Raw genomic sequence first — 72,089 nt, 5'->3', positions numbered from 1 at the left:
ATTATCTCCTTCATTTTTAGTCTACAGAGAAATCTCTACAGTAAATGAGAAACCCCTTATGTTCACAGATTTTGTCATTTTTGTCATTTCCATTTGCAATTTTTTAAAGCTCATTCAAATATGCATTTTACATTATAGTACATTTTTAACATGTGAGACAAAGCATTTGAGGGAAAAGTGTGCTTCATTATTAAATCCTCAAAGACCTTCCTGTTGTTTTTTTATTTTCATAAGACACAAAAGCTCTTAAGAAAGTTTTTGGAAAGCTGTCAATTTAAACAAATGCATTTTAATCTTCATAGGTTGTGATTTTGAACAGGCTGCCCAGGGAAGTGGTGGAGTCACCATCCCTGGAAGTCTTTAAAAGACGTTTAGATGTAGAACTTAGGGATATGGTTTAGTGGGGACTGTTAGTGTTCCAAATACACATATTTCAAGTTTCCATGAATGGATGTTCTGTCAGTTGTAAAAATAACACAATTTTTTTTAGTCCTCAAGTGGAGGACAGATGCCAAGTCAGAAATGTCATGCCAGTTGAAAGGATTCTGTGGAGGTCATTTTTGTCTGAGCTGTAATACAAGGAAAAAACTCAGAAGATTACAGCATACTGAAACATGTATTATCAATATCCAGAAACAAAAAATGGAGATAGTGGATGGTTATAATCTGGACTGAGCTCTGTGCAATTGGCTTGCCTGCTGCTGGGATAAGGGTGAATAACTTTTCCCCTTATGGCAGCCTAACCACTTTTTCTGAGGGAAAGCTATAATTATTATATATATATATATATTTTTTTTTTTTTTTTAATAAGAGTCAATATATAAAAGTGCATGAAATTATGAATGAGATATATGAATGAAATATATAAATATTTGAAGATAAAGAACAGTTTGGCCCTGAGTGACACTATCTTTGGAATAGGTAAAATTAAAGGTAGAACTTCAGGAATGATGTTAAATGCAAAAGCTGTGGCAAGCCTGAAAGGATGTTTGTTTGTTTGTTTGTTTTTCCCTCTGGAATAGAATAAAAGTTGACAGCATTCATATCACTCTGGAGGATTGCTGTCTGGGAGAATATCACCCCAGTTCAAGTATATTGCATAACCCTCTTCAGAGAAAATCTGTTTTCCAAAATAGTTTGGCTGACTGGTGATGATTTCCATTCGAAAGATATGCAAGTCTTTTACATAGTCATGAAACAGGAAGGATCCCTCCATCCATTTGATTTCAGAGTGCAACTGCTCTCCGCTTCAGCTCCATCTTTATGCAAATAAATTTTTCTACCCTTTCTGTTCCATGAAGTAAATTTTGTGTTTCAGAAAGGGAATAACACAAAGGCCACCTACAAGAAGAAAACATCAGAAAGTGCAGGTCAGGGATTTTTTGTTTGTTTTTTTGTTTTCTAACAACTTTAAAACTGGATGATTTTTATGAGAAAATGAGTAAATATATGGAGAAAACAGTGCAGTGAAAAGTCAGTTTTCAGTCTACATCCTTCTAAATATTACACATTTATTAAGTAAATAATAATACTATATCTATTTAATGTTACTGCTTAGGTAGAGCTACACAAGTAAACATACATATTGTTTTGATCATATGTTTTGATCTCTTTTTGGATATAAAACATCTTGTTGAAGAGAAAACAAGAAGACACCTTATATTTTACATTCAGTAACCTCATTTTCTATGGAGCATTCCTGCATTCTTCTGATAATAATCTCTCCAACAACTCAACATGTTTAACATCTTTATAGTGAAATTACTTAAATCTGTTTTGTTACGTAAATCTGTTTTGCTGTCTTCAAAAACGTATTTTCTTACTGGGAGGCTGAAAAACAGAATTATGAATCAATAAGATGAAAAATATTAGATGTAACTAATATCACATACAGCAAATTTTCATCTGACAAATCTCAGGACAGCAATTCTGATGATCATGTTTATTCAGAGAATGGGATGCTACTGCATATGGTCTCATTTTTTTTCTAGAGAACTTACATGTGTTTATCTGTAAGTTACCCCTCTGGGTTTATCAAGTCTCAGCTGTGTACACAACAAACATTTATCCTATTGAAATGCAGGGTTATGTTTTCATGCTGTTCAATTCTGTAAGGCATCAGGTCTTACAATGAGAAAAACATAACTGGGATAAATATTTTCACAATTAAATTATTCTGTATGACCTCTGTTTCTCAACTTTTAATATTTGTTTCAATTATAGTGTTTCTTGCATGTGTGCAGAAATAGTTATATTTTAGAAAACTATATGATAACAAGTAGAAGAGCAGCAGCAGAAGAGATCTGAGCTACGTGTTCATTAGCAAATGGGATGGTCCAACAGGAATGGATTTACAGTATTTATAGGCTGTAATAGCTGGTGCTGAGAACATGATGCCCACACTGCTATCATTTCTGAGAGTATACTTCAACCTGGTTTTACTGTAGTCCTATGGACTGAATGCCTGATAACAGTAAGAGCATATTAAGCATCTTGCATTGGATCTCCCCGTTTAATTTTATCTAGAAGAAATCCAGCTGATGCACTCTGAGAACACTCTACAATGTGAACTGAACAGAATTCAAGTGGATTCAACTAGAATATTCTTTTCCAAAGTGCACTTCTAATTTGAACTAAGTATAAGATAAACGCACATAGACGATCCTGATTTCAGAACATTATGACATTCCTAAGGAACAGGACACCAATTTAAAATCCATACCTTGGGTCACAGCACAGACAATATTTAAAATCTGCTTACCTACATCTTGTACATGAATGTTTATTCATTCTAAGATGGGATTTCCTGAGACATAGGTTGTCAAAAAGATAAAACCCAAAACAGATTCATTGAAAATAGCAATTTTATCATCTTATTTCTAACTTGCACAGGAAAATTTATCAATGCTTAGGAAAATTTTGCTCCTAAGAAGCTCAGATTTTATTTTTTTAAGAACTTTCCAAGTATTACAGACATGCTGAACATTCAACTCTTAAATTTTAGACCTGATGATGGTAGAAAACTAGCAGCATTATTAGAATTCTCTTGTGGGCAGCACCATGTTCTGTTCATCAATCTGCTATGCCCATTTTCTTAGCCCTCACTGGGAAATTAAATAATCCTGACTGACAACTGACACATTAATTGCCTTTGAGGGAGCACACCTTTAAAAAGCAGTAATTTAAAGTCTTCTGCTTTGGTGGAAGAACCAATTTGCAGCATCATCAGTCAGGGTTTTGACATGTAACTTTGCACTTGCCATTTTGTTAATAAAGAATCACACTTGAATCCTGAGAGAGTGTTTCCCTAAAGAGAAACTTAGATGTCTTTGTGAAATTAAGATGACTTTGATAGGGACATGTAATGAATGTTTAAATGAGTTATTAACCTTTCATGACTTCAGTGAGTGTTACTGCAAGACAATTCATCATTATATTGTCATAAAATGCAAAAAGGTGAATATCACAAAGATTCATTTCTTTAAAAGTTTATTTCTTGCTAGTTTTGTGCATATCAAAAATATGCTCTTGTATCTAATATTTAATAAGCTCTATGAAAAAAGAATATGTTGAAAATAATTGAATATAAACAAATGGGAAATTAACATATATATATATTCCCCCAAGCAATTAGTATTTGCAATTCTATTCAAGTTTTCACATTCTTCTTGTTTATTAAATCATGAATAGTTATATAATGTTCTATTTCATCCTGAAGATGAAGACAGTATATGTACATATAAAAATAAATTTTATCAGGAAATATTTTTCTTTTTTCCTTCCCTATACAAAATATCCTTGAAATGGAAAATTTTAGAAATTCTAAAATTCAAAATGTTCAGACTCAAATGCATGTTCACATTATGAGAGGAAGTACATTCTGAATATTTTATGCTTCCACATTTTAGATTGGTTGAGTATATTCAGAAGTTACTTTATAGTCTAGTTTCCCTCAGAAGTTACTTTTGATGTTTTTTCTTTGTACTTACCTATTTAAAAATATTTTCATTACCTTATGGAATGGAAGATGGAGAAACTATCATGTATGTTTCTTTTTACTTAACAGTAGATTTGTTTCTGGTGCAGTTTTTCAGTCTATTTAGAATAGTAGATAGTAGGTCATTTAGAATAGTAGGTCATAGTGGGCAAACAATTAATCTTTAATACTGTGTACAGCATGGCATGACTTCAGATGCTCTGTTGACATAATTGCAGTTTTCTATGAAACCAGATACATTATTTTTTAATTGTAAAGGAATGAAAATATGTCACTATAGTAAGATATTTCTGAGGCAAACTATACACATTTTATAATCCTTACATGGGTGGAAAAGTGCCTTGATTCAATAGTTTCTTTTAATGATTAAAAAAGAAATGAGTAATACTATGAAATCTTTATATTAAATTACAATAAATAGCAAAATCTTATAAAATGTTTTATTGTTCACTTTTAAAAGAGTATTGTAAAACAAAATGAGAAATTGTTTATGCTTTAAGGTTACTAAAAGAAGTTTAATTTAGAAATACACCACAAGTATATAAGGAAAAAAAAATGATGGGAAAAGTAATTGATGTGCAAAATAAAATGTTTTTAGGGAAGACTTTAAACACTAATACAAAAGACTGGAAATTGGGGAGGTGGCATCCATTCTTCAAGAAATGCAAATTATTTTACAGAGTATGAAACTGGGTATGAAACAAAGGTATGAAATAATTATCCACAACAGGAGCTATATGTCCATTTGACACAATTCTGTGACAATTACAAAAAGAATGCAGCCCTTTCCTGTAATGCAATTGCTCTTGTTATTTGTCATTTTTGTCGTCAGGTCAGCAATTTCAAATTTGAAAGTTAAATCATGGCAAATTGTCACAGTGGTAGTTCATGCAGTGTTAGAACTACATTTATGTGATTGTTTTAGTAAATGGCTCGTTGGAAAAATATTTTCTGCTCAGTTGAAAGTTTTGCTGCAGGGGCTAAAGCATATGAATCTGAAACACAAATTCAAGTTATTCACGTGTAAAAATTGACCTTTCTCTGATACATCCTTAAAAAAAAAAAATCACTAAGTTGACTGCAAACTGTGTATTTCATCTCGTCATTGCTGTTGACAATGAAATTAAGGCAACTTCATTCCATTTAAGGTTTTAAAGGGTATAGCAATTCATCTAGAATGTAAAATTCGGATAAGTAAAAAGAAATCTTACTTTACTTGTTTAAAAAATTGTTTGTATAAATTTCTGATGTACAGTAATCAACTATTTTTTTTTATTCTACAACAACACATGAGCATAAGAAAAAGCAATATTCCTGTCTGACTTTAAAAAGCTTTGTTTTGTTTTGTTTTGTTTTGTTTTTCCCAAAAAGTTTGAAAAAAATAGTTATCAGTTGTCAATATGTAAAAAAGCTACACTAGAAATATTTAATATGTTTTAGTTCAGAATCTGGTACATTTGGGGTCAGCAAAAGAGATATAAAAAAACTCTAGGGAACTGTGTCATCTCTACTGTTAGCATCTGTGAACAAAATATATAAAAGTATCATCACAGATATGCACATTTGCATATTTTTTTTTTATTTTTTTTTATATTAAAGACAGCTGACTGCACCCAGAATACAAAGGCTTCTGTTATATCATAATATGCAAAAAGTCCCTCACAATGCAGTCAAAAGTAATGTAATTGTCTTTTCTTTTTTCTTTTTTAATCTGCTGTTCAAAACTGTAATTAATTTTCATATGAAATGGAGATCCAGTGTGATAAGAGTTCTTCATACTTGATAATGGGCAAAATACTTAAACCACTGCACTAGTATGGAAGAACGGGGATAGAAAATATAGTTGAACACTCATTATGGAAATAAATGCAGAATCACTTCCTGCTCAAGTCTGCAACAAACAAAAAGGCAACACTTTTTTTTTTTTTTTCCCAAAATAACAGGAGCTATCTCAGTCATTAACATGATTTCTGAAAATGGGAATGGGAACCATCTAGTGTCTCTAATGTAGACTTGTGTTTCAGAAAAGTAAAACTCTAGACAAAATCACAGCAATTATTTAAGGGTTTTGCCTTGCTAATTGGACAAGTCACTAGTAAAACATCGTGTTTTATTACCCAGTCAACAGGGAGTGGTCAGAGCCAAAGCACCCTGCCTGCTGGCTCCAGCTGGGTGCATTAAGAAAGGGTTTTGTATGTGACAATGCCTGCTGCAGACATGGCTGGAAAATGAGGGAAGTGTGAATGGTGTGAGCATGCGTTTATGTGTGCATGAGAGTAGCAGTTCTGCAAACAGAACTTTCTTGCAAATACACATTACTCAGAAGGATGCTAATTTCAGAAAGTGTTTCTTTTTCTCACAGCGTGGAAGAATGTGCAAGAGGCTTGAATTTAGCTTCTACAGGGAGCAGGAATCTTTTGGTTCTTAGTTTTTGAACACTTGCTTTTGCAGATTAAATAATAACTTTCCAAGATTTTTTTTTTTTTTTTTTTTTCATGTTGGTAGCAGTTACCTGTTCTTGGTGAGAGGAGTAAGTGAACAAAACTCTATCTTCTTTGCTTCCTTAGAGGCCTGCTTCACTAGATAGATGAGAGGAAATTCTCTTTACAGCTGAGTGCCAATTCTCCTCCTGCTGGACAATGGAAGACCATTTGTACTGTAGATGAAAGCACATGCTGTTGCACAGATGCATCAAACTCAGAATTTTAATTGTAAAGATTCTATGAGTTTTCACTCCATTGCTCTCAAGACCTGGTCAAATGAAAGGTTGTGACTCTTGCTGAAGAGAGGAAGTTGAAGTAGCCTTTGGGTGTTTTGATGATATTCTGCTGGTGTAATTTCTGGAATAAATACATTTCTGACAGTAATTTCCTGCACAAGGCAGTGGTTAAGAAACTGGAGCATTCTGTCCCTAGAATATCTCTTGGTTATCTCGGCACTGAACAAGCTCTGCTCTACTATGCTTAAAGAAACATGAAGAATCATAGAATCATTAAGGTTGGAAAAGACCTCCAAGATCATCTGGTCCACCCTACCACCAATATCACCCACTAAACCATGCCCCTAAGCACCATGTTCAACCTTTCCTTAAACACCTCCAGGGACGGTGACTCCAACACTGGGCAATCCATTCCAATGCCTGACTACTCTTTTTGAGAAGAAATGTCTCCTAATTTCCAATCTGAACCTCCCCTGGAGCAACTTGAGGCCGTTCCCTCTAGTCCTACCACTAGTTACCTGTGAAAAGAGGCTGATCCCCAGCTCCCCACAGCTTCGTTTCAGGTAGTTGTAGACAGCAATAAGATCTCCCCTGAGCCTTCTCTTCTCCAGACTAAATATCCCCAGTTCCCTCAGCCACTCCTCATAGAACTTGTGTTCCAGACCCTTTACCAGCTTTGTAGCCCTTCTCTGGACACACTCTGGGCCTTGATGTCTCTTGTAGTGAGGGCCCCAAGCTGAACACAGTATTCAAGGTGCAGCCTCACCAGAGCAGAAGAACAGAATACAACGGGATGATCACCCCCCTGGTCCTGCTGGCTACACTATTCCTGATACAAGCCAGGATGCTGTTGGCCTTCTTGGCCACCTGGGCACACTGCTGGTTCATGTTCAGGTGAGCATTGACCAACAACCCCAGATCCTTTTCCTCTGCACAGAAAATGAAAGCATAAGAAAACTCAGCACATTTTAATTTCAGAAGAAAACTACACTAACCGTTTCCTACTCTATGAGATTTATTTTCATATGCTGGTAATTACTTCCTATCTTCCTCACTCTCCATTCTCTTGTATTTGAAAATAAACAGAAAGAAGACAGCAGAAACTTAATTCATTGGTATTGGTGTTACTTCAACAAAATTGCACAAGAAAAAATTGGTCCAATATCTGTAAGAAACTTTCATTAAATGGAGTTTACCTTGTAGCACAATTGCAAGCTGTTCAGACTTCTGCTAAGTTAAGTTAATCAATCTCTGTAACAAGAACCTAGTTTCGTGGAATGTCTGAGGCCTTCTGATTCCCTGTTGGTTTCTGCAGGTTAAATCTCAGGTTTGGTCAAGTTTTTCAGAAGAATTCTCTCATTTGTTAAGAATGTATACATTCTTCCACAACATCTTCAGAGGTCCTGATGTATTTTTCTGTGCTAAAAAAAAAAATAAAAAATTGCTTCCTTTTGGTTGGAGTAAAATGTTTTCTTTACTGTTTATTCTACTGCACTCTGTTTTCAAGGCACCACAAGTCATTTTAGCTGTACCCCTGTTCACCTAGGATTTTGCAACTACCTCATTTTGTTTAAAAAATGATATTTCAAATGGAATTCTGATAAAGATTTTTCTAAAGTTAAATGGACCCCAGAGATCTATATATAGGTTTGAATTTCTGCACTTACAGTCTGAAACCCACAGAATTATAGATCTAAAACCAAACCGGAAAAAAAAAAATAACCCCAAACTGGCATGTCCATCTTTAACTGAAAAGTATTTGTCACAAATGTTTGCCATTCAGTTTTGTAAGACTGAAGGAAAACTAGACAAAGCAAAACAAACAAAAAACAAACAAACAAAACTATTCTCATAAGGTCTCGACAATTTGAATCTTCGATGTATAGGAAACTTAAATTCTGGTCCAGCAATTTATTGACTTCATGGAAGTTCCAGTCATACTGCTGAGCAAAAGGGAAAAGATGCATACTAGGAATTCAGCAGTTCAGAATAAGGAATTTTTGGGTATAATGTATTAACAGGTATCTTTCAAAGTTGAAAGTATATAGTATTGAAAGAGAGAAGAGTAGACTGTTGCAAACTAATGTGCTCTATTTAGTATGCAGTGGGAGTTTGGCAATGAAACTCAAGTAATTCTAACAGCAGGGATTTTTTTTTTTTTTCTAACAGCAGAGATTACCCTTTGATTTTACTAGTCACTGAAGAGTGTTTGCGAGAAAGATGGAGGTATAGTCAAGGTTATATGACTACACTGGCATGGCTTTGCTTCTGCCAGTAAAAACTTTTCCTTTTCCTTTTTTTTTTTTACCTTTCTTTTCTTTTTTTTTTTTTTTTTTCTCATAATTTTCCTTTTTGTTTCCCCTTTTTTTTTTCTTCCCCTCCCTTTCCATACTCATATTATACTCTATATTATTAATATTATATATATATATATATAATAATTACTAAAGCCATGTATCTGGTGGCTTCCTTACTAATATGTACTTCCATTTCCCTTTCTATCCTCTCACATTCTGATTGATGCCTATATTACATGTCATTAAGCAAAAATTCATATTTCATCAAAAGAATTGCTACTTTTAGTACTGAATAGTTTCAATGCAGTATGCTTATAACTTTTTCTTAATTAAAGGCAAAAGGTGGTAAAATCAGACAGGCAGCTATACATATTAAAATCAAAGCAACAGACTTATGGGCAGCTTTAATGGATCCCTCGGAGCCCTTCTAAGACTTCCAAAGCTGGTTGGATGAGCTTGTGAGAAAGTAAAATATGGACTGGCTATTATTTTTTTAGTACGTCAATTGAGGGTAACTACAGAGCCCAAAGGATCGAGGCAAGAAAATATTTTTTTGTTTGTTTGTTTGTTTGTTTTTGTTTTTTTCTTATGTACCAACTTCCCTTTCATGTCTTTACAAATTAAGAGACCTGCAGTGCATGCATTAGTAAAAAGACGAATGGATGTACTTAAAACCATTCTTTTTTAAACATTTGGATTTATTTATTTTTCACCACTATTTAAAACCAGTTTAAAGTAAAAAACAGCTGTTTATTTCAGGTTCTTACAGGAAGATCTAGAGAAATGTGCCTCTAACTGGTAGTGGATTATTTCTCTGTCTAGCTGAGTTATTAAATAAAAATGGCTAACCATGTAAACAACCCAACTACAATTCCTTTCTTGGGAAGCCTACATGCCCTATAGTCTTGTAGTTAGGACTTTTTTAAATTTTATTTTTTCCAGTTAATGCTAGAATGTAAGTAATTCAATTGGAAAAAAAAAAAAAGACTCATTTTTTCAAGTCATTGAATTGTTGTGTTTTGAGAATGCAATGGATAAATAAGGCTATGTGGATTTCTCTACTGGAAGTATTGTGACTTCATATGTCTGCATTTTCTATGGTAGTAACGGTTTCAATTACTCTGTAGGAATGGTATTTCAGTAGGATATGTTCTTGACTATGTGTGTTTAGCATGCATTTTATTTTTGAGTAATTTTTCATTTAAATGTTCTGGCTTTTAGGTTCAGATTTTAATACGAAAATGTATTGACATTTTCTGCTTTAAGCACTAAGGAAAAAAGCAATAGTAGTATCTTCTCCTTTCTCCAGCATTTTGCAGTAGGCCTAATCTTGTCGACATTCCCAGAACACATCTAATGCCACTGAAAATTGTTTGGATGATGAATGATTTGTGACCCTGGTGGAACTTTTCTGAGAACTATATATCCAGTCATTCCACAATGTCAATATTCAGCTTGTTACAGCATGTCTATGAACAGAAGAAGATGTACATTCTTATTGAAATATCAGATAGTAGAAAATTAGGTGCTTAGGTATCTTAGAAGTGGAAGACAGCTGCAAAATGACATTTAGCAGACCACAATTTTCAAGTTCCTGCAGTTGAAATTGATAAGTTGTTTGATAAAAGACTCCAGTCTACATGCAAAGAGGAACACAGAGGCACAAGGCTAACTGGAGGAACCCCAGGAACCCAGTAAGAGAAAAATGCCTGCCCAAACCCTCTCCTGTCCCAGGACAGCCTCAACCCCATGGTCCTCGGGACACCCATCACTATGAGGCAGTGTGCGCTGGTCTCCAGATAACCTTTTGTACTGAGAAGAGTCACTGCCTAGGGACACACTAAGGGATACAGAGGAAGAATTCTGGGTTATTGTACAAGATTTGTTATGGAATTTGTGGTGGTTTAAGATAGACAGACAGCTAAATACTTCCATATCGCTCTCTCATTCCCTATCCTCAACAGATCAGGAAGAGAAAATATGATGAAAAGAAAGCTCATGGTTTGCAAAAGAGAGATCACTCACCAATTACCAATCACATCATTGTGAAAACAGACTCAGCGTAAGGGAAATTAATATAATTCATTGCCTATTAATAGACTAGAGCAGTGAAAACTAAAAGCAAACTAAAAATACCTTTCCACTCATCCACCTTCCTCTATCTTGTCCCCTGGAGTGGCACAGCAGAATGTGTGCATGTGTGTGCGTGTGTGAGGGGGGGAATTAGTCCATAATGCTTCTGCTCCTTTTTGGTTGCTTTCTTCCCCTGCTCCATCGTGGGGTCCCTCCCACAGGCTGCCACCCTTCCCAGACTGATCGTACATAGGCTTCCCACACACTACAGCTCTTCAAGAACTGCTCCAATATGGGTCTGTACCATGCGGTGTGGTCCTTCAGGAATGGATTGCTGCAGCAGGGATCCCCCATGGGTGGCAGTGTCCCCCAGATTCTCTGCCCCTGCATAAGCTCATCTCCAAGGGCTGAAGCTCCGGCCTGGGGCCTGCTCCTGCGGGGGCTCTCCATGGGCTGCAGCCTCCTCCAAGCCACATCCACCTGCTCCACTGGGGGCTCCTCCATGGGCTGCAGCGTGGAGATCTGCTCCATGTGCGACCCATGGGCTGCAGGGGGACAGCCTGCTCCACCAGGGGCCTCTCCACAAGCCACAGGGGAACTTCTGCTGTGTAACTGGAGCACTTCCTGCCCTCCTGCTGCACTGACCTTGTCTGTCTGCAAGGCTAGTTCTCACACTTGTCTCCCAGCTGCTGTTTTGCAGAGATTTTTTTCCTCTTCTAAATACCGTATCACAGAGGCACAGCCAGCATTTCTCATTGTCTTGGATATGGCCAGTGGCAGGTTCCTTTTGCAGCCATCTGGAGTCTCTTATCTAACGTGGATCAGCTTCTATTATCTTCTCATAGAGGCCATCTCTGCAGATCCCCATGCAAGCAAGACCTTGCCACATAAACCCAGTACAGATGTTTTGGGGAGGAAACAAAGGGAGAGAAAAGGATGAACCAAGGTCATGTGGGTAGGAACAAGAAAGGAGATAGGTAGATAAGTAGGTGCATAAAAGATAAACAGGACTGGTTGCATGTAAACCATGGCCATCTTGAGAAACGTTGGGGTCTGGAAATTGACTAGGAGACCAATTAAACGTGAGTATGTCTCTGTATGGGAAACAACTGTAGTTAAGAATATCCAAAGGCCAGCTTCTCAGTAGAGACTGAGTGACTAAACACAGTAAGACTAGGGATGGGTTGTGGGGGGGTGTGGTGTGGTGTGTTGGTGTTGGTATCAGGCAGGTCTGCACCAGCAGCTGGAGGTGGGGATAGAGTTCTTAGGGCTTTGAATGCCCGGGTGCCATCAGCTGGGAGAATGAGGATGTAGGGTCTAGGCTATTACATGGACCGAGCATCCAGCTAATGAAGAAATCTATATTAGACATATGCATATACATACATATAATTTATGCATAATATATTATGTAGATATATTTCTCACTAACAGACCTTCATCCAGATCAGCCAGAGATGGGAACTGGATCTATTGGTGCTATTTGTGCTCATATAAATACTATGTTTTCTGCTTATGCTGATCTGGGTGACCAGCCAGCCAACCAAGTCGATATGTATTATATACATATCTAGCATTATATACATATCTAGCATTATATACTCTTATTTGTGTGCATGCCTATTAGGAATATGTACTTGGCCTTGTTACTCATTAGAGCTGGGCATGGCACTATGTCAGCTTTCTCTCTGTTGGGCTAGTTGGTTCAGCAATAATAGTTATTAAATTTTACTGAGGTACAGCAGTATGACTCCAGCAATAAGGCCTCAAGACTGTAAACATTTCCAATATGACCATATACTAACACTGTATATCAAGATCTCCTATAGGACTCAGTTTGACTCCATCTGGGCCTGTAGTTCTTCCCACGTAACCCCAACCCTACATTCTGCTGGTGGGCTCTTGTCCTTAGATATCCACATCTTTGACTGGAAGTACTGTCACCAAAGTAAACAGGAACAATTTTTTTTTTACAACCTTTTGAATGTGCTTTCAGCTAGATGCCTATATTTAAAATAGGAAATTGGCAGTTTGTGCTGTCTGAAAGCATTTCCAGTGCAGACTACAAAGACTTAAAAGGCAGGACTTTCTCTAATGATTCATTTTCAGCTGTCTATGAGAACTTTTACTATCAGAGATTTCACAAAATAGTTGCTATATATACATGCAGCTAGGCTTTTATAACTGCACTTTTTCTAAGATGAATATGTCATCATTGTTACTTCTCAATACAAAAGATAGAGATCTGAGACCAAGGCTAAAACCTAAGAGGCTATCTTCTCAAACTGTACTAGCCTTTAAAGGATCTTACAACCTCACAAATGTATGTTATTACTATTATTATTTTTAATAAGTTTAAATTACTCATATTAAACTAACTCATAGTCCTATATATCAGTCTTGAGAACCAGCGTTTATCAAGAGTTAAAATAAAAAGTATAGAAACAACTTTTTATTTTATTTTATAGTCGTGAGGATTTATACTTTACATCATCTCATTTGAGATCTCTGTCCCAAAACAAAATTTTTTTTTTGCATTTGTGCTGCTACATTATCATCCCCCATTATCTTATTTCATTTGATAGTTTCTCTCTTTTTTTTTTTCCTTTTTTTTTTTTTTTTTTTTCAGTTATGGGAAAGATGCATTCATACTACTAGCAAATCAGGGAGAAGGCAAGGAGCTCTGTAAAGCTGAAAGGGCTTATGCATTCTAAAGCCCTTTGATTCTTTGTGTATAAAGGACATCAGGGAATACTAATAGCCACAAAGTTGAGAACAAATGATATGATACTTTTATTAGTCACCTAAGTTAGAAAGCCATCACATACTTCACTTCTAACTAGCTTAGAAACAGAGACAATTCAGAGAGCCACAGCTTGAAAAGTTTTGTAGCTGCCATTTCCAGTCTAGCAAATCAGTCAGTTTATCTTATTTTGAACAAGCAGCAGAGTGTCTGAACAAGTCTGTTTATTTTATTTCTAATATGCTCATATCTCTAGCTTCCATATTCTCTTAAAGATCACTGTGACATATAGAACGGATGCCATAAAATACTACAGTGGAAAAAAGTAAAGACAGTAGTTTATTTATCAGTGTAACAGGATGAAATTTGACCTACTGCAGCTAAACATTGCAATGCTAACAGACTACATTCAGCAAAAAAACACAGAACTCATGCTGCTACTGTCAGACAGTTATTTTTTTGTTTGTTTTGTGTTTTTTTTTTTTTTTTTTTTTCCACCCATGATCCTTTCAGTTGTTTCTGCTACCCAAGACTGCATCTTCTACGCCATGTGTTATATTTCCTTTTTAAAGACTGCCTGGGGTAAAGAGGAGAGGATGAGGGCACTGGAATTGTTTGGCTGAAAGGGAGTCAGTTTCAGGGGAACAGAAAAGCACCCTTCTGTCTATGAAAAGATCATTAAGACAGAGGTAGGACCTTCACAGTAGTAGAAGGTAGGAGGACAAAAGACAATGGACATTCTTTGAAGCAGGAGTATAGAATCATAGAATCATTAAGGTTGGAAAAGACCTTAAAGATCATGTGGTTCAACCATCAGTAGTTTGTAAATGCAAATAGGAGTGCCTATTCAAGTGTATATAGGGAGTAACAGTTTCACCATGGGGACTGTCAAGCATTGGAGCATGTTTCCCAAACAGCAGGTTTTCCTTTTTCTTAACACTTTCCATCCTTAGAAGTTTACTCAACTGGACAATGAACAGTGTGGTCTGATCCTACAGATGCTCCTGTTTTGAACAGGAAATTTGACTAGACACCTCCTAAGGACCCCTCCAGTCTCAGTTATTCTATCATTCTGTGATTGATAGTGAATGTCTTCCCTGGATATTTGAAAAGGAATTTTCTTTCTACATAAGATTGGCTTAAGATTGTTCAGGCTTTCATTGGAGAAGTATGGCAAGTGCTAGTTGCATTTAAAAAAAAAAAAAAAAGTTACCTGTCAATGTGGTGTTTTGAGAGGTTAGGAATGACTAAGCTGGTGAATTCTATGTTACCTGAGTCAAGTCAGTAATCTCGTATGCATGAACAGGCCTTAGAACTGTTATTCCATGAGGTAACGTTGTCAGCAGGCAGAGACAGTTTACATTGTTTTGGAAATCCTGCATCTTTCTGCGTAACCTCTTATGCAAGAGATATAAAGGTCATGGCCAAAAAGCTCATGCTACAGGGATTTACAGCTCCATCCAAAATGGGGTTTTCAGAACTGGAAACATAATCATTGAGCTGGCAGGGAGGGAACTGTAGAAAGAAAAGACAAGAACACCTCTCTCCTTTTCTGTTCTTAGTAGTAGCTGCTGGATTGAGGGCCTACTGGAACAGCTGATCACTTCTGATCACTTCTGCTCTACTGCATTGTGTTGCCACCTTGACAATGAACTGCCTGAGTCACTGCCAGAGGGAGTTTCTCAACTGAGAGGGAATGAAAGAGGCATTTGAGATCCTGATACCTGACAGGTAAATATATTTTGTATTAGATATGAAGAAGCAGAAACAGTTACGAAAACAATGACTGCATCTCTAGTTCACTCTTCCATGAGAAGATTGTCCTGTAGTTTGTAATCACTTTTCTGAATATTCTAAGTTGTTCAGTATTACATTTTTGAATTTCTTTCACAAGACTTATTTAGGTGATTGTGTTGCATGCATACTATGCAGCCCTCACCGTTGAGAGAGATTTGTGACTTTTATTTGGTGTTGTTTATATACATTAAAACAAACAAACAAACAAACCACGCCAAGCATTAGGCATAAATCTCCAGAGCTGCCAAATAATATTTGTCATTGTATTTTTGTAGAATACAGACATACTAAAATCTCTGAACTGAAGCACTGGCTTATGTTTCACTTGAACCCCATGCTATGAGAACACTCATGAGGAAACATCTGAACACCAAGATACAAGTTCTAACCCCCCTGCGTGAGCAATTCTATGCTATTCTAAATTCTATTCTAAATAGCAAATTCTATGTTTTTAACTTAAAAATATAGAACGTATTTACGCTTTCTATTCCATTAATATTTGAGACTTATATCTTAAATACATTCGTTGCGGTTATGACCATTAAGACTGAAGGCCATTTTAAAGCTACTGAATAAAGTGCCTTCTATAAAGATATTCAATTTTGTAGACTATAAGTCTAAGAATATTAAGAAGGAAGCACTCCTTATTTTCCAAAAGTAGTAATGTTTTGTTTTTGTTTTCTAAGAAAAAAAGTGTAATTTATATTTAACTCCAGATTTATTGTGTTCCACTTTTCCATTTTTAAATTATTTATTTATTTATTTATTTATTTTAATCTTAAGTCTGGAGATGGTTTCCTGCAGGAATTAATTAACTATGAGTTTTCTCTTTCTTTCTAATCTCAGGATTAAAATTAAATTGTGTGATTAGAATAGGCTTCCCATTGAGTTTTATTAGGATGAGTTCTGATTTCTCTGTGAAACCCTGATGTTCTCCCATGTTCCATTAACAGGATGTATGTTTTCATGGCATTTTGTTGTCCAACAGAGTTGTGTTAAACTAATTATAAAGGCATATAAGATCAGATTTATTTTAAGTAAAGCCTTTAAACTACATCAAGTGCCCTCTGAATGTTCATGAAAATGTTGTATATTGGCAGGGGTTGAGTGAGGGTATCAGATCTATTCTGTGGTCATTGCTCCAGGCTGCAGTTATTTCCATGCCTACTGAGCATAGATAGTGAAGTAGTGGATAAACATTCCATCAAAGCATCTACCAGTAGGTGACAAACTGCTTTCCTAGATTGCTACTGGTTGCCCCTAGGTTGTCCCACTTCCTTTCCAAGCTCTCCTCCAGTACAAACAGTAGGCTGAAATCTTCTTAAACTTGATACATAGTAGCTCAGAAAATATTATATAAATTATATATATATATTTATATATATATATTATTATTTATATATATATTTTATATATTTTAGTTATGTTTTTTTCTGGTTGCTGATTCACTGGCAAAACATTCTTATTGCTCTTTGGTTAGAGATCCATTATACAATTTACCTTTCCCTTTCTCCCTATCTGTTTTTCCTTTCTATTTACATTTTATTCTCATTTAAGTCAGCCACTGGAAGTATAACCCTAGATATGACATTTTTTAAATTTTATTTTATTTTATTTTATTTTATTTTATTTTATTTTATTTTATTTTTTAGTACTGCAAGAGAAAACAGTAAGGTCAAATTATTCTGGAGAACTTCATGACTAGTATTTGAGCAAGTACATTACTTAAACATGTCTAAAATAAGGATGTCACAAAGGTAAACTGTAAGTAAACACAGAGAGGCAGTAGCTTAATCTTACTTTCAAGAGATAATAAATAGGAGTTCAGGTTTTCAGTCTTCGTTGTTTTCAGCCCTAAAGGACCACAGATAATTCCCGCAACACAGCATGAAAAAACAAGAACATCCATTTTGTGTGGCTACTGAAAGATCTTATTTTAATAGGAAAGATGAAATTTGAACATGCCTCTGGAGTGCCTTTCTTAAAATGATTCAATTAAGTCACAAGAGAGGATTTCAGGAGGTACTGTCAACCTTGACACAGCAACAGAAAGCAGGAGACTCAGTCTTTTAGTAAATAATAAAAGCACTTGAAGGGTGACAATTGCAACACCAAGAATCCTCTAAAATTTCAGTGCAAGAATGCAAATGTGATTGCTTCCAAGCATGCTCTGTAGCAGTGTTAAGAACTGCTAAATACTCTGTAGTACCTGTATAGTGGGTTTACATGGTAAGCTTTTGGAAGCAGGGGGGCATAGGCGTGGCTTCTGTGAGAAGAATCCAGAAGCTGCCCCATATTAGATAAGGGCCCCACAGCAGCTCAGAGCTGTGACAATAAGCAATGTTGTTTGCGCCTCTGTGAGACTGTGAGAGCATATTTATGGGGGGCGGGGGGGGGGGGGGGGGGGGGGAGGAGAAAGCACCTGCTGGGGAACAGCAGCTGGGGGAGAGGGGGGCGAGAGAGAGAGACAGAGACAGACAGACAGACAGACAGACAGAGAGACAGAGGAGTGCGAAACAGGCTTGCAGATGCCAAGGTCAGTGCAGAAGGAGGACAGGAAGTGCTCTGGGCATGGAGCAGAAGTTCCCCTGCGGCCTGTGGAGAGGCCCCTGGTGGAGCAGGCTGTCCCCCTGCAGCTTATGGTATACCATGGCGGAGCAGTGTTTCACACTGCAGCCTGTGGAAGAGGCCACAGTAGAGCAGGTGGATGTGGCCTGGAAGAGGCTGTGGCCTGTGGAGGACCCCCACTGGAGCAGATTCTGGGCTGGAGCTGTAGCCCATGGAGAGGAGACCACACAGGAGCAGGTGACCTGGCAGGAGCTGCTGCCCGAAGGGGACCCAGGTTGGAGCAGGGGATGAGAGTGACAGAAGGAGTGGCAGAGATGAAGTGCTATAGACTGACTGCAACCTCCATTCCCCCATTCCCCTGTGACACTTGGGGGGAAGAGGTAGAAGAAGGTGGATGGGGTTTTTGATTTATTTCCTTTGTTTCTTACTTCTCTAGCTTGTTAGTAATAGGCAATAAATCTTACTATCTACCTACTCTCTGTTTTGCCTGTCGCGAGTCTGTTTTGCCTGTCATGATAATTGTTGATCAATCTCGCCATCCTTATCTCAACCCTTGAGCCCTTTGCATTGTATTTTCTCCCCCTTTCCTTTTGAGGAGGGGGAGTGAGAGAGCGTCTGAGGTGGAGCGCAGCTGCCCACCCGAGTAAAACCACCACAACATGTTAAGCAGTAGATTACCTGAACAGTTCCAAAGCTAAGAATTATCCTATGATTAAGTTATTTTTGAGACTGCATACTTCTGTACATTTTGCACAAGTCCATTCTAAAATATATGACCAGAACTTAAGAGTAAGACGTGCATGCACCTACTGAGAAACAGTATTTCAGATGCTCTTTCCAGATTTTAAAAAGCATTTGGGGGACATTGCGATGTCATAGATACTAAACAGCAAAAGTAAATCATCTATAACTTTAAGTTTCATCAATGTATAAGCTTTAATAAATAAACAGAAAGCCACATGGCATATATCAAGCAGAAAAAATAGACATGTTTACAGAGTTTAAAGTCTATTCCGTCATTTCTGTGCCCAGTAACTCCTTTAAATACTACTCAAGGCTCTGAAAGATAACTGAATAGATAAATTAATAAAAATATAGTTAATCTGAGCAGCTATTAAAAACAATTCGATATAATTGTTTCAGCAGACACACAACAACATAAAAGAGAGAAAACATTTCAGAAAAGCTATGGTTTTAAGATATGGTTAAAGTGAAGATATATGGAACTTGGTAGATAAATTGCTATACATAAAATAACAAAATTATATAAAGAACACGTAAGATGAAGAAGAAAATGTTCTAATCTTGTCCAAATTCCTAAAAGACTTTTAAATGAGATTGAAAGACTATTTTTCTGTAGGGTTTATACAGAACTTTCTTTGGAACATATAGTCACAAGCTAGATTTAAGCATTTGTGTCAATAATAAAAGCATATACACAGAATAATAAGAGCAAAAATAACTTACCAAATTCTAGTTAATTAAAAAAGATCTTCAAACATATATTTAATACATTAAAATTTATAATTTTATATTTTGAAGGCTATTTACATTAAATATCTTTTAAACCTATGCTACTTATTCAGGGCCTAAATAGAGATGATATCATAGAACAATTATGAAAACCATTACTGTACAGTTGTGCAGAAAGACTACTGAAGTAAATGTATAATAGATACAATCTATAATAGCCGGTTGGTATAGGAACAGGTGCCCTCCCAAAGCATGTTTCCTAGTTCTAAAGAAATCACTTTCCTAAGGTATCAATGAAGGAATTTATTTTGTTGAGATTTCTTGTATATACAGATATTTAGGATATATAACTAATAAAAATAGAGGTCTTTAGGCCTCTTATGAGGAGGCCTCTCATTTATAGGCCTCCTATATAGGCCTCTCATAGGCCTCTCAGATAAGCATACAACAAAATCTTGAATTTATGTTTATATTTTGTATAACAGTTTAAGATTACTAACCTAATTATACTTGTTATCCTATTTGAATCAAGTTTACAAATTGTCTGTTTAATAATTGTTATTGACACACTGAAATAGATGGAAAGAATAAAAGATGATTTTCCAGTGCCCCGGGCACAGTTCCTCTCTCTTAACTACTCACAGTGCATTGACTATGTCATTGCACTGACTCCACAAGACAGAATTATACTAATTTCACTAAGAAATCATATAGAGGAGAAGAAAGGTACTTGAGCACTGATTTTTTTCTTCCATTCTTGAACTGAGTGAGTATTTTTCTTCAGTATGTCAGCACAGTTTTAAATGGTCTTCTAGATATCAAATTGTGGTTTAAGCCATCAGGAAGCTAAGCATCACACAGCTCACATCCCTCCAGAAGTGTCATGGAGGAGAAAAGTGGAAAAAAAAAAAAAAACAGTAAAAAAAAAAAAAGTTAAAAGGTAAAATGTGAAACTTGGAGAATTTTTAACAATATGTTTATGAAGTTTTACAATAATATCCCAGTGGGCAGGCACTCAGACCAGTTATGGTTAAGAAGCTTCTATGAAGAAGCCTGTTAAGTAGCACACTATATTTTTAGGGATGCTGAAATTATTCTCTTTTCTTTGTGATTCATTTTAGCCAGTTTCTGTATTTCTTTTTTCCCTTCTATGGGGTTTTGATATTGTAGTGCAAAAGAGGCCTCCCAGATTATTAGTAGTAATTTGATAATCATCATCATAATCAAAATTACTTCTTTTTTCTTTTGTTGTTTTGGTTAGGAATTGCGTCCTAATAGTCTGTTATATAGTTAACGTGTTTTCAGCTTTAAACTGCTGTTGTTTTCATCAGTTGTGAAGAGATACAGAATCAGCTTTAAGTCAGAAGTGTGTAGGAGGACTTAGTGTGGCCCATACATCAGCCATGATGACAGTATCATGACTGTAGTTAGCCACTATGTATTTCTTTACTCAAATTCAGGCCTCTGTTTGGTAATTGACCTTAGTCAATTGGTTGAATGAAAGAAAAATTGGAGCATTTTATATGGTTTGCTATTTAGTCCTTCTAGAACACGCCATGGAATTTTAAACATTTCAGGAGTACTTAAAAAATGTTATCTTCCTTTAGGGAAGTCAAATAGGCTGATGAAAAGAGAAACAAAAATGCCTTAACATCCCCATCAATTTCTTCTTAAAGGAAAAACTGAAAGAATTTGTGAAATATGAAACTACTCTCCAGAGTCTCAGTTTTACATTAGAAAGTATCTTTTATTTTTTACCATTGCACTTAACATATTCTCAAGTGCCCTTCCAGTCAATGATTTAGCTTTCTTGCTGAATGAAAAGGTTTTAGTGTCTGTGCGCCTTATGTTACATAATTTATTGCACTTACTAAGCGTTCTGTAATTTTTCCTACCTAAAACGGAAAACCTTCCTTATTTCTGATTATGTATTTCCTTCATTTCTATGCATACTCTGTTTCCTCAGGAGCATCTGCTACTCTCCCCTGCCCCTCCCCGTTTATCAGTAACACTGAAACAGAGATCAAGCTACTTAGTTGCCTTTTTTATCATATTGTTGTATCAATCATATGTCAACTCAAACTGTAGGATTCTTCCTGAAGAAAACTGTGAAGCTGCACATAACAGAGAAATGCAAAGGATTAACAAACTCATGGAGGTTCACTCCAAAAGGGATTGTCAAGAAATGCAGTCCAAATTTAACCTTCTGTGCAGGAAATCCCTAGGCCTCTGGCAGCTGAAATCTGGGAGGGCATGCCACTGGAATGACATATGGTGTTGAGTAGTTCTTAAACACTTTCATAGAATCACAGAATTGCCCAGGCTGGAAGGGATTATCTAAAATCATCTAAGATTATCTAACTCCAAGCCCCTTGCCACGGCCAGGGACGCCTCCCTCTACATCAGGTTGCTCAAAGCCCCATCCAACCTGGCCTTGAATGCTTCCAGGGATACCACATCCATAACTTCTCTGGGCAACTTGTTCTAGCCTGTTCCAGTTTCCAGTGCCTCACAACCTTCATAGTAAAGAATTTATTAATCTAAATCTAAATCTACATTATTGTTGTTGTTGTTGTTATTATTATTATTATATTTTTAGTTAGTTAGTAGTTAGTTTAAAGACATTCTCCCTTATACTATCGCTATACTCCCTGACAAATAGTCCCTCCCCAGTTTTCTCTAGGCCCCCTTTAGCTACTGGAAGGCCACTATAAGGTCTGCCCAGAGTCTCCCCTTCTCTTCCCTTCTATATAACCCCAACTGTCTCAGCCTCTCTTCATAGGAGAGGTGCTCCAGCCCTCTGATCATCCTTGTACCCCCCCTCTGGACTCACTCAAACAGGTCAATGTCCTTCTTATATTGGGAGCCCTAGAAATGAACACATTACTTACCTTTGATGTCTGCCACTAGCTGATGTTTGAGACAAAATTGCGGCTGGTCTGACTTACCACAGCAAATCATGAGGAGTGAGTAAACATTCTGGATGATATCTTGCTCCTTTTGAAATAAATTACAAATCTCTCATGGACCTCACTAGGGCTGTTAGAATATATTTACATGTTTACCTGAAATAAAAAAATATACCAATGTGAAATACTGACACACAAGGTGTACCTGCCTCTTCTATGGCAATGCTGAAAAATATTTGGAGCCTGACTGAGAAGTCCAAAGTCTGCTGTGATTGGTGTTACTGTCGGAAATGTGATAGACATATTACTGGAAAAAAGGTGATATGCTAATCTAAATAGCACTCAATCCCCTTGTGCATATAACCCAACCCAATGGGCTGGGTTATACCTTTAACTCCCTGTTTATGTGTGTCTGTCTGCTATTATATTATTTTTATTTTTAAAATAAGGACTCTGATGATGTTTTTATGTGGTGAAACACTAATTAGTTTTAGTTGTAACTTGATTCAGAAAGCGTGGTGATAATTGCCCTCAAAATCTGGATTTTATTTCAAGATGAGTTCTGTAAAAAGATCTTTGTTAGTATTTATTGTGACTGACTTCATTTCATTTCACGACAGTTCTATGACCTTTCCAACTAGTTCTGATGATATTTTCCAATTATATTAACACAACCATTTTTATGCATTTTTACAAAAAATAGTAAAGACAGACTTTTTTTTTAAAGGAAAACACAATAGAAGTTGTACTTAGAAACAAAAGTAAAGCTTCAAAACAAAACAATAAGGAGAAGAGGGGGAAGAAGGAGGAGGAGAAGAAGAAGAAAGAAGAAGAAAAAGAAGAAGAAGAAGAAAACAAGAAAATCTCATATTTCCAGTTGTTTCTGTCAGGAATTTCCAATCAAATTTTTATCTTTTTTTTTTTTTTCTATTTTATTTTTATTTTTTACCCTTAGTTCATACGTAATATAATGTTGTCTATCTTTCCTCAACCAAACTGCACTTGTATTTTTACCAATTTTTTGTCATTATTGAAAATCTCCTCTCTTTTTTTTGGTCCCAACTATAGAAACACAAGAAGTATCTACATTTTTTTCCCCTGGTAATACTAGCCTTTTCTAACTAATTGAATGATTTTCTCAAAAATTTCTTGAGCTACAGCTTCCTTGTAGCTGCATGATCTAGGTAGTCCATATTGTTCTGGTAGCATACTGAAATGTCACTATATTCAGACAGCTCATTTGACAGGTGATCTTTTGGGAAGGATCTCAAACCTTTTTCTGTACCTAACATTTGTTACCTATATCAGAATGCAGAATGCTGCATTTCATGATTAACCAATGTGTTTGATTGTTTTCTAGACCTAGGTAACATCCATGGTTTTATTCTTCTCTGGAAGGAAAAGTCTGGATTGCCCCAGAGAGAGTTCCAGGAATTTGCATATAGGTAAGTAAGCCTTAGAGCCTTCTCTCACTTTGTTCTTATATATTTATTTTGCTAATGATCTGATCTAATAAACCACTACATTACTACTTATCAGATTATTGCACAAGACTGCTTTGTTTCTTGTAAGACCCTTTCAGTGAACCATAAATGCAAAGTGAAGCTTTGCTAATGCATTGGTTTTAAAAATATCTCAGAAGGAATGTGTTTTTCATCCATTATTTCCTTGGAAAAAAGTTCTCTTCAGAGCACTGGGAATACTGAATTAATGACAGCTTCTTCATATCCTCTTCAGAATAAACACAAAATGTGAGAAGCATAAATGTAATATACATATCTGAGGTATTAAATATTCAGGCATTACTAAAAATATTTTGTTGGAATGTTTGAATGGATAGATGACAAAAGCGGTGCGGTCCCTTGAATGTTATGAACAGAGTGTTGAGTTACCAGTTGCTACAGCAGGAGACTGGATGTCATTATAAGTCATTCTATATCTCAGCCCTGATCTATATGTAGTGCCTCTGTCCGATATTTTTGGACAGAATTTTCATTTCTAACTTACTTCCAGTAAGGCTAGGAATGCAGAAGATAAGAACTTAGAAAGAAGGCTTACATTACATTACAGATTACTAGGAGATTGTTGTATTATGGTTCCATGAGAACAAATGTTATTTTGAATACCATATTTTTTAGCTGCTGAGAATGCTAGTGGGTATTTTTGATTAGCCTGTACATTATTTAAGAAAACAGAAGGCCCGAAGGCCACATAAAATATATGTTCTTCTGGGGGAAGAGTTTAAAATGACAAACTGTAGTGCTTTCCTGCAATGGTCATCTGCCTTTGCTTTTAATCATTTAATAACAATGAATTTTTGTTTTGTTTTGTTTCATTTTTTCACTCATACATCCCAAGAAGACAAAAGATTGGCTTCTGGTAGATCTATTTCAAGAGCAGCCCTGAGGACCTGGGTGTGTTTGGTGATGAGAAGCTCAACATAAGCCAACAACTTTGTGCTTGCAGCCCAGAAAGCCAAATATGTCCTGGACTGCATCAAAAGAAGCATGTCCAGCATGTTGAGAGAGGTGATTCTCCCCCTCTACTCTGCTCTCTTGAGACTCCACTCGAAATACTGTGATCAGCCTTGGAGCCCCCAGCACGAGAAGGACATGGACATAATAGAGTGAGTCCAGAGAAAGGCCACTAGGATGATTAAAGGGCTGGAGCACCTCTCATGTGAAGGGAGTCTGAGAGAGTTGGGGTTGTTCTGCCTGGAGAAGAGACGGTTCTAAGGAGACCTTATAGCAGTACCAAAAGGGAGTCTATAAGAAAGCTGGGGAGGGACTGTATCAGGGAATATAGTGATAGGACAAGGTGTAATGATTTTAAATTAACAGGGGGGAGATTAAGATCAGATATAAGGAAGACATTCTCTTCTGTGACAGTGGTGAGGCAATGGAACAGGTTGCCCAGAGAAGTTGTGGATGCGGCATCCCTGGAAGTGTTCAAGGCCAGGTTAGATGGGGCTTTGAGCAACCTGATACAGTGGGAGGTGTCCCTGCTTATGGAAGGGGGTTGGAATTAAGTTCCCTTCCAACCCAAACTATTCTGTGATTCTATGATTCTATGTCCATAACTTGTAAATTTGTTCTGAGAATGATTAATTGTAGAATCATGTGATAATTGAAGTTGGACTGAACATGGAACAGATCTGTGGAGGTCAGCTCGACAAAAAGAAAAGGCCAACGCTGTGTTCAGATAGTTTGCCAGAAGCAATGATGCCTGTTTGTAAACACAGTATGTTTACAGATCTTGTTAATTGACCTTTCTCCTCAAACTGGAAGAAACTGAAATCAGATATGCCACTTCTGAAAGATATCAAATGCTAAGAAAATTGTAGCATACTCCATATCTGAACTTCTCTGAAGCTGAGAAACAACATAAGAAACTGTGGAAGATTCATGAAGTTAGAGGAAGAAAAAGCAGGGAGATGTGTGACTAAATCCAGTGGAAGAACATTCTGTATAAGTTCACTTTTCAGAACTCTTAATTCTAGAAGAATAAAATAATCAGAAATAATACTAGGGGACCAGTTGAAAGCGGTGAGTCCAACTTTTCAGCTGAATATATCAGCTTTTTTTTTTTTTTTGAATTTTTTTTTTCAACACAGCAATCATGAATTAATAGAGTTTTCAATTCTTGGAGAAGTAAGGAGTGAGTTTAGCAGAACTGCCATCTTCAGGAGGGCAGGCTGGCCTGTTTAGGAGACAGTTTTCTTGAGTCCCTTGGGAAGCAGTCCTGAAGAACAAAGGAGTCCAGGAAGGCTGGACTTTCCTTCAAGAAGAAAGTCCTAAGGGTGCAGGAGCAGGCCATCCGCATGTGCTGAAAGATGAGCTGGCATGGAAGAAGACCGACGTGGCTGAGAGAGCTGTGGTTAGAGCTCGGGAAGAAAAAGAAGGTTTATGACCTTTGAAAGAAGGGGTGGGTGACTCAGGAGGGCAACAAGGATGTCACAAGGCTGTGTAAGGAGAAAATTAAAAGGGCCAAAGACCAATCAGAGCTCAATTTGGTTACTGCCATTAGGATCAATAAAAAATGTTTTTATAAATACATAAACAACAAAAGGAGGACTAAGGAGAATCTCCTTCCTATATGTTTCCCCTCATGTGGGGGGAAACAGTGACAAGAGATAAGGAAAAAGCTGAGGTACTTAATGCCTTCTTTGAGTCAGTCTGTAGTAGTAAGACCAGTTGTTCAGCCTCCTGAGTTGGTAGATAGGGATGGAGAGAATAATGAACCCTTATAATCCAAGAGGAAATGGTTAGAGACCTGCTACACCACTCAGATATATGCAAGTCTATTGTGCCAGATGGGATCCACCCAAGGGTAATGAAGGAGCTGATGGAAGTGCTCACTAAGCCACTTTCCATCATTTATCAGCAGTCCTGGATATCAGGGAAGGTCCCAGTTGAATGGCAGTTAGCAAATATGACACCCAAGTACAAGGAAGGCCAGAAGGAGGACCCAGGGAACTACAGGCCTGTCATTCTGACCTTGGTGCCAGGGAAGGTTATGGAGGAGATTATCTTGCAGCACATACAGGACAGCCAGGGGATCAGTCCCAGTCAGTTTATCAAAGGCAGGTCCTGCTTGACTAACGTGATCTTCTGTGTTGAAATAACATGTCTAGTGGATGAGAGAAAGGCTGTGGATATTGTGTACCTAGATTTTAGTACAGCATTTGACACCACTTCTCACAGCATTCTTCTGGAGAAGCTAGCTGCTCATGGCTTGGACAGGAGTATGCTTCTCTAGGCAGGGTGGCTGGACCCAAGGAGTTCTGATGAATGGATTTAAGTCCTATTGGCGGCCAATCACAAGTGGTGTCCCCCATGGCTCAGAACTGGGGCCACTTCTCTTTAATATCTTTATCACTAATCTGGATGAGGGGATTGAGTACACCCTAACTAAGTTTGCAGACAATGCCAAGTCAAGTGTGAGTGTTGATCCTGGCTTGTATCAGAAATGTGTCCAGCAGGAGTAGAGAAGTGATTGTCTCCCTGTACTTTGCTCTGGTGAGGCCACACCTTGAATACTGTGTTCAGTTTGGGGCCCCTCACAATAAGGAGGACATTGAGGTTCTGGAGCTTGTTCAAAGAAGGGCAATGAAGCTGGTGAAGGAGCACAAGTCTTAGAAGAAACGGTTGAGGGAACTGGGGTTATTTAACCAAGAGAAAAGGAAGCTCAAGGGAGACCTTATCACTCTCTATAACTACCTCGAAGGAGGTTGTAATGTAGTGGGGGTCAGTCTCTTCTCCCAAGCAACAAGTGATAAGACAAGAGGAAATGTCCTCAAGTTGTGAAGGGGATATTTAGGTTGGACATTATGAAGAAATTTTTCACTGAAAGGGTTGTGAGGCATTGGAACAGGCTGCCCAGAGAAGTAGTTGAATCACCATCTCTGCAGGTATTTGAAAGACTTACAGGTGTGGTGCTTAGGGTTTACTGGTAGACTTGGCAATGCTAGGTTAACAGTTGGTCTTGATCTGAGAGATCTTTTCCAACCTAAAAGATTCTATGATACTGACTAATTGTCTTCAGTGGGGTGATTATGGTTTGAAATTTCTCCTCTCTCTCTCTCTCTATATATATTTACTTATAAAATCCAACATGATGATAAAAGATGATAATAAATTCTGCTTCCTAAAGAGACTAGTTACAAAAGCAAGAGGCAGGAAAATAATAGCAATAATTAAAAAAAAGGAAAAGAAAAAGAAAAACAATGTTAACTTATGAAATGGACAAGGGTAGGCTTTATTTACAGAAAGTTGTGTGTGTTACTTCCAGGCCTCCAATCATAGCAAGGCTATGAATTCTTTCTGAATTTTTTGATGTAGCAATAAGCTACATGTGTACTTGGAAAGTCATGATGACATTGATATTCAGCATACCCAAATGCTGTCAAACATAACAAATAAAATAAATTCTTCAACAACATAATCCTGAAGTGATAGGGATTTATTCATACGTTACATTCAGTGATCTTTAATTAGAACTATTTGTGTGTTAATGATGCATAGCAGTAAAGCAAACAGAATGCTTAAATGTCTATGTTAATCATGCATTGCTCAAGCAACTAAACTAAAAAAAAAAAAAAGAAGAAGGAAGGAAACAGTCTCAAAAACTAAAAAAAAATATAGCAACTTGGAATGTACTTTAATACTTCACGGTCTGATTAGAGTAAAATAGGCACAATTGGTAAGTGTGTAGAACATGAAGCCATTTTATTTGGGTACCAGGTCATTCTTCCTAGTTGTATTCAGTGAGAAGACCTGAAGACCTTGTCCTACAGATTCCAACAGGAGCCTTGAAATACTTTGAAGGAACAAACAAACAGGAAGCTGAACTGAATGAGTCAAAATTCACAGCTTTATTCATACATAATTTTCCCATCCATCAGCATTGTTCAGTGGACTGTTGGTCTGTTCTTCTGTGGCAATTCTTACATTCTTTCTTACATTCTTATGTGCAACACTGAAAGCAATTTTACAAGTGACATCAAATGCAGAAAAGTAGATTATGTTCTATCACTGCATTACAGTGTCATATGCTGATAATGTGAATTGCTACAGCATGTTGTTTACTCCAGTACTACTCCTTCCAAATTTTTTTTGCACGATACAGATTTTATAACAAATTTGTTTTATGTCAGGGCAGGTTCTGAACAGTAAATTACCTTGCAGACAGCCATGTGTTTTCTTGCCAGAGAAGATACAGGCAAATTCTGTATACGTCTGCATTTCAGGACTGATTCTACCCAGAGTGCTTTCATAACAATGAAAGTCCATGTACTTTAATGAAATTCTATCTTAGCTCACACTTTCTCAGTGAGAAAAGAATACTAGCAGTTGCTTGGATTATAATCTGCTTGATAAAATGTGTAGTCCATTGATAGATGAGAACTGAGGGGCTGGTAAGACTGAGACTGAAGGGCTGAGGTGTTGAACGTGTTGTTTTTGGATAAGAGAAAATTATTTGGATTTTAAGTTGCTGCAATGCTTTTATGTAGTTTGTTTCTATAGCTGCAAATTAAAGTATCATTGTAATTGCAACTAATGATATCAAATTTAATATCTTTATTATTTATATACACATTATGGACAAGAAAAAAACTCAAAACTTCATTCCTATCAACAGGATACGTTTTAAATTTTATTTTATTTTATTTTATTTTATTTTATTTATTTTATTTTATTTTATTTTATTTATTTTATTTTATTTTATTTATTTTATTTTATTTTATTTTAATTTTTATTTTATTTATTTATTTTTACATAAAAAGAAACACCTTACACTCTACACCATAAAAATCTATCACAAAGAACCACTCTCCATTTAATATTTAATATAACTGAAAGGAGATTCCAATTTTCTTAAATTATAATCTGTGATAGATATAAAATTATTTGAGAATTCACACTGTTTTAGAAGCAAAATAACCATTTAGTGTTGGGAACTGGCTTTGTGATCTAATACAGACATTTAGATGTCTGTTGACAATATTAGATGTCTGTTGATCTTATATAGGCATTCTGATCTTCTTTTCATAACAATCATGTGTCCTCAAGTTCTGTAAATGATAAAGCAAGCTACTGTCATGTTTGACTGTACTCATTGATGTTATCAGATTGGGGTCTTCATGTCTCTCTCACTACTACACTTTTGGCTTTTTCCAGGCTACCCACTGAATCTCTTTGCCAAAATCTAGTTGTGAGGTATATGTGTGGCTTCATGTATTTCGTATCATTATAGAATAGTCATACCTGCCATGCTGCCTGCCAGCAGGATGATGTCTATACTGTTAGGTTAACAATACCCAAAAACTGGTGAATCAGCATGCATACTGTAATTATTTCTTATTTTAAGCAGTGTCCTCTAGCTGTTCCATATTCTGTCTTTGTCCTACATTGCCTACCTTAACTGTTCTGCAAGTTTTTTGAAACAAGGGCTTATCTTCATGTACTGCTTACAAAGCACTTAATAGACTTATAGATTCAATAAATTAATTTAATTATTGTTTCTCAGTGAACATAGTTTCTGCAAAACTGAAATTCAAGGGAATTTAGTTCCTATTTAAGAAGTACTTAGTACTTCTAACTTAATGTTAAAGCATAACTTACTTAACTAAACTAAACTAACTTAAAGTTAAATGTTTAATGTTAAAATAACAAAACTAACTTAATGTTAAAACATAAGAAATGTATTTCAGCTAATGTCTGCATAAAATAAATGCATGAATATTTGGGGGAAGTAACAGCAAGTACAGATTCTTCTCTATGGATACTTTAAGGGGTAAATCAAGATGAAAGTGTGCATGGAGGAAAAACAGACCAGTGAAACTAGGTTTAGCTTTATACTGCAAACAGTGCTTTCCATCTCTGTTAATTAAACAATAGTTTTTGAGTGATTGGGTTTCACTGTGAACATTATTTTTTTCCGCCTTTTAAATTTTTTTTATTAGTCCTGAAAATGCATAAGCAGAAAATAACTCAGCTTGATTTGATTCACAAGGCCTAGATGAAGTCTTCAGCACTGTAGTTAGGAAACAAATAGGTTAGGTTAGCTTAGTTCATGTTATTCATGAACTAAGCTAACCTAAGCAAATTTGTTATGAGATCAGTGAGACCCAATTTTATTTTAAAATAAAGAAAGTGGAGAAAGCCAAGCTAGACAAGTCAAAGCAGTGAATTATTACTTTAGCTATATAGATCTGTACGTGTGTGTGCATGCACATACATGTGAAATGCTGGCTATTGTATGAAGTGTATAATGAGTCCACTTAATTGTGAGGAGAAATGGCTTGGTACTGCTCAGAGGACATGTGGTCAGATTTCCAAAATGAGGGCTACTTTTCGCTTTTCCATGTGAGGACAGAAAAGTTATTGTTTTGGAATTCCAAAATATATCTCCAGTCTGTGTTAAATTATCCTTTTTAGAAAGGTTACAGAGGTTGCATAGCCTGTCTAGACAAGAAAATAAGTTGATCATTACATGACAGTACATTGTAAAGGTGCTATAACCTGTCTACTTCTGGTTTTAGATATGTTTGCTATTAATATCTCTTTGCATGAGATATTTCAGTGGGTTAGACATGGCCTCAGAAGGAGGACCTAGTTAGAGGTTGTCTGTTATGAAGAAATCAAGGACTTAAACTGGAACCCAGCTTGCTGTTCCCAGAGCTATTTAGTGGAAACTAATGAGTGCTGAATTCCAGAGCTAATCATTTCCTCTTTTACTCATTTTCACTGACTCATCTCCTCACCCAGGTGGTCGAATACATGTATGAATTAAAGTGCAAGAATCAAGAATTTGTGATTTTTTTCCCCCCTTTTTTTTTTTTTTTTTTCGCCATCTACTAAGGGGATTAATAAAGCAGAACTGTGTTTGTTTGTTTGTTTGTTTTTCAGTTGTGTTAAAGATGCTTTAAGGAAAAATACACTGAAAGGAGTATCTTTTCCCTGAGCAACTTAAAACCTGAATGCAGAGAAGAGGGGACTTGATTGCACTCTGGAAAGGAATTATTTTGATAATTTCATGCTGAAATATGCTAGCAAAAACTTACAAAAAATGTGGAGCATGGACTTTCATAGTTTGCAGAAAGGGAGGTGTGTGAAGGTATGAAGCTTTTCCCTATCATCTAACACAGTATCATTTTGACTTCCTGCAGGGCCTTCAGATATTTAACTATGTGCAGCATCCCAGTGAGAACTCTGTAGTCTTTACATTTTTTTGTAAATACTTGGTTGAGCTTGAGGCTAAATATAAATGAACATGCCATTTGCAACACATGCAAAATCACAGTGTTATATAAGATTGACGTTTGAAATTTCATCAGCACCTGAGAAATATCAAGGTTTAATTAACAAGTCATGCAATGGTGTATAGAGCTTTGAATATTTATGATGGCATTATAATTTTTGGAAGAGACTAAAACAAGCATAACATGAAACTGGCAAATATTTCAAAGCATTTTAAACAGAAACAATTGTTAGTAAATGGAAAAAAAAAAGCTAACCAAGGCACGGATTTTAAAATTTTAGATAAATAGAATGACCAGTGAAAATATAAAATGTTTGGAATTTGTATGTCTAGTTAATTGTTTTGGAAGATTTATCTGTTTTCATGATATCAGATATGTAATATATGCAAACCAGTGTTCCTAATGTTTAATTTGTGCAATTAAATATGCAAAATGAGGAGATGCAGTCGGTAGTGCTGTAAATGTATTTTTAATTCCACCTCCAAGTATATATCACTTCTGAGTGGATTGTCCCAGTAACTCGTGACAATCTTTGTTCACATACTAAAAACAAAACAAACCTCCCACTGCCAAGTCTTTTCCCTTACACAGAAAAAAAATAAATAAATCATTACCATCCAATCAAAGCTCATATTTCTCTGTTTATTTGAACTGTGGCTTGTTCTCTGGCTTGAAAAGTCATGTGTCCTATGTGAAGTAGATAGAGCTGTTTGTCTGGTATACCTCAGTTCCTTTGATTTCAAACTCCTAATGCTTTTTAACAAGAGAAAAGAGAAAATCAAAGAAGAAAATACATCTGTAGGCATTACAGGAATAAAGTGTTGAATCAAAAGAAAAAATAAAAAGTTATTTCCAAGTTTGCTTAATTTTTCAACTAAATCTAATCTTTTTGTCTTCTCCCAAGTGTATTAGGTTCAGGGATGTAACTTCTAAAAACTGTCATCAGTTTTCATCTCCATGACTAGTAGCAAGAACTTTATGTCTACCGATAAAGTTGTATTCAGTGTTCAGTTAATCAAAAGAATATAGTGATGTAGTCCTGTCCCTGTCAGACTGCTATTGACCCAATTTAGTTTCCTTTTCTTTTTCTTTTTCTTTTTCTTTTTCTTTTTCTTTTTCTTTTTCTTTTTCTTTTTCTTTTTCTTTTTCTTTTTCTTTTTCTTTTTCTTTTTCTTTTTCTTTTTCTTTTTCTTTTTCTTTTTCTTTTTCTTTTTCTTTTTCTTTTTTCCTCTTCCTTTTTTCTTATTTTTTCCTTTACTTTTTTTTTTTTTTTTTTTTTTTTTTTTTTTTTTTAATACAAACAATTCTATACAACGAGGTTAATTGCTCTTCTGCTATTTTCATTCACTTTGGACAACTTAAGATCCAGGACAACCTTGACAAAATCCCACAATTCCCATATTAATCATGGTAAACTGACAGTACTGTGCAATGTTCAAGGTTGATCAAATCCCTTGTAGGATTGAAGCCTAAACTTCCAACATAAATTAAATGATATCTTAAACTTGGAAAGTAGTGAATGCCTTGAAAAAAGCGCTACAAGTGAATTTTAGTTAGGATAGTCAACGTGTTCTGATATACGAGCGTGTGATTTTATTTGCATAATAGGCATTTTGAAGTAATTACTATTAAATTATTTAAATATTATTTATTGATGTTTAGAGGTGAAAAAATATGAATATACTGCAGCATTAGTAATGAGTCAGTGAATTAAAAAGAATCTATATCAGAGGCTGCAGATATGGAGGAAAATATTTACTTTCAGTCAGGTGGTCTGGAAAATGAACACTTTTTAAGACAGGAGGACGTCATTAACCACAAGTGCTTAAATTTCAAACCTTTATTGTGATCATTCTAAACCTTACTCTGCACATATTTTTCTTATTTTCTTGGTACTGCTATGTTTTATTTTTTATATACACTAGTTAAAATGTGACATGGTTGCCTAATAATGAGATAGGGTCTCTTTGGAGATGGAAATGCTGTTCTTGTAGAGGATTAAATCAAGCTATTGACAATGGTAGTAGACAACACTTTATAGGACTTTCAGGTGTCTTGAAAAGTTGAATATTTATCATCAGACTTGGTATATATTTTATAGCTGCGTCTGAATTATATAGGCCATAACTGTAATTAAGATTTTGTAAGAATATATGCATGTGAAGAATGAAACATTGATATTTACTTTGATATTTTGTACTCAGTAAGGTAGTGTTAATTTAACTTAATTGAATGAAAATTCATTCTTAAATTTAAATTAGACACCAAGTTACTGGTTCATTGTGTTTGTTTCCATGTAGGATTTTTCAGGGATTCTTTTGACCTATAATTAATAATAATAATAGTAATAAGACTCCCTGATTCCCCTCAAACTTGATATGATTTGATAGCAGAATATTTGGCTGTTGGAGATGAATGGTGAATAGAACACATTTTTTTTCCTATAAATACTATAACTAACAAAGGCAAGAATGTTGTTTCACTTTATTTCACCATGTGTTTGATTTTAAAAATATAGTATGAGCAAAACAATATTGAATATTACATACTAATAGGGAAAACTCATTTATTTGTGTTTATGTCTTCATGTACTCTAGGAACTGAATACTCAATAAAATATTTATCAGATATCTTACCTGGTATTTTTATATAGCAAGTAGTTGCTAAATATGTAGATAAAGAGATAAGAGATAAAGCAGCTAGATTTTTCTGTTAGTGTCTGAAATCATTATCCTTGTTCCAGAGTTTAGTAATGTTTTACAGAATCATTTTTAACAGCTAGTTGCTCCTTGCATTTATACTTAAAAATGCACAGTAGGCTCATAAAAGGCTATTCTCCCAAATATAGAAGTGTTTTATTTAATAAGAGATTTATAAGATGAAGGGTTTCAAGTGGCAGTGTCAAGTGACCTCCCTCAGGAATGAAATTCTGAGTTTCCTTCATAACATAAAGTTTAAGCTACAGACCTTTTGCAACACAAAAGGTCTGTTTATTTATTTATTTGTTTGTTTGTTTATTTATTTATTTATTTTTAAACAGAAGCACTGCTTATTCACAAATACTTCAGAAATGGTAAAGGAGGCAAACTGTCGAAAAGCTAGAAATATGTGACAAAATCAGCAGAGACGTTATGTTATGAGGGTGAAAATACATACATCTGTACATACATCTAGTTAAATCACAAATTATTGAGACATATTCTTACATAAAAGTGATATGGGTCATTTCATTAATGATAAAAGGAAGGGTGGTGTTTCTGTTTCATGCTGCTTCTTTCCTTTGATTCTTATTTGTGTTGTATATGCATGACAACTGTGCTGCACTTGGACTTGGCTAAAGGATTTGACTTTCCAAATAGTGTTGTAACTGAGCAATTAGGGAATTCTGACGCCAGCTAATTATCAGGTACAGGGTAGCAGAAGTGATGAAGAAATGAAGTGAAGTATTCCTTCAGTTCAACTCTGTTACTTAGTATGAAATGATTTCTGTCTTTCTATCTTTCATGTAGCTACTGATCGCTACTGATGCGTAGATGTGTCTGATCCCCAATTTTGGTGTCCAAAACACTAAATCTTGTATTCTTAGTAGCTTATAATGCTTGGTAGTACTTGTTATGGCCTTCATTTTCATAAAAATGGTGTCTATGCATCATTGCATCTTCCTACACAAGCATAAATGCAATGACATAAAGCATATAAAGATCCTTGTCACTTCTCTTGAGTAGAAAATGAATTCTCAGAGGACAGACTGGTTGGAATTGTAATAAGTTTTTGTTTGTTTGTTTGTTTTTTAAATGAAAAATAATTAGCTATATTTGATTTCTGAAGAGGGTAAAAGTCAATGAAGAATTCAATTTGTTTATATGAGGGGACTGAAACATATTGAAAAGCTCAAGAAGACATTTAATTTTGAAAAAATATCAAGTTTTAAAATGACATTTCTAATATTACTTTTTAATATGAAGAATGTTAACTGAGAGAGCTGGTGGAGGAACTGGCCAAGCCGCTTACCATCATTTATCAACAATCCTGGCTATCAGGGGAGGCCCCAGTCGACTGGTGGCTAGCAAACATGATGCCCATCTACAAGAAGGGTCAGAGGACAGACCCGGGAAACTATAGACCTGTCAGTTTGACCTCATTGCCAGGGAAACGCATGGAGCAAATTATCTTGAATGTCCTCACACGGAACTTGCAGGGCATCCAGGTGGTCAGGCCCAGTCAGCATGGGTTTATGAAAGGCAGGTCCTGCTTGACAAACCTGATCTCTTTCTATGACAAAGTGACATGCTTGGTGGATGAGGGAAAGGCTGTGGATGTGGTCTACCTTGACTTCAGCAAGGCTTTTGACACCGTTTCCCACAGCATTCTCCTCAAGAAACTGGCTGCTCGTGGCTTGGACTGGCATACGCTTTGTTGGGTTAAAAACTGGCTGGATAGCCGGGCACAAAGAGTCTTGGTGAATGGAGTCAAATCCAGTTGGAAGCCAGTCACTAGTGGCGTTCCCCAGGGTTCAGTGCTGGGGCCGGTCCTCTTTAATATCTTTATCAATGATCTGGATGAGGGGATCGAGTGCACCCTCAGTAAGTTCGCAGATGACACCAAGTTAGGTGCATGTGTCGATCTGCTCAAGGGTAGGAAGGCTCTGCAGGAGGATCTGGATAGGCTGGACTGATGGGCTGAGGTGTGGCCAGCAGGTTTAGGGAAGTGATTGTCCCCCTGTACTCGGCTCTGGTGAGGCCGCACCTCGAGTACTGTGTTCAGTTTTGGGCCCCTCACTACAAGAAGGACATCGAGGTGCTCTAGCGAGTTCAGAGAAGGGTGACAAAGCTGGTGAGGGGCCTGGAGAACAAGTCCTACGAGGAGCGGCTGAGGGAGCTGGGCTTGTTCAGCCTGGAGAAAAGGAGGCTCAGGGGCGACCTTATCGCTCTTTATAAGTACATTAAAGGAGGCTGTAGTGAGGTGGGGGTTGGTCTATTCTCCCATGTACCTGGTGACATGAGCCCTGGGAAGGGGCTAAAGTTGCGCCAGGGGTGTTTTAGGGTGGATATTAGGAAGAACTTCTTTACTGAGGGGGTTGTGAGGCATTGGAACAGGCTGCCCAGGGAAGTGGTGAAGTCACCATCCCTGGAGGTCTTTAAAAGACATTTAGATTTTGACCTTAGTGATATGGTGTAGTGGAGGACTTCTTAGTGTTAGGTCAGAGGTTGGACTCGATGATCTTGAGGTCTCTTCCAACCTAGAGAATTCTGTGATTCTGTGAATGTTAATATTTTTGATGTTGTTATTACAATTCTAAAATATTTTAATAAACTTTTCAAATTTTCTGCCCATAATAAAGTTACAGATATGGAAGATACAAGACAAAATCTTAGGTGTGTCCATGAAAGACCCCAAAGGTACTCTGAAATACCTCAGCAAGTAAATAAATAAATATATATATATTAAATATTTATATATAATTTAATATATAATAACTATATATAATATATATTATACAATATATAATAAGTATATATAATATATAATATAATGTATATATATCCCCTCCCTGATTCAAGGTGAAGGCAAATGGGCAGATCAGCCTCCTCTCCTAATCCTTCCTACAAGCCCAAGTGGGAAACAGCAAAGGCGTGCACTTGCTACTCTCCAGTGCTTCTGAATTCAGCCAAATGGAGGTGAGATTTGGCATGCCCCAACATCACCTTGTCTTTGCCAGAACCCAGCACAAGCACCTGACGATAAAGCCAGGCAGGACCACGAGCTCGCTGGTGGGTTCTCCGCAGGTAAATCTGTGTTGCAAGCTGCAGCTGCTGGCTCACATGCTTAACCAGAGCAGAGAAGCAGCACCAGGGTGCCAGCAGATGAAGATGCCTTTGAACAGAGATGAGAAAGGCTGAAATCCTTTGACACCTGGAAGTGAACTGTATATTACTAAAATGTTAAGCAGCTTTGTGAGAGAGATTATCCTGAAGGATATTTTCCTGAAGGATATAATGTATTATATAGTATATATTATATAGTATACATAGTATATATGGTATATATACTATATATATATACTATAGTATATATTCTATATAATATACTATATACAGAAGGACTGTATGAGGTTGGCATGCAGAAAAAAAAAATAATATACTATATATATTATATAGTATATATTATATACTATATAATATGTAATATATATATAGTATATAGTATATATACTATATATGCTATATATACTATATTATATAGTATATAGTATATAATATATAGTATATAACAGATATTATATATAATATATATAATATATATATTTTTTCTGCATGCCAACCTCATACAGTCCTTCTATAAGGAATGCTAAAAAGTTTCTACAGCTCTCATTACTCAGAGATGTCATCAAAAACTTTCCAGGTAAACTCTACGAAAAATATATCATTATACCTCACATCTTCGTTAAGCAAGCCTAAAATAGTTGACTTTTGTACACTCTATGAAGAACAAGCAGTACTCACAAAGCCATTATTACATTCTCTGCCACTGTAATTAAATAAATAAATAAACAACAAAACCCAACATTAAGAGTTTGTTTTAAAGCACATCAGACTTCCTGTGTAAACTGCATAACTAAATTCATTTTGTTCCTCTTACAAATATGAACTGAATCAAATTATAAATCAGAACCCCTGGTTATGATGATACAAATCATCTGTAGACACAGAAACTTTTACTGCCTAGAAACTTTTACTACTCACCCTTTCATCCTTACCCATGCCAAAGTTACTTTCAACAATAAATATTTCATGATTGCCTCATCATATGCCAAACTTCCAATTAGCCACTTTGATTAAGAGAATTTCACAGAATCACAGAATGGGTAAGGTTGGAAGGCACCTCTAGAGTTCATCTGGTCCAAACCACTACTCAAGCAGAGTTACCTACAGCGGGTTTCCCGGGACCTTGTCCAGACACCTTTTGAATACCTCCAAGGAGGTACTCCACAATCTCTCTAGGCAACCTATTCCAGTAGTCTGTCAGCTGTATAGCAAAGAAGTGCTTCCTGATGTTCAGATGAATTATCTTGTATTCCAGTTTGTACCCATTACCTCTTGTCCTAGCACCACTGAGAAGATCCTGTCTCCCCATTGTTTCACCCTCCCTTTAGGTGTTTATAGATATTATATCTTAAATATCTATCTATAGATAGATAGATACATAGATATATATATTATATAAATATTTATAGATGTTATTTATAAACAATATAGGGGGTTATAAGATACCCCCTGAGCCTCCTTTTCTCCAGGCTGAACAGTCCCAAGTCTCTCAGCCTCTCCTCAGAGGAGCAGTGCTCCATGATCATCACTGTGGCCCACCATTGGACTCTTTCCAGTATATCCATGCCTGCCTTGTACTGGGGAGCCCAGAACTGAACACTGCTCCCAAGGCATTGCTTCAATAATGCTGGACTTCAAGGTCCATGATGCATCACGGCTACATGAATGACACCTTCACTTTTTGCATACAACTATTTGAATTAAAAGCTTCTTGTTTCAGTCAAAAATTAACAACTATTAGTTCTATACTGAAATGAAATATTACAAAACTATTTTCCTAGAGACAATGGTTAGCATTAAATGGAAAAAAAAAATAACCTGTAACTACAGTATAATGATAAGCTTGTGGAGCGATGTCCATACTGGTTTAAAGCCAAGAACAATCTGAAACATATTGAAGAGTTATGTTATACAGCCTAGACACAGATCTACTAGACAAAGATGTAACCTGGAAGAAGAACTTACCCTGAAAGATAATTTCCCAGAACAACTCTTCCAACAGATCCCTCTTCATTTGCAGATTTAATTTTTCAGACAAATTGCCTGAAAGAATACAGGGCCTCCAATGTACTAGATACCCTTTTGCTAACTATGAAAGTTATAAAATAAAATATTTAATATCCATGGCCTGATGACCACCTCTTCCTTCTGCTTGTTTAAAAAAAATGTCAGAGTGGACTTGACACTAGAAAATATACCTTTGCTGATCTGATTGAATACATTACTTGACTTGAACTGAAGAGCAAATGCATAAGAGCCCCAGGTTCATGACATACTGCTTTGTGTCTGTTTAGCTATGCTTTTAAATTAATTTGTGCATCTGGATAATTTGGTTGACATCAGACTGTTTTATTTTGTTGTTGTTGTTTGTTTGTTTTTTAAATCTTGTTATATTTAAAATGCTCATGCAGTTATGTCTGCAGAAATTAGTTGTGCAACTGTGTTGATACTGTTCTGTGGGAGCCAGGGATTCAGAATATTTAAAAATGAGTTTTCATAGGTCTGTTCTGTTCTGATTTTAGATTTCATAAAAATCAGGAGTTTTGTTAAATACGCTGTAAATTTCACTAAGTCTCTGTCATTATAAGTAGAATGTGTCTAAGTTACACAATGAAATGCCTCACACACAATCATAAGTTTTTAATATGTAAACATACTATCATAAATTATACACTAATAATTTATTGATGTAAACTTTTTGCCTAGAAAATTTCAAGTGCCATCTTCCCACAATATGACTCATGAAATAATTCACAAAGTACAACAAAACAGTCTTATCTCCTTGAGGTAAAAAAAACAACAAAACACAACAACAACAACAACAGAATATACTGAGATATGCACTATTATCCAAAGATTTGCATTATGCTTTGTAAATTATGGTTCAACGAAATTGAATTTATTCTTTATCAAGTATTCAACAGATGCTCCTAATACCCACCAAATTCATTGTGTTCAGACTCATATTATTTTAATGTAAAAACTTATAAAATATTTATAAGGAGATGGTGTAACAGTACTTTTAATTATGTTTATGTCTTTCTGCTCCATTTAAATTATTTATTGCACCATGAGGAAATATGTAAATTTGGAGAGACAGAGGAAGAAAAAAAGGAACTTTATACAGCTTATATAGATTATGCCAACATCAACATCTTAAGTTATTTTATCTAATTAAAGAATATTGTAGAGTGTTATATGGAAAAAAAATAATCTTGTATGAGTAGTAAGTCCTTCACAAGATTCAACAAAGAAAGAGATTTGGCTTTATTGGTGGAGGAATCCTCCTTCTGTGTGTGTGTGTACTCTGCTTTGTTTGTTTATTGATATGTATGTCTTTTGTAAGCTTTTGTAGAAGGAGGTATATTTCCTTATTTTTTTTCTGTTTCAAATATTTAAAGAAAATTGAAGATTACTAAAGTATAAACAGTACTCCCTTCAAAGCCTCTCTGAATTCCAATAAGTTAGCTTTCATTGTTTTCCCATATCTTGTTTATCTTGTTTCAATGCAAGACAGCCAAAAGTAAGGCAGATCTCAACACACTTAAGCTGCCAAATTAATTAAGGGTTTACATTTATAAATGTAAATGTATTGCATATGATGGTTAAATAAAATATCATGTCTACATCCTTACGTCCTGTAACTGATTTATGTACCCAAGGAACAGAAGGTGTGGGCTAATTTATTTATTTTTTTTTAGTCTCACAAAAACAGGCCAGTCCATTTTAATTGGTCTGTTTTTCTAACAGAACAAGGATTAAATATATCTGAGGCGCTACACTCCATGGAGTTTTGTGTAGGAAGTGAGTGCTACAGGGTTGCAGGACGCTGAAGGCTTGTTTGGAAGGAGTCATTAGGAATAGTCAAAATTATCAAAATTAGAGATAAGTTGACATCAAAAACTGAGTGGTAGCAAATATAGTCAGTACAGTCAAGAAACATGGGAAAAAAAATAAAAGGGGGGAGGGGGAAGATATCTTTCAAGCAGTAAGTGCTAAAGGTGCCTTTTTTTTTTTTTTTTTTTTTTTTTTTTCACAGTTACTTACTGTATCAGCCACATAATCAGGAGATTTTACTTGGTGCTGCACCGTTTTGGAGTCAAGGTTCCCTGACTGTTGGACACTGTAGTCTGGCTGTAGATAAAGACCCAAACTTCAATGTTATTTTTTCCCAGTGTAGAAAACACAGTGTGTGAGAACTTTAACACCTGTTCATATTTCCATTACCTACCCATCTGACATAGGAAGACATAACTGAAGATTTAAAAAATAAAAAAATAATAAAAAAAATATAATAAATTAATTGTATCTTACGTTGAATAACTTGGCTCAAACTTTTCCTGTTTGATATGATTGCATATGACTAATTTAAACATTTTGCTAAAACATTTAGGCTTCTTCTTCTGAAGCCTATTTGCTTTGGAGATCACCTGTCAAAACAGGCAAGATATGCCAGCTGAAGTGATTGTTTGTTCCTAGTGACCTGTCATTATTCCTCGACTAGCTTCACTTTGCTGCTTGATTTACCTGATAATAGCTGAACACAATTAGTATACATTGTGTACTAGATTCAACAAACATATGATACTGCAGTATTGCATTGTGTGCAAGAATAGGGTTTTCTGCATTAGAATATTATAGTATTAACTTCTAGTAATTCCTTCTATTAGTTATTATAAAATAGCTATGGTTAGATCACTACCAACAGGTGAGAACATCTCGGTTTGAGTACTGAAGGCATAGACAAGCTTTTTTTTTTTTTTTCTTTATTCAAGTTCTTCACATCTATTTATATTATGGTGTAGGAGAAGGCATATTTTGCATTGGGAGATGCAAATCTAATCCCAGATATAAATTTTCGTTTTACTGGCATCTAATGACATAAGAGTATTCAGACTATATGGACCAGACTCATGATATGTTTCACTGCACAAGAAGGACATAGACCTATTAGAACAAGTCCAGAGGAGGGCTACAAAGATGATCAAAGGGCTGCAGCACCTCTTCTGTGAAGACAGGCTGTGACAGTGTTCAGCCTGGAGAAGAGAAGGCTCCAGGGAGATCTTATAGCAACCTTCTGATACCTAAAGGAGGTGACCTACAAAAAAGCTGGGGAGGGACTCTGTCAGGGAGTATAGTGGTGGGGCAAGGAGTAATGACTTTAAATTAAAAAAGGGTAGATTTAGATTGGATATTTGGAAGAAATTCTTTACTGTGAAGGAGGTGAGGCACTGGAACAGTTTGCCCAGAGATGTTTTGGATGCCCATACCTGGAAGTGTTCAGGACCGGGTTGGATGGGGCTCTTGGGCAACCTGATGCGGTGGGAGGTGTTCCTGCCCATGACAGGGAAATTGGAATTAAATGGTCTTTAAGGTTTCTTCCAACCCAAATCATTCTATGATTCTACATTCTTTGATGCAGCTTTTGATAACAGGACTAGGGTATTTGCAGCATGACGACCTGTAATTTCCATTTGCTTGAGTCCTTCAGGGCTGAGGCCATTTTTGGAAGGATCTTTCTTTTCAGTTTAATTTTCAATGTTTATGGTGAGACATATTTTTAATTCAGATGAGATATATGGCCAAGACTGCAGCTAGATTAGAAAAGATCTGAGCTAACTTTCTTAATCATTCCCCAACACTTGAGTGATGTGCTTTGCTGACATAGGGCAAACATAAGCTTAAAGTTGGTATCTAGATTTGATACCTAAATAGCTCTCTAGACATCTGGATTCTGCCAAAACTCTGTAAATTGTATTGTTAGATTCCATAATTTGGTTCAATTCCATTGAATTTAGCTGCTTAATGCCATCTGCATTGTTTAAAAAAGCACAATGGTCTTTATAAATATTCATTTAGAAGTGTTATGTGATTTGCTTCAATTGTGTAGTCCATTCTTTAAATCATATTAATTCCAATAATTTAGAAACACAACATGACAAGAGCTTGACAGCCTTGGAAGAACTGTTAGCAAAGATGGATCAGAGCCTCTTTCCTTGATCCTGAGATTGTCAGAGTGGCAAAACTGGCCTCTACTATCAGCTGTAGTCACTGCAAGATTGTCCTAATTTGCAGCTTTACTGGTTCTCAAGCAAGCATGCAGCTATCTGGGGATTAAAACTGCATTTAATTTCTGAATTAAGTACAACTAATTTGTGTAAAGTTCCTAGACAAAGGGGTATTGAACTCCTCTGCTGCCAAAAGGGTAACTTTAAGATCAATCTGTGTTTTTGTGGTCATGCTGTGTAGCTTAATCGTACCAGTAAGGGTAAGATATTAAATGCAACAAAAATGTTAGGACACAAATCCATATAGCTGAATTTTCTGACTTACTCTTTTTTGGCTTATTCTTTTCTTTACCAACTGTACTTTTTCTCTCTAACAACTCTAATTGGCCCATGCCCAAAAGTACAGGAGGAAGCATTTCTTGATATTTGTGAACTTCTACACAAGATCTGCTTTAGTGGTACATGAGGCTTTATGGAGAAACACTGAGGTGAAATTTTATATTTGTGTTACAAACAAATCCAGGTACTATTACCTGTTTGTCCCTTCTGTCCTTCAAATCTGCAGAACAGGGATTGCTTTCTCCAAGTGACCAACTGAAAGGTATTAAAAGTACTAACTTCATTCTAAATCCTTAGAAGAATTAGACTGAAATTTAGAGTTGGAACACAGTTTGATATATTGTTTCTGATGTCCTTATGCCTTTTTACTGTTTTACATAATTCTTTCATCACTTGAGTCAGCCATAGCTATTCTTCCCAAGAATCAGCTGTTCTGAATGAAATCACTCTAAAAAGTGCTTCTTTATTTTGATTCTTGCATAAGTATTTTTTAAAAATTTGTATGCCATGTTAGTACCTGAACCTGCTGCATGCTCTTTGAATGATCATAAAGAGGAATGGAGTGTTGCAGGAGCAGTAAAAGATCAGCCTTTTTAATGAGCAATGCCTCACTGACTCTGGCTTGATTAATGTCAAAGACTGCTGATCAAAACTCTCTCTCATGTTCTCTGAGTGATTTCTGAGTATCAATTTAAAAAGTCTCATGAGGAAGGCATGAATAAAGGGGTGAAATTCTGCCTGATAAAGAGGGTCAAGCACAGAGCCTCTGATTCACCTAAATCTTCAAAATGGTTCTTGAGCAGAGAGCACCATTAAATTGAGGAGACCATCTGACCTAAAATTTGCTCTATTAATGTATTTTCTTTCCACTCATTTTATTTGCTCAATTATTCATTATTTTCTTTCAGAATGTTGTGACAGACAAGTCCTACAAAACTAAGAGCTAATTCCAGACTCAGCAGAAATAATTCCGTGCTGTTGGATTTTTCCCATGGCATCTCACTTATTCTCATTTCCTTTCCCAGCTAGAGCAAATGTAGGATGAGAAAGCTTTGGTGAAGATCCAGCTGATTTGTTCATTAATTGTTGAGAATACATCAAAACACTTCTGGTGAGAAGACAAACAGGAACAAACTGTTCTTAGCTCACACAATATATCCACATATGGCCATTCTAATGTTATTCCTCTTTTTTGTGTTGACATATAGTTGACTGACAGTTGATTGGCAGAACCATCAATTCCTTTAAGCAGCTGAAAGAGGAGAGGCAATGTAATACGAAGGAAGAGTCAGAGGACTGACTCTTGACGCTCTTCCCTTGTGTTGTTAAGGTGTGGAAAAAACATTTGCCTGTGCCCCGAGACAATTGGGGTGAACCAAAGCCACCCCTCCCTGTTGGTGGTAGCTATCTTTCTGCTGGAAAAAGAGAACACAAAAAGTAGAGAAGATACACAGTCTTCCATAGAACATCAAAAAAAAAAAAAAGGCAGAAAGTATTGCATAGATTTTTTTTTTTTTTTTTTTTTTTTAAGAAATGAGTCACAAAGCAGTAAATGTGAGTTAAAGCAGTCTGCTGGGCAGGAAATGCAGTGCTCTCTGCATGTTTGTAAATGCAGGACACAGTAGGAATATGTAGCAAGAAGAGCTTTTGGAAAGATCAAAGTACAAAGCTTTGTCATTAATTTACTCCATCTATTCCTATTCTATGTGCTCTTTGAATCAAATCTTTCTTGCACTCATTCATGTACCTGCTGAGCTTTTAACTTGTTATTGCTGCCCAAAGCTTCAGTTTGATTGTTTCCCTGTCTGCTGCACTCCCTTCGGATATTCTGGACATTTATTCGCTTTGCTTTTCTACTAGCTAGCCTTTTGATTTCTCAGTTTGCAAACTGGGCCTTTACTATGTATCTAATGAAACTGTCATGACATGAACCAGACATTGTACTGCATCCTGGGAAAGTTGGTTGTTTCAAAGAAGAGAGAAAATGCATGGGCAGCAGATGCAGGACTAATATGTTCTACTTCAATCTACTTCCACTCACCAGAGTACAGTTTTTTGTGGTCGGATCATGAACAGAAATTTGTACAGCTAACACAAGGCTGCTAAGAGCAAAAGCTTTTCTCACTAGTGTCTTCTGGGGCACTTCTGCTTAATGCCTCTTTCCAAAACAACCAGATGCTTTTAATGCTTAGCTCTCTGAGTGAAATCACTAACACATAGTAGAAAAACTCTTAGCCAAATATATCCCCAGTGTAACTTCATAGCCTTTTATAGGGCCCTCTGTGCTCGAAACCACTTCATGACACATTCAGACTCCTCTTTGTTCTACACTGGCTGGCATTCTTCAGGAACTATTGCACACAGAGATATTTCCTGCTAGTAGGCTTTGTAGGTTTGTGCCAACTTTCTAGAGTACTTGGCGGTGGCAGAGGATCATTTGTAGAATTAGTAGCCCAATTTTATTTGTTCATTTGCAGCATTATTTTGCTAAGTGGCCTATTCTTTGAGGAAACCAAGCAGAGTACATTTATTTATTTTATTTTATTTTATTTTTTTTTATTAAATAACAATTGAACAATGCTGAAGCTTTGCTACTAAGCACAAATGCTAAGCTAAGAAATGTTAAGAACTCTATTGCTGAAATGTAAAGGCATTTTTCTCTCCTCAGACATACTATACTATACTATACTATACTATACTATACTATACTATACTATACTATACTATACTATACTATACTGTTTAATTTATCCAGGCAGCACAATGGTAGCTGATTTCTTCCTCTAGATAAATGTGCCTAATTCCATTTGTGTGAGAACATAGAGGAAGAGAATTCAATCTTATGGGCTTTTAAGATCTAACCTGCTTTCGTTGTAGGAGTGAATGTGTACATTCAGTAAAATAAGATAATAATAAATTTGTTTCTTTTTAACTATTTCTTTCAAAATAAATTTTAACTAAGCATCCATTACCAATTCTTAACAGAAAAAAAAAAATAAATCAAATTTACTTTTGAGTAAATTTTACATTTGAGCACTGTGGTCATACTGAATATTGTTTTGTCTTTGCAATTGATACATATAAATGGTATTTTTCTGAAAGTACCATAATAAAGTACTAGACTCAATTTTATTATCTTGTTTGGGCAGGGTTGAAAATGCAGGTTTCATGGTCTTTCTCAAAGTCTGCATTGTTTGACTACATGAATGTATGCAGAAAAGGGTAGTAAAATAGGTTATCATGACATTTACAAAAATTACAAATAATTTAATGTGGTTACCAGGGTGCTTTGAACCTTGATGTGATCTAAGATACTCTTGACAGCCCCAGTGACCACATAGGTTTATTTTCACAGAATGGTTAAAGTTGGAAGGGACCTCTGATCCAAACAGGGCCACCTAAAGCAAGTTGTCCAGAACCATGTCCAGACAGTTTTTGAAGATCTCCAAGGAGACCCAACAACCTCTCTGGGAAGCCTGTGCCACTGCTCTGCCACCTTCACAGTAAATAAGTTCTTCCTGATGTTTAGATGGAACCTCCTGTGTTCTAGGTTGTGTCCATTCCCTCTTGTCCTGGCATTGAACACCACTGAAATCTGCCTGGCTCCCCTGTATTGTCCCCCACAAAAAGCTTCCAGAGAGAAGAACCTCAGGCTCTTCCACAGTGAGGAGAGACACAGAAATATTTTCCTGCCACAGTGTCATCACTCATCACTCTTTGTATTCCTTACCCATGTTACATCTCCTGTGGCACTTCAGACACTCCCAACACCTCGGCAAATGGTTCATTTCAAGCTTTCAGGCCCATGTACACCAGTTGGAGTGCTGTAAGGCCTCACTGGGTATCCACCACCCTTCAAGAACACTGGGCTCCTCAGGCAGTGAGGTGAATGGGTGCCCATGCTCCCCACACAGGTAGCCCAGGGAATGAGCAGGGCCACTCCCCTCAGCTCAGCCCAATGGCCCATAGTGGTCTTCAATGGCCCCAAGCGGTCACTGCTGCCACTGCCTCACGTGTGCTACATGATAATCATGCTGACCCAAGATTCTCAGGCCACGTTCTGCTCTGAGTAAGAAGGAAGAAATATTGCAAAGACAGAGGCATAATGCCTACTCCTGATATTTGTAGGCAGAATGCACACAAGATTGGTGGTGAGATCAGATATGCCTGCTATTTGCAATACAATGTTTGCAGTGTTTGCCTTCCACTCCAGTCTTGCAGTCATTTGATAGTACATGAGAGTGGAAGTAAAAGCAGCTTAGTATATGTAAAGTGCTTGGGCTGCCAAGTGCTAGTAGCACTATCCCCTATATGTCCTCAGGAATTTTGATCTCTTATTTCCTCTTCAACATATAATAAAGGAGAAGAGGACTTTTTTCATGGATTTTCCTAGGGTTTCTCTGTATTTGGAGAAAGTGAAGTGAGTATGGTAATAGTAGCTGGTAATAGTAAGCTAATACAGAGCCATCAAAACAAAACAAAAACAAACAGACAAACAAAAAAATGTACTTTAAATAGTGACAGTCAGTCTAAGACAAGAAACTTCCTCAATGATTTGATTGAGTTTCTGAGATAACTTGCCAACACAAACAAGAAACAACAAAACTCATATAAATAAATATTTTAAATAGCTGGAGTTAAAAGTTAGGACTTTGGCCTTTCCATTCCCTTTTGGAAGGTAATCAAATACATAGTGTCTAATGTGATATAAGAACCTGATAAAATCTAAGTGCTGTACAGGCAAGTCCTGCACTTTCCACTACTCCAGTTCTTTTAGTAAAACCAGAGAGATTTCTGACTTATACAACTGTGGAAATGGATCCATAGGAAGCTAACAAAAAGCTAAAAGCTAAAACAGACATTTCATAACAATTTTTGTAGTGTGATGAACATAGACAGAAAGACACTGAAAAATAGATTCCTGGATATTTTATTTATTTTTTGATTTTAAGGGATCCCATCCTACCATTCTAGTGCAGGGAAAATTATCAGCTGCAAAGGAAAGTTGTTACAATAAAAATTACAAAACTGTATCTTCAACTGATTCGCTCACAACAGAAAAAATCAGAGCAATGCACATCAAATAACATTAAAAGTCATACCTGATATTTTCTGCAAATGTTCCCAAATTAGTGCAACAACTGTAAAATGGTGTCTGCTTTTATATATGTTTCCTATTGTGCAAATCTCTTCACCTCAACTTCCTTCTACTGTGAATTTCCTTCTACTGTGAAAGGCAGTTTGATTATGGGAAGAGGTTATCATAAGCAACTGAGGTGACTTCAGTGGCAGTGTTCTTAGTATGCACACAAAAAGTTTAAAATGTCTCATGAGAGCTAGAACTTATTTTTTTTTTTGAGTAACTCACAAATATAATTGTGTGTGTAGGTTCTTCCATTGCCTAATGGTAAAAAGTTTTTTTTTTTTTTTTTTTTTTTTTCCATCACTCAGTGGAATTCAAGATCCATCTACATGCTCTTTTCTTTTTTTCTTTTTTAATTTTTACAAATTCCCATTTTTAGATTAATCACCTCATGCCTGCTCTCTTATTTTTTATTTTTGACTCATGGAAGAAACAGAAAGTTCAAAAGACAGTTTTGTATAAAAAAGAAAAATGTTGTAAGTATTCAAGGGTCTTCAAGTGACTAAGTACATCATAAAAAAAATAAAATATTTGTTTCTTTTCAAAATAGTATCTGTTGCTCTCTTGCTGTTGGTTGGTTTGTGTTGCGCACATTTAGAAGAAATGTTCAAGCCTTGATTAATTATGTATATTTACCCTAAGGAATATGTTAAAGTATTTCCATTATAATTTAATTTCTAAAATCATGAAGTCTTTCATATTTCAATCTACAGCCATATGGTAACACTGAATAACTATTTGTTTTCAGAGTTGGAACATCAACTGTTCAGTTGTGCTTTGAAACATTTGATTTTACTTATTTTACATTTCCTTCAGCCTCCACAGCATTTACAAAATCCTTGTCTCCAGCAGTAGAGCTCCAAAGCAGTCCCACAAACTTATCATTAATAATTTCCTCCCCTAAAGAAGCTGCTTGGGATACAAATACAATTAATTACTAGAATATTTCCGAGGACAGATTTCACTTTTCATACCAGTCCCATTCAGACCTTTTTCATCTATGTCTGTTACGACACTAAACTGTTCCTTGGACCCATTCTGCCTTGATCAATTATAAGGAAGTGGGTGGCTTTATTATCTCCACTCTCTACTATCTCTCATTAGACAAAAGTGCTCTCTGCTCTCTTTAGACAAAAGTTCTGATCTTTAATAGGCAAGCTTGATTGTAGGCTTTGGTGGGGGTATTTATTTTTAAAATATAATTTAAAAAATAATAATTTTAAAAAATAAAATAAGCAATCAATAACAACAACAACAAAACTAAATACCCAAGATTTTCCTTTTTACTCTAAGTGACCAGTATGGAGAAACAAAGACCCAAGAGTAAAAAGTGGAAAAATGGAGGAGGTGTCTGTCTGCAAGGAGAGATTCTGAACAAGGTCAGGAAAGGCATTTGGTCAAAGGCCTGCAGCAGCTTAGGGGATGTAAGGAGTATATGACAAATATGTCTGCTTATTTACATCAGTGGGGCTTTGACAGGATATTGTTTCCTTTGGACAAAATTGATTTTTCACATCAGTAGTGAATAGGATGTCATAATGCTAAGTTTCACAATATGACTAAAGCACTGGCACCAGCCATTTCATGAAATGCCTGATGTTTTTAGGCATTTTATATGATGAATCAGTGGAACAGTTAAATAGTGTAATACAATGACTATAATTCCAGGAATGACTTTCAGTCATATCATGAAATGAATGATTTGAGAAGATGACTGTAAGGTCTTCTCTGTGAACTATGAAATAGGCGATATAAACTGGGAGTTTGCCAGTTGCTGTTCCAGGACAAAGATAAATAGTTTTTGTGAAGAGGTATCATCGAACTGATAAATGATCAGAATTAAAGTGCTTCTTTCATGATTTAATGCGATGCATCTTTTGTAGAAGATCAGAATTTGAAGTATAATGATAATAATAATAAAACAAAAAGTTATTGCTACCAATAATTTGTAACAGAAAATAAACACTGTTACTGTCCAGGAAGGTGGCTGAAATATTTCTGGGAAAATGCACTTTTGCTGAAATTTTCTGTTATAATGAAACCAAATTTTTCATGAAGCTGTAGAACTTTGATTTTATAATTTCTGTCTTTGTTTTCATGTAGAAAAACAGGTATATTTTAAACCTTAAAGTTACCATACATATTATCCTCCAGTACATTTGAAACATTTACACAAAAAAGCTAAAATCCTGTCTCAGTGACATCATTTCATTAAGAATTATGGTAACATACCTGGTTGGTGTCTTAGGAAGGAAGTGTAGCATTTTATTATATACTATTTTTAATGATATACTATTGATATGATATGCTTTTTATTACTTTTTATTATACATTTTTGATATAATTATGATATACTATTTTTATGATATATTATTTTTTACAATATACTATTTTTTATGAGAAATGTGATTTTGAATGTTTTCAATCACTTCATTAAGAATGTTCATACTTAAATACTGTTACTCTGCAAGGGTCATAACATCAAATGTTTTAATTGGTTTCAACTGATATTCAAAAAAACCTACTATACACATATAAACATGGATGAAAAACTAAAAACTTGCTTCTGAATAACTACAGCATTCTCTTACACTGGAGTAGTTGAATTGATTTTAGTGGAAATACATGAGCATTAAAATTGAGTAACAAACTAGTAAGCATGTCCCCTTGTGTTTAATTATCTCTTAGAAAATCTCTTTTGAATCTTCTGTTTTAATATGAAAGGAAGATCCATATTCTGAACAAGAAGTTCAGTAATCAGTAACAGAGATAGAAATAAGTTGATTTTTGTAAAGATATGTTGCTGAATTACAATATGAAAGATGATTTTCCAGTTCTAAGGAAACTACTGAGAAGCAAAACCACTAGTCTTTTAGTACTGTACTTAATAGTACAGTTTTATTTTTAATGAAAACTTACATGAGAAAAGGCAACTTTAGAATTTGAAAGATATTTTTGCTTAAATATGTACATATGAAATGTTCTCTGACCGATTGGAAGACCAGATATATTTACTGAAAAATTTTTATGATAGTAATTTGTGTATCTGTATAAGAAAAAAATGCTCGGAGTATGACTGGGATCTGTAAAGAAAAATGTGCAATGGTATCAGGTCACATCCAGATCACAGAGGAAGTTTGAGTTATTTGTGATGTTATAATCCAACAGCGGTGTGGTCTCATTAAAAGATATATATAAATATATATATATATATATATGTATTTGGTAAAGCTATTAACAAACAATATAATTTTTATACAATACTGTTTTCCTTTGAATGTAAAACCTTATAAACAAAAACTGTTTTTTATACCTGCTTTTCCTCAATGAGTTTGTTTCATAGGTTTATAGATATTTCACCATAACCAAGTAGAGCTCTCAACAGATTTTTTTTTTTCTTAGTAAGTATGACAGAATTGTGACCAATGTCTTTGTTCTTGGAAAGGTAAAATCAATAGGCACAGTAAACATATACAATCTTATTCATTATTATAAACTAATCTTCTTGCCAGCTCTCCCCATCTTACTCTTAGCAACCCAGAGTTGCCAGTTCTCTCCCTATCCTACTTCTGTTTTATTAAGAACCACATCTGAGAAAATTTTACATTAAAAAAAAAAGGGGGGGGAGGAGGGAGAGGGAAAGAAAATTGATTAAGACAGCACATTTCAAATAATAAAACATCATTGAATTATATATTCAAATTTAGGAGAACATTTACGTATTTTTAATTTGTTTTATTTTATTATTTTATTTATTTTATATTTTATTTTTTTATTTTTAAACCAGGAAATGATTTACCTGAGATGTACTGGATGTTAATGGTATGATATGATTAATTATCATTATGTAATGATATTTTCCACCCTTTATGTGGAAAACAGATAGTGTAGAGGATTTGCCCTTTGAAATTCCTATTTCTTCTACTACCTGCTGTTGAATTTTAATTTAGAAGTTTAACTTTAAATACTAAATTAGGGTAGATGTGTCTGAACCTGAGATACCTACATAGGCATCTAAATCCACTTCTGGGCATAGACTTTGTGACTAATAACTCATGAGTATTAAATTTCTGTGTTGGAGCGTGCTATTCTTTCTTTGCTTGAAGTACATAAGGTGAACAAACCTTGTCATCAGACTTCCTAGAAATCTTCTAGAAGAATCTTTCTAGAATCCTCTAGATCCTAGAAGAAAGATTCTTTCTAGAAGAATCTTTCCAATATTTCTAGAAACCTAGAAGTTTGCTGTGCTTCCCACTGCCACGTCTGTCCTGATCTATCTTTCAGGTAGTACCAAGGTCCCTTTCTCTCAGGGAAGGAAGTACTCAGATCTGATAGCAGCACTCAGCTCTGGCAGCTCATTTGGCACATTTTGGCAGTTGTAGTTTAACTACAACTTAATACTCTGGAAGATAGGCTCGTGACTAATGCATTTATGAAGGTCTGCTATTACCCAGGTGTAGAGATATGCCAAAAAAAAAAAAAAATAAAAGTGTCTTGTCATTATAATGACAACATTTTACTATTAATTTAATCAGATGTGTGTCTTTTCAGTCTTCTAAGCAATATCACAATTCTTCATTTATGAAAACATTCCTTTATTGTGTAGGTGTCTAGTGTTTGACATGTTATGAAATTTCTTAAACTCATTTATTTCTTAGTAAGAAATGTCTCTGTGTAATGAGTCTTTCATTTTCATCATCCTATATATAAAGAAACTTAACTAGTACGGCACATTTAGGATAAATGCCATGATTTACATCAGCTATAACAGTAAATAACCTTTTTAGAGTGATAACAGGTCTAAATTTCTCTTTCAGTAAAACTAAATTCCGTGTATAGCTAGTATCGTAATACCATAACTCTTTCCCTTCTTCTCCTTTGCATACTTAGTTTCCTTCTCACACTTCTCCTATATTTTTTTGTTCATCTTGTTCCAAGTGCCACGATAGTGCCAGGTTTTAACCTTTCTCCTGTGGGATATGAAAGATATCCTCTCTACAGAACCTGCATTCACCTGCAAAAATGTTATTTCTGTTTTAAAGTTTGTCTTCAGGGGCTCTGAGTTCTTCTAGGGTTCAGAGTAGTGTCAGTGCTTATACATCTCAATAGACAGAATTTTGATAATTTTAGATGCCAAGTGATGTGGAATACATCACTTGGCATCTAAAATGACAACTGCATTAAAATTTTTTAACTGCATAAAATTTTACTGCTTAAACACATTGTACCTGATGTTGCTTTTTTTTATACCCAGCCAGTTCATACACTGTGATCTTTCATTGTCAAGCTAAAATGGTTGGCATAAAGAAGTAGTATAGAGTTTTCAGTCATGAACTGGAATATGGGCATTAGGATCCATATTATTATTATTATTATTTTTTATACTTGAAAGCCCTAAATGCACTCTCCTATTTACTCAGCCTATAAATATGAAACTACTGTCTTTCTTGACAATGCAAAATAGTTGCTATAGTTAAGTTAAAGTCTCCAGAAGACAAAGTGGTCTATATTTGGTTACATTACTTAACTTTCATAGGATATTTTTCTTATTTTCTTTGACTCTGACAACTACTGAACATCAAGACCCAACGGTGTGAACTTTTTAGGCCTGAAAGTTTTAACAGACCACTGCTTCTCCTACTACTTTAGTATAAGGGAGGACTCATCATGATTACTTCACTTTTCAACTCCCAGGAAAGTAAAAACACTAAATGAAAAATATTTAGGTATTATATAAGAACAAATAAGCCACATGGAGGAAATCAGCATTTTGAAGTTCTAAATTAAATCTTTTGTAATAATTTAGGTGAACAAGTTTTGCTTATCTTCCATATTGACTATGTGACATGATATGAAATAGCATCTCTTACCATACTCCAGCTACTAAAATGCTATTAGAAAAAAATCAGAATCATTTTCCATAGCTTTCATCCTCTTTTGAAAGAACAGAATCCTTTCTTGATGTAAAGACTTGTGATCACAGCACCTACCTCAGTCATAAATGTTCTGTTTAGGAGAGCAATAACATTGTTTCCTTTCCCAGAGTAATATGAAAGTCTGTAAAAGAAGTCCAATTTCCATTGCATTGTTGCTGTCACACTTAAGAGATGTTTTCAGCAGAGGACTGTAGCTGTGAAGGATGAAAGGGTGATATTATTGTCACACACTTGAGGTTCAAAATTTAAGCTTACTGCTGATGGAGAGAGGAATTTTAATTTAGAAATTATGTACTCAGTTACTCTATCAGCCTGTGCCATAAGTAGAATGTGTATTCTACCTATGGCACAATAGAAAAAACCTTTTACAGGCTTGTTACTTTTGCTTTCTATTCTGAACAGGGTGTGATCAGTAGCTAATCTAAGTATAATCAAATCTTTCAATGGTCTGAGGAACATCTGTCACTCAAACACCTTAAAAATTAAAATGAAGATAAATCAGATAAATAGATAAATAGAAAATGAAAATAAGTAAGATCAATAAGAACAAACCACACCTGATGGACTGTCTGCTCCAGGCCCAATTCTATAATTTTGTCATATTCTGTTTTCTGTAGCTTCAAAAAAATACAAAACATCTAATAATAATGACCTGAATTTCTAGATTAGCATTTTGTTTATTCTGAATTTAGTGTTCATTTTAGTACTATAGAGCTTTTCCAAAATGATCTTGTTGTGTCTAACCTTGTATAATGTAAAAATCTAGTGTTCTGTAAGAATATATTATGATGGCACAGAATTTTAAACTTCACAGGTAGACAGTAACCTATCCGACCTGGAATATTCTGTCCAGTAATAATCTCTTGCATGCTAGATGCTTTAAGGTTTAGGTATACTACAGTTTTATATAATTATAAATAATTATTAAATAATTATAAAACCACTTGTGTCTATCTTATATGGTTTAAAAGCCGAACTGAAATGATTAAATATCTTTCTTATACCTTCAATGGAAGAAGGTTGTTTTATTTCAGGGTAATTCACATTTTAAGTAGTTTAAATGACTGCTAGAAACACCTATCAATGCCTGTTAGCTAGAGCTAATTAACAGTCAATAGGCTCTTAGATTTGTACTCACTGTTAGGTGGCATGAATTTCCCTTAGGTTCCCACTGCATGCCCGTTAGGTTCCAACTTATTTACTATCATTTGCCTTTGAAAGTTGCTAGCTTCTCATATTTCCATTCTTACTGAATAACTAAAAATATCAGTTCTATGTCTGGATCTAGTGATATGCTATTGTATCATTCATCTTTTCTCCTTCTGGGTCTTCATGAAAGGTCATTCTAAAATGTTAAGCATCATGCAAAGTGGGCAGAAGAGCTTGAATACCTCCAATTTATAGGCAAGAGAGGCTGTTGGGAATTACTCTCCTTTTGTACTTGACTGGTGAGGACACACCTCGAATACAGTGTTCAGTTTTGGGCCCCTCACTACAAGAAGGACATTGAGGTGATGGAGCATGACCAGAGAAGGGCAACGAAGCTGGTGAGGCATCTAGACAACAAGTCTTATGAGGAGTGGCTGAGGGAACTGGGGTTGCTTAGCCTAAAGAAAAGGAGGCTCGTATCTTGCTGTACAATTACCTTAAAGGGCAAGGTGGGGATTGGGCTGTTCTCTCAAATACCAAATGATAAGATGAGGGGAAATAGCCTCAAGTTGTGCCAGGGGAGGATTAGGTTGGATATTAGGAGAAATTTCTTTACTGAAAGGGTTGTGCAGTATTGGAATAGGCTGCCCAGGGAAGTGGTTGAGTAACATCCCTGAAGGTCTTCAAGAAACATGTTGACAGTACTCAATAGCATGGTATAGTGGTGTAATTTAATACTAGGGTTAAAGGTTGGTCTAGAGGATCTTAGAGGTGTTTTCCAACCTGAATGATTCTATGATACTTCCAAAAAATCTCCCTCTGACCATATTGATGGGAGCATGGGTTTCATTGTTCTGACACCCACTCAAAACTTTGTCATACACAGATTTACGTGTATTGCTGGAATAGATTGGCACTTAATTTAGCTTACTAATCAGCATGACTTTATTAATGTAATTCACTAACTGACATTTACAATACTTAGACTATCTGCTCATGAATACACTCTTCTAAAGTTTTCTGGTTAGGAGCTTATATTCCAGATAATGAAACATGCAGACACCTTTTAATATTAATCCTAGATCCTGGTACTCCAAACTCTTCACTGAAAAAAAAATGGAATACACTGATCTTATCTTTTATTTACACAGATCTTATCTTTTATTTATTTATTTATTTTACTTATAGATTAAATTATGAAGCAATTACTCACCAGAGAATGGCATTATCTATCAAGATGACCTCAAAAATTCTTTAAGGAAATAGCATTTTATTTGGGCCTGAAAAGAGCACAAGTAATGCTTTCTTCTTATTTCAACTCCCTTTGCTTAAGTGAGGAAGTTATAAGCTCTTTTACCAGTATAGTTTTAAATGACTACAATGTAAATTTGGTTAAATCTTTGTTAGAGTGAGTGCAATATATAGAATGAGTAAATATAAAACTATGTGAAACTAAAAGAAAGGACAAACAAGAGATATGACATCACAAATGCAAAATTTCACTGGACAGAAAGAAAAGAAAGATAGGAAGGAGGGACTCTACTATGGTTCTACCTCAGATAAAGAATACACCATTAGATCAACCCTTAATACCTAGAGAAGGTAGGAGAGGGTTTCTAAGCAGACTCTGAAAGGAAGCTTGAGTTGGAGTTTGTGTTTATCAGACACCAGAGAATCTGTTCCTCAGGCAACATTTCCTCTCTTACTCTTACTCCCACTGTTCTGGATGGTCTGATGTCTAAGAGAGAGTAATTTATGATGCAGCCCTAACAATCACAAGTACACATTCATTGGAAATTTGGCTTTGTTGACTTTGTTCAAAAAATTGCTTGCTGTTCCTTGGAATGATTTTTTGTAAGACCAAATTTTGTATCTATGGGATTTACAATTAAAATTGATACTGAAGTTTTAGCCCATGTTGTTGCCAAATTTATCCAGAAGGAGGAATATCTGCAAACAAATATATTGACCTTCCGTGGACTGAGCAGCCATTGGTATAATATTCTTGCTAGTTTAAATTCTGGATGAATGGAGGATATTTTATCCAAAATACTTTTCTGTCCCCATCAAACCAACTCCAAGCAGCTAGTTTCTGGTTTATACTCACCATCCCTACAACTCAAATGGGAAAGCTAAATTTGCTGTTGCAACAACTATAGGGATTAGGAAAGACAAATTTAAATCTGATAGCAAAATTTCTCTTTCATTTAACACATGAATATGTCAAGAAAACCTGTACTTATTAAAGAAGATCAGAAGAAAAAGACAAGGTTGCATAACTGTCTTTTCTTGATTTTTAAGCCTTTAGCAGTATAGTCTCATATATATGCAGCTTGCTAATCATTAATTTGTCATGAAATTCAGGAGGGAATTCTTGTGCTACGATTTATTCCTTTTTTCCATTCTTGTATTTTAGAGGAATTCAAAATAAATAGAAACCCTTCAACAAGTGCACCCAAGTAATTATTTTCTTTTAACAAGATTATTAGTTTATTGGTTTATGTTGAAGTGGGCTTCTCAGTTATTATATCTAATTTATAGTACATTATGTTTTGAAGAATGATACGATGATAAGTGCCATATTAGAGTGTCATTATTTGCAATGCAATAGTTAAGAAATCGTGTTTCATATCCTTTTGGTTCAATGGCTTCTTATAACTTAGTTATTGAAAGAACTGGCTCATGATTCTGTCTTTCAACAATTTAGTATAAAATTATTTCTGTAAGTTTTGTTAAAAGGACTTTGTGTAAAGTTTGAAAATTGTGCATTTTTTATGTAATTAATATTACAGTTTTAGTTAAAGCTTTGCTTCAGAGTTTTAAAGAAATAAACATATTTTAAATGAAAATATTTAATAAACACATATCTATAAGTGTTTTTGTACTTCATGTAATAAAGGATATAACTGATTTTTTAGTTTGGGTATATCATAAAAAATGTAGTTTAAGGTAACTTAAAAGTTGCAAACATCATAATGATAAGGGCCAATACATTAACAAGGCATCAAACATGTTAGAAGGCTTCAAAATAAGCTATCTTATCTTTGTTAGGACAGGGTATCTCATCTAAAATGATGCAGTCTTGTCTCTTGATTAATACATTTCAAATTTGATCTTATCAATGTTTATAAATACTTTAAGTGTGGGAGACAAAGGGTCATCCTCTTTTCAGTGGTTTGTGGGGACAAGACAAGGAGAAAAGGCCACAAAATGGATCATAGGCCACACCAATATGAAAGAACTTCACAGTGAGGGTGACGGAGCACTGGAACAGGCTGCCTGGGAGGCTGTTGAGTCTGCTTCTCTGGAGATATTCAAGACCCATCTGGACACCTACCTGGGCAACCTTCTCTAGGGAACCTGCTTTGGCAGGGGGTTGGACCCAATGATCTCTTGAGGTCCCTTCCAACCCCTACAATTTTGTGATTCTGTGAAATTTCCTGACTGCTTGTAACCAAGAAAAAGAAACATTTCTATACATTATAACTGCCTCTCATTCTTATCAAAAGCAACAACACTGCTTTTGCAATGCAATGCAACTACTCAGACATTTATATTCATATGATTCATTGTTATTAACATTAAAAGAGTAAGGGTCTGCTCTCCTGGATTAGCCTGAAATATAGGAACAGTAGTTCCCATGTAGCTGAGTCAAGTATGACATTCGCCATATCTGAGCAACAATCTGCATGGATATAAAACCATGTTTTTATTATAGACTAAATGCTATACAGAAAATGGGTTGTTTCTAAAAACAGTCTGAATACATTTACTTAGCCATATTTGATGTTCTATGTAATTGAACAAGTGTAGCCATACCCTACTACCTGTTGTCCTCAAAAAGAGGAAGCTAGAGTTTGGACAGAGAGTAAGAATCAATGTAATAGGGGATGCAAACAGAGACTTAAGAAATAATCATTATATAAATGCACAAGTACTGTATATATGGTGCGGAGGATGGAAGGACACAAACAGGATCATCAGCTTTGTTAATGAGCTTTTCAGTTTTCAAAGACTTTTTTTTTTTTTCCCCAGAGTGTATCACAATTTCTTAATCTATGAGACTGACTACCTAACAAATCTCTCCATGAGCATTCTTGCTGCCTTTTTGTGACCAGTTATATTTTCATCATGTCATCCTCTTAGATGAGTCAAAGTCAGTCAAGGGTAGAGGATATATAAAAGAGTTACTGTTGAAGTTTATCAGTGCAAAGTATTAAACAAGACAGAGAAATGATGAATAGAGGAGTGAAAAGTAAAAGCCAGGAACAAAAAAACATTGGAAGCATAGCTGCTGCTACTCCCTTTGGACATGGAACTAATGTCACAGGAGTCTGAGGCTGCCTCTGCTCTCTGATGGGTAACTTAAGAAAGACAGAGTAAAGATATATATCCATTTTCAATTTTGGGCTAACTATTAATTTAAATGGAAAGAAAGATGATTTCTTAGTAAAAGCTGAATTATTTGTTTTCTTTCCAAGCTGGAATTATTATTTTTTTTTTTTACCTGAATCCAAATTTCTCTCAAGGTCTGGATGATATGTTTCTCTATTTCATTACTTTCAGCAGCTTGGTAATTTGGACAGTGCACTCAGCAGTTTGGGGCATTAGGACCCCAGAAGGTTTAATTCTGCCTTACAACACAATTTAATGAACCTGTAACTTAACAGAGACCTTCTTATTATAGTCAATGACTATAGATTTGATTATTCAACTACAAGAAAGCACAATATGGATAGCTTCCCAGAATGTTGGTGGCCACAGTGAAAGAAGTCATCAAAGTCTGAGAGGTGACAAATAGCTCCTAGTCCATGTTTTACTCCAGCTGTAGTGCACTCACCACAGAAAATGCAAGGTAGCACAAGATATTTATTTTATTTCAGTAGTGCTTCTCTAACAGCCAATGCCTTCTGAGAATACACTAGTGTTGAATAAAATACTACAGACATCTCCAAAGTGAAATTTTCTAGGCAGAGGAAAAATTGAGCAAATGACATTTAAATCTGGATGTATACTACCTATAATTTCTCTGTTTGTTGTTGTTGTTGTTTAAAGAGACAAATGAATTTCCATATAATTTTAAAACACAATATACTGTAATAATAATTCAGAATTCAAACACTTTTACATTTAATGAACCATTGAATATATATAGCCATTCATTGTATTAGCAATAACACTTTCCAAGATAGATGTGCATCTATTGTTCTGTGTCTGATTGGGAATTCAGTGATTCAAACATGGCCAAATGGTTCTGTCACATGAAACTGTGCAAATTGACCCATATTTTCCAATGGAAGGGAAAAAAAAAAGGGGGGGGGGGTATCTCCATGGGAAGGTTATCAAGTTCAGATGAACAGGAGTTTGCAGACACCTAATCTTTGCCATGTTTGTTATCATTCTTTTGCAGAGCAACATGATGAGCTGGGCTAGTTGAAGAATAGCTCTGCCTCCAATATAACAGATATCTGCTAAAGGAAATGTCACTACAGCTGCTGAACCACTGTTTACAGTATAGGTGTGTTTAAGAACAATCTGTTCCTGGATCATTCTTCACTGTCCCCCAGCAATTCTCTATGTGGGAGAAGTTTCTATAAGTTCTTGATTTTGCTCAGACTAGGTCCCAGACTTTTATACTCCCTGTCTCCAGCAGAATCATAGGTATAATGCCTACAACAGTGTTCTCTCTCTGCTGATAGACTCATCTTCCCTACCAAATAAAAAAACATTAAAGTTTTGACCCTTTCTGGATTTTGTAACTTTTCCATGCACATGCATGAACTGTTTGTTTATTGCATCCAAATTTCACTCTCATTACCCATTTATGTATATTCAGGGTAGGATTAGTTTCAGGCCCTAAATTAGGCAGACAAGATCTTCTCTTCTATTCCTTCACATACCTTTTATATTTCATCTTGCACAGAGGCATGTGCTTTAGGAGGAATGCATGCCTAGGACCTTAAAATTTTGGCACAAGCTTGTGGCCTAGGTTAGGTAGATTTCAATCAATTATTTTTGTTATTTTATCTTCCTTTTTGCTTTCTTTAACTGCCTCTGTAGGAAGGCTTAATCAGTTTGAAAACTTAATAAAAGTATCCATGACATTGTTAAATATATATAATATGGTAAATCTCACATTTCCCACAAAATCCACAAGTAGCTTTTGCTTTCTGGATGACCAGTGTCTTCCATGAATGTAACCCATTGATAATTAAATGAGCAAAAGTTTTATTTCCAACAAAACACAACAACGCAAGAGCAAAAACCTCACCATATAAACATTACAATGCATTCATCGCTTTAAAATGTGTACTTTGACTGCCCAGTGTAGCAAATAACAAAGTGTAAGTGAAAAGCATGTGGTTCAGTCTCTATTCATGTAGTGTTCAAGTGCTCAGCATCCTGACCAGCTTTTGCCAAAAAGATTTTGAGAAGCTACTTACCATAAAGCTTGTGTTTGCTGGTGTCTTACATGTACATGCCAGTCAAGCTCATTCAGTCACTAGCTGTAAAAGATGAATTAATATTTGTAGTCTTGGTCATGCTGTGGGTATAAATCTGACATCTGCTCTCAGGAAGAGAAGAAACACTTAACAGGTGCAGCTGTAGATATTGTGCAGGTACTATGCAATATTATTATTTTGAGAAGGGCTATTCTTTGGAAATGGTTGTGACTGGTATGCTATGGTACTAATTCAATCTTTTAACATCCCATTTATAGGCTATGCCCTATGACAGAGAAATAAAACCTGAGGGTTGTAAAATTTGTTTCATGTTTGCAGGCTGAGTATTTTGGTTCTGCATTTTAAGAATATTAATCAGCAAGAATCAACATTTTTTTCCAGAACTGTTACAGTGCATATGGAAAATGCATTTGAAAGAATCCAACAGAAAAGGCAGAAATGTTAACCATTTTTATTTTTTCCTTTTTTTTTTTTTTCCTGAGAATACAATGGTTTAAAGCATTTGAATGCAAGTCTGCATGTTAAATTCAATTCTCTAGCTTCTGGGACTGTTTGTGGGGATGAGAGTCTCTCTCTACTTTCTCTTGAAAAATCATGAAATCTTGCAGATTTTCACTTTGTTAAAAGTGTTTTATTGTCAAAGTTCACATTTTAGCTTCCCAATTATGATAATTTAGGATTTGGGTTTTACATAACAATATTCTCTTGTCTCTCATGACAGAAAGTTCTAATTTCCAGTTGGTTTTGAACCAGTGTTTCTTTAAAACAGAGAATACATCTCTTCGATGTGACTGAAGGAAGGAAAATTATGCACTGAGATATGCTATATCAGCCTGTATCCAAGGCCACTGAAATAATCGATGTCCTTCAAGGCCAATCTCCACCATAGCTGAAAAGTTATGGAGACTGGAGAAGGACTCCAAATACTGGAGAGAGGGAAATGTTAAAAAAATCCATTTTCAAAAAGACACAAAATTAAACTAGAAGAGCTAAAGGGCAGTGAGCATTGATCTCTGCGAAAATTACAGAGGCCTCTGAGCACATTCCTAGGCACAAGAAGGAGCAGAAGGTGATTGGGAACAATCAACATAATTTAGCAGGTGTAAATTTTGCCTCACCCACTGACTTGGCTCTGAAGATTGAATAATTGGATGAGGGGAGACAAGTAGATATTAGGACAAGGTTTTGGACATGATCTGCCACAATACTCTGATATCCAAACCAGGATACTATAGACTGGATGGGTAGATAAATAAAAGGGTTAAAAATCAATTGAATGGTCGTGGATTAATGGATTTTTCTCAACCTGTAGGCTGGTAAGTGGACTACCATAAGGATAGTAACCTGGGTTCATGTCCTATTTAAATTCATTTTTTAATGACTTGGAGGAGATAATGACATACTCTTGAGATCTTTTGCAGCTGACACTTAATTGGGACACCTAGTTTGTTTGAGAGCAGAAGGACTTAGGCTGGAGGAATGAGGAAAAGGAACTTTGTGAGATTCACCAAGGACAAAGTCAAAGCCAAAGCCAACCATACCCTGTGCTGAATCAAAAAGCATGGCCAGCAGGACAAGGGAGGTTACTCTCTCTCTCTAGTCTGCTCTTGTGAGACCCCACTTGATGTCTGGGGGCCTGGGGACTCTGGGGCCCCCAGAACAAGAAGTACATAAACGTATTACAAGTCTAGAGGAGGGGCACAAAGATGATCAAAGGGCTGGAGGACCTATCCTATGAAGACAAGCTGAGGAAGTTGGGTTTGTTCAGCCTGGAGAAGAGAAGGCTCCAGGGAAACCTTATAGGAATCTTCCAGAACCTAAATAGGCCCTACAGGAAAGCTGGGGAGGGACTCTTTGTCAGGAAGTATAGTGATGGGATGTGTAATGGCTTTAAACTGAAAGAGGGTACAGTCAGATTAGTTATAGGAAATAAATTCTTTACCATGAGGGTGGTGAGGCACTAGAACAGTTTGCCCAGAGACATTGTGGATGTTTCATCCCTGGAAATGTTCAAGGCCATATTGGATGGGGCTTTTAGCAACCTGTTCTAGTGGAAGGTGTCCTTGCCCATGGCAGGGGGGTTGGAACTGGATGATCCTTTCTACCCAAGCCATTTTATGATTCTATGATACATATCTCACTGAAAATATATCAAAAAATATATGTCTTCATGTTTCCCCATGAAGCCAGTGGAAAAGGCTCTCCTCAGTGATAGTATAGTTTCTCTCCATCCTGGGAAGTTTTCAGGACCTAACTAGATAAAGCCTTGAGCTGCTTGGTCTGACTTCTCAGCTGACATTTGAGTAGAAGGTTGGATTACTTTTCATTTTATTTTTTTTAACTACCATTTCTTTACTTTCTGAATTGTATGCCCATGAAGACATAATTCCATAGGCATAGGTACTCAATTCCATAGGCATAGCTAAAGTACTCAGCACCAGGATAGAGAAGTATTCCTTGAACCTCTCCAAACCCTTTCAAAATTCTAAACCCTTTGAAACTGCAATAGGAATTAAAAATAATATAGGAAAAAACTGTTCTTTCAAGATGAGGAAGTTCTCTGACAGTAAGATAGAGCACAAACACACTTGAATTAAGTAGGAGAGCACCAGCAGCAATAAGTAGATATTTCAGGTATTTAGGGAAACAGCCTGTCTCATAGGACTCTTAGTTTGCCAAATTTAACAAAGAATTATAGCTGTTGTATAGCATTTCTGAATTATTTTATGCCAGTTCTGTAGTAAGAACTGATTTCTGATATTCTGATATTCTCTGAAAGAAATAAACTGAATCACAGGACACGGTTGACTTCTCCACTCATCTGTCAGTCAGGAGAAACACCACGACATTCTTTCATGAAGCTGGAATAAAAGTGACAGTGATATCCCCTTTCTTGATCCTGTCTGAGAAATGAAACAAAATGTTGCTTGCCTGTAGCTAGTCAGATGAGATAAACTCATGATAAACAGCTGGCATGACACACACATTTCCCAGACATATAAAGAAAAGGTACATTATATACTTCATATAAATATGTGTTTAAAATCCCTTCCAATAACGTACTTACATTACAGTTTTGGAAATTGTTCTTCCTTTAGTAATTTTATCAAACCATTGAAACCAATGAGACTTTTCATCTGTGTAAATTTTGGCAAATCGGTTTGGCATGTATGACACAAATCTTGACACTCATATAAGCAGACTTCTTTTTAAAGTTCTATTGATTGCTGATCCTCTGAAAGGGTGGAGTTTTAATCTTCATTGTATTCCTGTATAAACACACAGAGCCGTAACACTTAATTGGGATTCATTGAAATTGCACCATTCATTGGAATTTCAGTTTTATGTGGCTCTCAACTCTAGATATACATGTACATTATTCATTAGAAACATTATCTGAACTTGAATTTGCTTGCTTTTTAAACTCTATTTTTAAATATAGTTATCTTTATTTATTTAACTCTATTTAAAAGAGCTTTGACAGAGTTGGAAAAACTATGATGTAAACATCATTTAATTTTGTTTGGAACATATTTTTCTGATGAAAACTTGGTTAGCAGTGATTGACTAATTATGGAAATCAAAAAAGCAATTAAATTCTGAAGAACAAGTTTCTGGACCGCAGCACCTTAAGTTTTTTCTCCTCTTCCTTCCCATGGATGTTTTTTAGCAGGTACTGCAAAATGTTTTGGAATTAATCATCTGGAGAAGTATTACACCTAAATTTATAAATAAATATTTTGGGAAGAGATGGATAATTTTTATCTATCTGTTAATTACGAATTATCCTGTAAACTCAGTCTAATTAAATGAAACATTTCATATGTTTTATTAATCCAAAACTATAGACTGAATGAGTCTTTTTGTTTACATTCGGACAGGTATTATAATACCCTCTTATCTGTAAGCCATCAGTTATTAGGTTCTGAGATTAATTTTCAAACTATGTTTTTGCCTTTCCTTAAACTGAACTTTTATGTTAGCTGAAGACATTGTGCCTTGGTCTTAATATACATTTCTTACTCACCTGTCTGCTTTGCAATGTGGTCATAGTCAGGACAGACATTAACATATTTAGACTATATCCAAAAAATTCATTGTTGGTCTCACATGAGCAAATTCTTGATGTCTAGATAGCACTTCTGAATTTCTATATCACATCAGTAGATCTGATGGCACAAAACCTTTCTGATAGAATTTCTTTCATCAGAATCTGATGGAAGCTGTTTTTTGACTGTTGGACCAAAATGACAAGCTGGCCAATACAGCCAAGGCTTTTATACTTTAAGCTCTGAGTCACTTGTTTTCAGTGACTCCTCCTACTCTCCATTGATTTCTGTCAGTATTCACAGAAAACATGGAGGAACCCACTGACTTTATTATGCATAAATTATTCCCTTGTCTGAAAGACAGTTGCAGGAATTTAAATGCTTCGTTTGCTAAGCAGATGGATTGGTAAATTGTTTTTACATGTTAGTGATTGCGAATTTAATGGCAGTAGGAGAAAAGAAGAAAAATACTTTCTGAAGTATTCTGAAACATTTCAGCATCTATTATTCTTTCAACCCTTCATCTGGAATAAATAAATAAATAAATAAATAAATACAGGAAAGAAAAAAATGGGAATGGTGTAAACGGCAATCTGCCTAGAATCTAAAGTTCAATACTGCTTCTTGTATCTCTGTTGCTGTCCTTCTCTTTAGTGCTTGCAATTTGAAAAACAGCAATAATCATAGTTTCTAAGTGTCTGACATCCTAGAGAAGGCAGATAAAACCTGTATCAAGACTCACTGGTCCTTTTGAACAGAAAGACACAATAAAATTTCTGTGTGTTAATAATCTAGATGAGTCTAGATGACTCATGATTTTAACTGAAATCTCTTGAAGGTATACACTGTTTTGGGGTGAGCATCTCAGCACTATATTTTTCAAAGATCAAAAAGTTCTCCTACTATGGCTAAGTTGAGTCAAGAGAAAGAAAGGAGCTCTTCTTACTCAACAGAGAATAGACAGCAATTTTTTGTTGTTGTTGTTTTTGTTTGTTTGTTTGTTTGTGTAATAAATGGCTCAGTCTTCAAAATAGGACTATAATCAAAAGTTTACAATTTATTAAAGGAATAGAGGTAAGCAAATAGCACTGGGTGCGCCAGGAGTCTGTGCTCCACCAAGACACACACCTGTTACATCAAGCAGCTGATTTTTATGCTCCTAGGCTAATACATATTCATTACTACTTCTAAAAAAAAACAGGGTTATTATAATTAGTTTCCGGAGTCCAGACCCTCCTACTGGAGCATGCGTATCAGTCTCTGGTGGTCCCTCTGGGGGTCTCTCGTGCTGAAGGCTCACAGTCTTCCTCCCTCTTGTCCTTCTCCTTTGTCCAACCTGGCTGTATGTCAGAGACTTGTGCAACATCCCCTGCAAGCTTTATCTTTTAGTTGTTCGTCAGCTCTCCCTGTCTTCTTAATCTCCTGGCCAGATATCAGAGACTTGCATAGTGTCCCATGCAATAGTCATAATAGTTAGCAGTTATTCTGAAACCCCCCAGATATCAGAGACTTCAAGGAAAGCCTACAAATACATTTCCCTTCAAGCTCTCTATTGACACGAATTGCTAAAACATTCCTTTGCAAGATACAAGAATTATATACATTAACCACCCTGTTTTTCTTAGACTTCTGGTTATGCAAGGGTATGTAAAACAGAAGGTCACATTCATCATACCATGCGGCCCTAGCATTGTTCCATACTGACACGAATCAGATGAACATATCTCACAGTTTGTTTGTTTCCTTATTTCACTGTTTCTTAGTTCAGTTCCAAAGTCAATAAGTGAGATACAGGAATGCCCCAGATTTTGATGTAAATACAATTACAATATTATTACAGCTTTAAGCAGAAGGGTGTCTGAACTCAAAGACAAAGGTTGTTGGATGAAGAGAATGTCCCCTTTTTGAGAATCTGTGATTCAATTTAATTTACCCATTAACAAACATATCTAGCTAAACAAAACACAATAACAATAATAATAATAATAAATAAATAAACAGCTTCCCAAGCTGCACTTTGATTCAAGCAACATTTTTTTTTTAATATGTAGTATTATTTTCTGTGCTCCTGGAGAAAAAAGAAACAAACAAACAAGAAAAAAAAAAAAAAAGCAAAGGTGCATAAAGCAAAGATCAGTCTTCACTTGTGAAAAGCATTTGGATTTTAATATCACAGAGTCAAACAATGTTAGGGATTGAAAGGGATCTTGAAAGATCATCTAGCCCAATCCCCATGCCAGAGCAAGAACACCTAGATCAGATAACAGGAACACACAGGAATACATAAAGATATAATTAGATATCATAAGTATAATCATATATATTATTTAAATTATATTTTATATTTATCTATATCATTATATATAATATATAAAATGTATTATATATTAATTATTATTTTAATAAATTATTGTTATAGTATTATATATTATTATATATTATTACATATTTTATATATAATATTACTATATATTAATGTATATATAATGTATATAATATATAATATATATTATATATAATGTATATTATACGATACATTATATTATATATTATTATATATAATATTTATGCATTATGTGCATAATCATATCTATTGTTATTTTAAATATATTTATATTATATTATATTATAAAGATATAATTAGAAGGGTAAGCATATATTATGGTATTGCAGGGAAAGGAAGATAAGGCAAAACTGACACTCACTGAGTCAACAAATTCTGATATAACTCAAAACTATAAAGAATTTTGCCTATAGAAGTCTTTTTTTTTCATGGCTAATAATCTAATTTATATTTTTAAGACTACTTCAAAGAAAAAAATACAAACATTATTATAATTATGGGTCATTACTTACACGTGTGTTTCCATAAAGCACAAAATTCATTAAGATCAATAACTAAAACAATCTTTCTCAACTTTTTCAATATCTCTGTAGAGGCTTGCTTGAGAAGGGAGTCTCTTATGATGGGTACATCACTTCGTCACTTCTTCCCTTTTTCTTTTCCCCACAATTTCTATGTATATGTGTTAGTCTTAGTTTGATATTTCTTTAATTAACATTTTCCTCAAATTCCAAAGGGAAAATATAGATCTTCAGTGTTTCTCGGGTTGTCATTATAAATCTGACGTTACACATAATCTACTATCTGTAAACTAACTGCATAATGTTTATAGTGCTTAAATTTCTTACCTTTGACTCAGTTCTCTGTCTAGAGTATCAGGCAGATCTCCGTCTAGAGTATCTAGAGTATCAGTTTAACACCTTAACTATTGGGCTCTGCCCTTTGCCTTTCATATTTCTTGCAAACCTGTTTGATACCTTTCTCTGTGGGTCCTCACACTTCATGTTTGCTTGAAGTATCCTCACACATGTGGATCCCAGTGATTATCTTTGTACTTCTGGGTTATGTTCCTTTCCTTTCCCCCTTGGATTCTCTTTACTCGAGGTATTTTTTTCTGAGTGCAAACATTCATTACTTTATGAATTTTTTTTTCGTAATTTTGGTTAAAAAACTGGCTATTTACACTTGAGCAGGTTATAACCATAGTTATGGTCCACAATAAATCAAACTAGGAATGACCTAAGTGGAGATATTTTCATGCCTATAACTAGAGGTGGGAGAAGAGCGTAAGTCTAAATCTCATTATTGCCACCCGAGAAGTGCTAGTATTTCAGAATAAAATACCTTTTATTCTGTCCAGATACACTTTAGACAGTAAACATAATCTATTTCTGTCATTTCTCAGTGTCTTCTCTCAACTGAGAGAATCTGAATTTCTCAGTCCCTGTCAATTGTCCTTTCCATTCATCAACCCACCTGACATATGCTAAATTGTCTCCATCCTACCTAACTGGCACTAGCTGTATAAAACTGATTTTTCTGGTTTGCTGTCAAAGCATTCTTTGCTAAGCATGTTGGCAAGGCCAATTTCTGCTTTCATACAGATACAGAACAACTCAAAATAAAATTGAATGACTCCAAATTTATACCATTATATGTCACAGGGGAATTTGTGCCTTGGCAACAATAGATGCTTCTTCATTTAAAGATAACCCTGTGAGTGTATACCTACAGAGAACGTTTTTGTATAGCCAGCTTACTAGCCTCATTCTAACTGCAACAGCACAAAACTCAGTATGGGCTAATTTGTCATCTTTCACTTTGACTATAGTGAAGATGTAACTCATATATTACAAAATTTCTACTGGAAGAGCAGAAGGTTATTATAAGCAACTTAGATTTTCTAAATTATTTTCTTAGTATCACATCAGATTTTTCAGTGTTTATAGTTTTTTTCCTTAGGTTCAATATCTATATTTTTATTTAATTTTGTCATCCAGTAGAATGTTGCCACAACTGTGAACATTTGCAAACATGGATGTAAGATTTGTTTTAAACAGTCTTTTCACAATTTGTCACTTTTGAATTTGCTGTACTGCATGTCTTGCAAAAGAACAGTGTCCTGGTTTCAGTTAGAACAGAATTAATTTTCTTCCTAGTAGCTGGTGGAATGCTGTGTTTTGGCTTAGGATGAGAAGAGTGCTGATAACACCCCGATGCTTTAATTGTTGCAGAGCAACAATTGCTTATACTAAGCCAAGGACATCTCAGCCTTTTGCTCTGTCCTGCCAACGGGCAGGCTGGGGGGTGCAGTAAGAGCTGGGAGGGGACAGACCCAGGACAGGTGACCCAAACTAGCCAAAGGGGTATTCCATACCATCTGACGTCATGCTAAACAATATATAGGGGTGGCTAGCCGGGGGGAGGGGACCGGACTGCTCGGGGTTAGGCTGGGCATTGGTCGGCGAGTGGTGAGCAGTTGCATTGTGCATC

The sequence above is a fragment of the Anas acuta genome, chromosome 1 (genome assembly GCF_963932015.1).
Source record: "Anas acuta chromosome 1, bAnaAcu1.1, whole genome shotgun sequence".
NCBI classification, from domain to species: Eukaryota; Metazoa; Chordata; class Aves; order Anseriformes; family Anatidae; genus Anas; species Anas acuta.
This window is presented reverse-complemented; position numbering follows the sequence as displayed.